General features: G+C 40.5%; 1 protein-coding gene across 3 annotated transcripts; it reads right to left on the minus strand.

The window, feature by feature from the left end:
* Nucleotides 1–7,434: 7,434 nt before the first annotated feature.
* LOC144595950 (glutamate decarboxylase 1) lies at nt 7,435–56,349 on the minus strand. 3 transcript variants are annotated; one of them, XM_078403924.1, is made up of 17 exons: nt 56,060–56,349; nt 54,699–54,873; nt 51,702–51,764; nt 45,386–45,544; nt 44,757–44,999; nt 40,572–40,662; nt 37,499–37,611; nt 34,511–34,626; nt 34,329–34,408; nt 33,967–34,021; nt 33,369–33,485; nt 33,209–33,273; nt 31,963–32,041; nt 18,078–18,227; nt 12,800–12,907; nt 11,709–11,798; nt 7,435–8,446 (listed from the first exon to the last, which is right to left on the minus strand). In XM_078403924.1, exons 2-17 carry the CDS (start codon nt 54,778–54,780, stop codon nt 8,273–8,275), a joined length of 1,785 nt encoding a protein of 594 aa, XP_078260050.1. In that variant the 5' UTR covers nt 54,781–54,873; nt 56,060–56,349; the 3' UTR covers nt 7,435–8,272. The 3 variants fall into 3 exon arrangements, with proteins under 3 accessions (XP_078260050.1, XP_078260047.1, XP_078260048.1); XM_078403921.1 differs by having other exon boundaries at nt 55,891–56,348; XM_078403922.1 differs by lacking the exon at nt 56,060–56,349 and adding an exon at nt 55,739–55,884.
* Between the last annotated feature and the right edge of the window lie 4,599 nt (nt 56,350–60,948).

The following is a 60,948-nucleotide window of genomic DNA, read 5'->3' on the forward strand; positions in this document are numbered from 1 at the left end:
GCAGTTGGCCAAGGTGATGCTGTGAATATGTAGTCACAAGCTCATCATAGCATCCAACACAATGCCAAAGATGTGAACAATCTAATTCAACATCAACTTACTGCCAGGAAGAGGGATGTAGTTTGAGAGAAGGTATTCCACACCTTGGGGCCATTAGGTATCATCATTAGGTATCACTTTTCATAATAATCCTTCTCCTCTCCTTGTCAGGATGGTATTGGATATTTAGAATTGTTCACCCATGAAGATGGGGTGGAGCGATACTATGGAGAATGTTATAAGATTGGCATTGGACAAAGATATGCAATTGGCAGTGTGATGAGGGGAAAGGATCTGCTTTGGGGCAAGCAAAGGACGAGCTGATTTGAAACATTTCATCTGTGTGAACCAGGCATACACGAACTAGCAGATATTGAAAGCCTGTTTGATGACTTGGCCAATGTGTTTAAAATATTAATGAAAACAGTGTTTGTCAGAGAGGAATGTAATTTCTAGTTACTGTAAGTTGTAAAAAAATCAAGATACGATGGTAGTGAAGCCAGTGACAAGCCAATATCTTTTTTTCCCTGCCAAGACAATAATGAAGGCTGTTAACATATTTGCTTCACTACACCAAACAAAATAGGTTTACATCAGAGAGGTCTGCAGGATAAGTACTCTATTTCGATTAAAAGACAGAGCATGTTCCGTGAAGTGGAACATCTCATCTCAAAACATTGAAGACTGAATTCCAAGGCGAAAGAAAACAATTTTTTTTAACCAAAGGAACTTTATATGCTAACATTTTTTTTTCTTAATCTGTAGTTTTGTGTGATGGGTAAATTAATATAGGGAGGATTGATTCAATTTCCTTCATGTAAAGACTGGTCTGCTTCATTATATCATTTTGCTTTAAATAAAATCTGGAATACAAGTATGGCTTGTTTAAATAATCTAATAGTTGCAATACTATAACAATCTCCAGATGATATGAAAACAGAAGCATGTAATAATTTATTTTGAGTGATAAAGATTATTGTTAGATCAGGGATGTGCCAAATCAAACATAGAAAAATAATAAACATCAGATTTGCTTCACAAGAGAATTGAACATGTCTGGAAACTGTTATTAAGCTATGGGCACAAGGGAAGAAAAATGAGAAAACCTTCAAGCCAAGCATATCTTGAGTGGATATTTTAACATAAATGAGAAAAACAATGAACTTGCAGTTATATAATGTTACTTATACCCTCGAGTTATCCCTAAAGTGCCAATGAAGTATTTACGGTGCCAAGTAGAAAAATTCTACCACTGCTTCCTTGCTGGAATTGATACATTCCTTTATCTATGTACTATATGTTAAAAATAATACATATAGATAATGGTTTTAGAATTCCAAAGTTCCATGTAACACCAGTGGTTAAATGACATAATATCTTATGGTTCCCCCTTTCAAACCATGTAATCCTTCCCATTTTTAACATCTAATACTGCCTCAGTGTAAGAAAATAATACTCTTGCTTATCTTTAGCAAGACAGAACTAATTCATCGGGGAAGGACTGTAGATTATACAATTTTTTAAGTCCCATACATACCGCAAACAAAATTAAGACGATCATTAGAATTTGTGATATGTTACTCATATAAAATTTAAAATATCCCAATTGAGCAAATTTTGATTCCTTTAGTTTATTTTAATTCATCATAGGATAAGGTGTTTCATCAATAAGGCCAGCAATGAATGCCCTTCCTTTAAATTAACGGTGTGCTGTTTTCTTGGACTTATACAACTGTGGTGCTGAGTAAGAAATTTAATGATTTTGATCCAGCTAAGAAGCGAAGGTGATATATTTTCTTTCAAGATGCTGTGCAACTTGAAATTGTTTCATAAAATAGAAACAGAAATTGCTGGAAATACACCGAAGTTCAGGCAACATATGTGCATCAGTGGAGAGATAGAGACAGTTAACTTTTCGAGTCAATTACTTTAATTGTTTCTGGTTCCCTCATTATATTCTGCAATTTAATAACATTTTATCAACCTGATAATACACTTAATTATTTTTCATATTATTTTTCAATAGATTTTAAAGGTTTGATAATTTCTTTGACAGTTTAGTCAATAGGTAGTGGGCAGGACAAAAAGGTGCAGTGGTTGGTAGGGGTGGAGGACAAATGGCTCAACCTGCTCTCAAAGCAATTCAGGAGATGGGGATTGTCACCCATGTAAGGAATTAACTAGCAACCTGCTTCTTGGAGGAAGGTAATGCCAAGGACTTACTCTGGCCAACGACTGCAGGCAAGCTCCACTGACTCGCAAATAAACAGAAAATCCAGCCCAATTTTTAAGATGATTGGCAAGATGCAAATCATTGGCCTGCTTTAGACAATAGACAATAGGTGCAGAAGTAGGCCATTCGGCCCTTCGAGCCAGCACCGCCATTCAATGTGATCATGGCTGATCATTCTCAATCAGTACCCCGTTCCTGCCTTCTCCCCATAACCCCTGACTCCGCTATCCTTAAGAGCTCTATCTAGTTCTTTCTTGAATGCATTCAGAGACTTGGCCTCCACTGCCTTCTGAGGCAGTGACTTCCACAGATTTACAACTCTCTGACTGAAAAAGTTTTTCCTCATCTCCATTCTAAATGGCCTACCCCTTATTCTTAAACTGTGGCCCCTGGTTCTGGACTCCCCCAACATTGGGAACATGTTTCCTGCCTCTAACATGTGGCCAACCCCTTAATAATCTTATATGTTTCGATAAGATCCCCTCTCATCCTTCTAAATTCCAGTGTATACAGGCCTAGCTGCTCCAGTCTTTCAACATACGACAGTCCCGCCATTCCGGGAATTAACCTAGTAAACCTACGCTGCACGCCCTCAATAGCAAGAATATCCTTCCTCAAATTTGGAGACCAAAACTGCAAACAGCACTCCAGGTGCGGCCTCACTAGGGCCCTATACAACTGCAGAAGAACCTCTTTGCTCCTATACTCAACTCCTCTTGTTATGAAGGCCAACATTCCATTGGCTTTCTTCACTGCGTGCTGTACCTGCATGCCTCCTTTCAGTGACTGTCCTGCAGGGAATGGAGTGTTGTGGTGTTGCTGGTGGTGTACTTTGCCAAATTATAGAAATTATTTAATATCACTCCTGACGTGGGGCGGCACAGTAGTGCAGCGGTAGAGTTGTTGCCTTACAGCGTCAGAGACCTGAGTTTGATCCTGACTGCGGTCAGTACAGAGTTTGGACATTATCCCCATGACTGCATGGGTTTTCTCTGAGTGCTCTGGTTTACTCCCACACTTAAAGAAGTTCAGGTTTCTAGGTTATTTGGCTTTGGTAAAATTGGCTTTGGTGTAGTAAATTGTCCCTATTGTGTGCAGGATAGTGCTAGTGTATGGGGATTGCCTGTTGGCGTGGACATGGTGGGCCAAAGGCCTGTTTCTGTGTTGTATCTGTAAACTAAACTAAACCTGCCTGGTTGATGATTGAAAGTTATAAGGAAATAGAAATTGAATTCCACGCCTTGGAAACCCAGACCTCTGTCCTGGTTTTAGTCACAGTACTTCAGTGAATGATCTTCTTTGACAGGCCCTGTTCTGGCAAAGTTTATGAAGTTTGACAATGATCCACTAGTAACTTTTCATTCTCGTTCTCCTATAGGATGCAAAGTTTCCACAGGTCCCCACCATTGTAACCATTGTACCTACCAATGGGTGCTTAAACAAGTGTAAAACTCCCTAAAATTATTATCACTTAAAAAAATTAAAATACAAATTAATAAAAAGGACAATAACAAAAAAAATTAACTTAACAAGAGTAAAAAACCTCCAAAATGTAAAAAAAAATATTAGAAATAATTCTGAAACCTACATCATATAGTTAAGAACTGTTCAAAGGACAAATAGGTTTTCTATTATGATACTTTTGGATTTTGTATGGCTCCTAACAAAACTAAGGGTATCATGGACACAAAGTGTTGAAGTAACTCAACGGGGTCAGGCAGCATCTCTGGAGAAAAAGGATGGGTGATGTTTTGGGTCAGGACCCTTCCTCAGACTGAAGTAGAGGGGCAGGAACTGGAGTAGGACAGAACTGAAAGTCGAGGGGAAGGAACTGGAGATAACAAAATGCCAGAAGGGCCGGTAACAGGCCGGAAGTGTGGAACCCATAATGGCCCATTGTTGGCTGGGGTAAGAACGAAGAGGTGACAATGAAGGGATACTAAAATGCAAACAGTGGAACAAGATGACTAGGGTGGGGGAAGGGGTGAGGGAGGGAATATAGGGGTTACTTGAAATTAGAGAAGTCAACATTCACACCGCTGGGTTGTTAACTGCCAAGCAAAATATGAGGTGCTGTTCCTTCAATTTGCTCATGGCCTCACTCTGATAGTGGAGGAGGCCCAGGACAGAAAGGTCAGAATGGGAAGGGGAATTAAAATGTTTGGCAACTGGGAGATTGTGTAGGCCAAGGTGGACTGAGCATAAGTGTTCAGTGAAACGATCGCCCACTATGTGCTTGGTCTCGCCGATGTATACAGTACAGAACTTTATTGTCATTCGGTACCGAGGTACCGAACGAAATTACATTTCCAGCAGTCACAGAACACAACAAAAAAGAAATGAACACAGGACACACGACCCCAACACAAACATCCATCACAGTGACTCCAAACACCCCCTCACTGTGGTGGGAGGCAACAAAACTTCCACTCTGTTCAATTTATACGTTTTTGAAATATCGTGCATGTTTAATTAATACCAAAACCTTATTTATGCCCTGCCTGTTGAAATAATGTGTTCAAATTTTCGCCTGTCCAAATGTTTAAATGGATATGTTTAATTTTTTTTTAAAAATAGACTGCTGTGATTCAATACAAAACTATTAAAATATAACCTCTTTTACAAAGTAATTTCTCCCTTGAATGATAAGGCTATTGCCACACGTTTATGGGTGTAAAGTGGAAAGTGTTAATATTTTAAAATTACCATGCAAGCTTGTTTACGTTTGCCACCTGAACATTCTTCCCATCATCTGAGAATAAGAAAACAGCTTTTCAACTTCACTTTTGCCTTTTGTAGCTGTGAAAGCAAAACGACACGTCACATTCTTGACTATCAGCTCAGTTCGCACGGTTATTTCCTATAGTCCATTTTTGTTATAGTGCTTGTACAGTAGACATAATAAAACACTGGATTTATTGTAACAGCATTTGACAACATTTTCCCACTTTATTCTTTATTCTACACCATAGTCGGGAGAATTGTACATAGATAACACTCTCAAAAAACGTTTTAACTTCTGAATTGAAAAGTATAGCTCTTAGGGATTAAAAACTAGCTATAGTTTGGTGATTTGGTTTAGATTAACCAAAACTATTCCAAACCAAATTAAATTTAAATACACGTTGAAATTATCAAGAATTCTGTTCTTTAACAAATGTAACAAATGACAAGCTTGGGTAAACTTCTACAGTAATAAAAGCAGGAATTGTGCCATATTTGTACAAATCCAAACATATTAACTTCTTAAAATATTAAAATTGGTCTCTAAAATAATAGCTCGTGCTTATTCTTTTCATTTTATAGAACTTGGATTAAGAACAATGATTTATGATACCGCCCTTCTGTTTCTTCCATGGGTGTGTTTTAGGTGTTTGTTGAACTACAAATACAAACTTGCTTTCTATACTTGGACTCTGCCTTACGAAAAAGCTCTACACCAAACAGATTAACAATAGTCAAAACATATCTAGTCACCATATCTGAAAATTCACGTACCAACTTGTGAGTAAAGTCACAAACTACAGTACATTTAAGATAGTTTTCAATTTTATATCATACTTTATGTGTTCAGCAGGTGCAGCAATATATTCCACATTACTTTAAAGGCTGCACAATTGCCACACTAAATAGAAATACTATTATCACCATTATTTTGCTGTATTCTTTGGCTCACATATACACTAAAATACCATAAACATTATTTAGAACTCCTTTGATATCTATCTATCTATCTATCTATCTATCTATCTATCTATCTATCTATCTATCTATCTATCTATCTATCTATCTATCTATCTATCTATCTATCTATCTATCTATCTATCTATCTATCTATCTATCTATCTATCTATCTACTACTAAAACTCAGATCTTGTAGCGTTGTATATATATTCCACTGATGTCGGCTGAATACGGTAAAACGGTGAACGTAAATGGTGGGGGAAAGAGGGGTACTGGGAAAAGGGGAGGTCCATATCCCTCCCCTCTCCCACATCCATCCCTCCCTCCTCTCTCACCCCCCCCTCCCTCCCTCCAAAAATACCACCCCATCTCTCATCACCCTCCCCCCCTCCCTCCACCCTCAATCCTCAACACATCCCTCCCTCCACCACTCCCTCCCCCTCGATCACTCCACACCTCCCTCCCCCAAACCTCACTCTCCCTCCCTCCCCCCTTCACTCCCTCACCCCCTCCCGGATACAATGGACGGGCCAAAGGGGAGAGTGTGGGGAGAGTAAGAGTGGGGATGGGGGACGAGAGAATGGGGGAGTGGGGAATGGGCCCAACGGGCCCACTTTGTCTAGTATACTACTAAAACTCAGATGTTGTATATATATATATATATTCCACTGATGTCGGCTGAATACGGCAATTCCGGCAAAACGGTGAACCGTAGCGCCACGGTTTTTGTACCGCCTTAATCAGCATGCGGTTCGCTGCTGGAAAATGATATTTCTATTTAATTCGGGCGCATATTTTTTAAGTTACAGAGGTTTAAAAGTGCTGCCCCCCCTCATTTATCGAAGTTTTGACAGAAGGGGGGCGCTGCGGTGCGGCAGTGCTCAGTACGCATGCGCGGCATCTCCTCACTCGCACCAAAACAATGGACGCCGTTAGCGGCGCCAGCCCGCGATCACCGGCTCACCTCTCCTCTCTCCCCTTGCTTCTCTCCTCTCTCCCACACCCGGGAGAACATCTCCCCGCTATCCCCCCCCCCCCCCGGGCCTTTGAATGATGCGATCTCCCGAAGCCCCCCCCCCCACCGGACTTTTCACTGATCCGATCACCCGCACCCCCCCCCCCGGGCCTTTAACTGATGCTAAGAGTGTGTCTGGGGGAGAGAAAATGGGGGGGGGGGGCTGAGAATGGGGAATGGGACAACAGGGGTAGTGCGGAGGGGAATTGGTGGTGGGGGAAAGAGGGGTACTGGGAAAAGGGGAGGTCCATATCCCTCCCCTCTCCCCCATCCCTCCCTCCCCCCTCTCTCCCCCCCCCCTCCCTCCCTCCAAAAATACCACCCCATCTCTCATCACCCTCCCCCCCTCCCTCCACCCTCCATCCTCAACACATCCCTCCCTCCACCACTCCCTCCCCCTCGATCACTCCACACCTCCCTCCCCCAAACCTCCCTCTCCCTCCCTCCCCCCTTCACTCCCTCACCCCCTCCCGGATACAATGGACAGGCCAAAGGGGAGAGTGTGGGGAGAGTAAGAGTGGGGATGGGGGACGAGAGAATGGGGGAGTGGGGAATGGGCCCAACGGGCCCACTTTGTCTAGTCATATTATATAAATAAAGATACAGTACATACAAATGGAAGAAAATACTAGACACCTCTGTAAGACAGTAAATTTCTGGATATAAATAAGCAAATATTTTGTAATATACCTACATATTTGAACAGTTTTGATACTGTAAAACGATTACATTTATTCCTTTTCACAAAAATCAGTTGACATTTGTATACACAATCTACACCAAATTAATATTTTTCTAAAAAGACATTTAGTTTCCATCTGTTACAGTATTAATGCAACTCTTACCCCAAAATCACAACTAAAGGGGTAATGCATCTAGAATAAAATTTGGTGCTTTACACTCCATAATTTTACATTATGACAAAAAGCACCTGACACAGTGTAGCTACGAAAAGGTTCTGCACAGTCTAGGTAAGTCTACTATGATAGAGTTACATTTTACCTCTAAGGGTTAAATTCACTGCACATTTTCCACAGTACTCACAGTTTAGATTGCTGAGCTCTTTCAAAGGAACATACACGCGGAGGGAGGCTCACATGTAGGAACAATATGTATTTAGATTTTGTATCTGTTAAATAATTACTTCTAATAAATAATCATTGGCTAAAGAATAGATTTACATACTGCCTGACAGTACTGAAATGTGTTGCACAGATCTTTAAATAACACATTTATTGGATATTAATCAGTTTCAAATGAAAGCATTGCTTAGTAATAGCAAACAGAACCAACTTAACCAATTACAAATCCCCTCCCAGTCGTTCTATCTCCTCAATGAGGAAGTCGATGTCAGATTTTGTTACAGCTGGGTTTGAAATGACCATGCGGAAGAAGTTAGTTTTATCTCCTTGAGGCTGATATCCAACCATTGTGGTGCCACATTCCATCATCTGTGCTTTTATTTTTGGAGCAACCTATGAAAATATAAAAAGATGAATTTTCCCTGAGGAAGAGGGGGCATATAAAAAAAGAATAGCCGTTGGTTACTAATTTTATTTCAGGAAGGAAAAAGAAAGGCGCAAAGATTAAAAGTAAGAAAAGATGAGTGCTTCACAATCCTCAGGGTAAGTTAGTATTTTTAGAACCATGGGTCGCTAAATAAGAATTATAGCTTACTGGACCATCAAAGTAGACTATATTCCCAGAATCAATATTTTCAGGATATTTTACAGACAATCTGGTTCATGAATGCTTGAAATTTATGTTAAATGAACAATTTCCCCTGCTTAAGGCACAGAAGTCTGCAAAATGGTGCAAACCACAGCGGAACCAAGGAACTATTCATTGAATCATAGACATACAGCAAAGAAATGGGATCTATGGGCCATCACTTTCACGCTAATTTTTTGCCCATCTGCACAAATCCCATTTATCTACATTAGGACCATATCCTTCTACGCCTTGCCTATTAAATGTCTGTATAAATGATTCTTAAACATAATTTGATCCCATCCTTTTTCTGCAGATATGCTGCCTGACCCACTGAGTTACTCCAGAACTCTATGTCAACCGGATTCAATCACCTCCTCTGGCAGCATATTCCAGATATCAATCATTCTCTGTGTAAAAAAACTTCCCCTCAGGTCCAATTGAAAACCCCCACCTCTCAACTTAAAATTAGGCTCTTTTGTTTTAACACCCCATCAGAATCAGATTGAACCCTATCTATGTCTCATAATTTTATACTTTTAACAGGTTACCCCTCAACTTCCTCCACTCTCGGAGAAACAAGCTCAGCTTCTCCAATCTCCCCATAACTGGTCATCCAATCTAGGTAATGCTTAGGGAATCTCTTCTGCATTTTCTTTGATGTAATCATTATAGTGTGGTGACCAGACTACTCACAATACTTGGTCCAGTCTAACCAGTGCTTTGTAAAGTTGTAACATTATATGCATTCCATGCCCCACCTCCGAAGGGAAGCATGCCATATTACTGGCATCAATATTTACAAGTTCTATAACTTCTAACTGAACTAATTCTGGAAATATTGATTGCTCATAGTTTCACCTACATAATGGGGGCATATACTGACAGTTTCACAGTCATTACAACAGCAGGATTCCTGTGGGATTGTATCCAGGTACAGCTAATTAAAGACCGCGTTAAGGAACTGGAGCAACAGCTAGATGACCTCAGGATTATCCGGGAGAATGAGAGCTTCTCAGATGAGGCATATAGCGAGGTTGTCATGCCCATCCTCGTTATCATTGGGTTCATGAGGTCAGTGCTGTAGACGTTGTTTATATATGGATTTCAGCAAGGCATTTGACAAGGTTCCACCTGGTAGGCTGCTCTGTAAGGTTAGATCATAAGATCATAAGATCATAAGTGAGAGGAGCAGAATTAGGCAACTCGGCCCATGAAGTCTACTCCGCCATTCAATTATGGCTGATCTATCTCTCCCACCTAACCCCATTCTCCTGTCTTCTCCCCATAACCTCTGACCCCTTTACTGATCAAGAATCTATTTATCTCTGCCTTAAATATATCCACTGACTTGGCATAGGATCCAAGTAGAGACAGCTGACTAGATTGAAAATTGGCTTCATAGAAGGAAGCAGAGGATGATGGTGGAAGGTTGTTTTTCGGACCTGAGGCCTGTGACTAGTGGTGTGCCTCAGGGTTCAATGTTGGGCCCATTGGTGTTTGTCATCTATATCAATGATACGGATGAGAATGTACCAGGCATAATTAGTAAGTTTGCAGAAGATATTAAAGTGGGTGGTATTGTAGACAGTGAAGATGGTTGTTAAAAATTGTGCAGGATCTTGTTCGGTTGGACAGGTGGGCTGAGGAATGCTTAATGGAGTTTAATGCAGAGGACCTATAAAGTGAATGGCAGTGTTCGGGGGGGGGGGGGGGGGGGGGAGTATTGTAGAGCAGAGGGATCTAGGAGTGCAAATACATAGTTCCTTGAAAGAGGCGTCACAAATTGATAAGATGGTCAAGAAAGCTTTTGGCACATTGGCCTTCATCAGTCAGAGTATTGAGTATAGAAGTTGAGAGGTCATGTTACAGTTGTTGAGTGACATTGGTGAGGCCACATTTAGAGTATTGTGTTCAGTTTTGGTCACCCTGTTATTGGAAAGATATTGTTGAGCTGAAAGGGTACCAAAAAGTGTTATGAGGATGTTGCCAAGACTCGAGGGCCTGAACTACAGGGAAAAGATCAGTAGGCTAAGACTTTATTCTTTGAAGTGCAGGAGGATGATTGCTGATCATTTAGAGGTGTACAAAATCGTGAGAGGAATAGATTGGGTAAATGCAGTCTTTTACCCAGAGTAGGGTAATCGAGAACCAGAGGACATAAGTTTAAGGTGAAGAGGGAAAAATTCTATAAGAACCTGAGGGACCACTTTTTCCACACAGAGTGTGGTGGGTATATAGAACGAGTTGCCGGAGGAGGTAGTTGATGCAGGTACTATCACAGCATTTGAAAAAAACATTTAGACAGGTACATGGATAGGATAGGTTTAAAGGGATATGGGCCAAATGCACACAGGTGAGACCAGTGTAGATGGGACGTTGGTTGGCATGGACAAGTTGGCCTTAAGGGCCTGTTTTCACGCTGTATTACTCTATGGCAATATGGCAATGTGACTCTTCATGTCATATCTGTTCCTCTACCAATCACCGACAATCTGCATGCATGGGTTACTGATTCTTCTGCACTGCAACCCATTTCTCCTTATTTGTATTATCAACACCCAATCTCAAATTTGAATAGCTCGATCAAATCACTGCTTAATCTTCTCTACTGCCATTATCCACCCTCTAACAAAGCAGTGATTAATATTGGGTAAATGTGTAATCCCTTAGAACAAACCTTAACATCAGCCTTGTTCTTTTGTGGTGCTGCACGAGCTTTTGTAAAGTCCCTGTCAGCTTTTAGCATTTTTATAAACACAATTAGGCACAACAATTGCAAGCACAGTGCATACAAAAGAGGTGCAGATGTAAGACTGAAGAGTTCAGCAATGTTCAATTCACATGTATTGTCTGAGACAGCTTTCAGCATTACTTTCAGTAATAAAGCATGCATACTGACAGTTTCACATCACAAAAATTATATCACAAACATGTAGGTTATTACAATTGGTTAACAATTACTGCAGAAATAAATGTTGTAATTAGCTCAGCAATTACAATTCCATGCAAAATTTGGAATTTTACCTTGCGAAGCTTTTCCTTTCTCTCTTCACAATCTGGCATTTCGCGAATACTTGGTGGAATGTACCAGAAGCAAACATTTGTGTGCTCCGGCTACGAAAGAAATGGACAAGAATAAATTGGAAAAAATCTCTTGCTTTAATGATTGCATATGCAACTGAATAGGCCAATATGAACACGCAGAGCCTGAATTTCTCATCTGAATATCGAATATCAATATATCGATACAATCAAGGGTCCCAAACAGAAACATGACCGATCCAAGATCTCTAGAGATGCTGCCTGACCCACTGAGTTACTCCTGCACTTTGTATCTTTTTTGTAAACCAGCATCTGCAGTTCCTTGTGTCTTCATGGAATGGGAGAGTTAGACAGTTTGTAGTCAGGGGTCTTTGCTCCACTGAGATTGTGGTGCAATGTTTGAGCACTGAACTGACAATATAACTGTTCCCTTGAATGTTACATGCTTTGTAGAGAGAAAGTACATGCTTTGAATATTGGTCTTCAATCCTTGGGGATCAGTTTTATAATAACCGTGAAAAGTGGTCACTTGGAATATTTAGGGCATGATTTCTCAGGTTTTGAGGGATCTAATGTATCCTATGGCCATTCACATCTCAATTCACTACAAGTGCAGTTGCTGAGGATCATCCCAAAGATGTCAAATAAGCCAGTGCATACACCCAGAGAACCTACAATGCAAGGGATTTTCAGGAAAACAAACGCAATATGAATTACTGTGTCTATGTTCTTCCCCAGACATTAACAAATAAAGCCATTCTTCTGCAACTCATTTTCCTGAACTGCCCATGTGAGTTGAACACAAAACAGAGGGATTTGAAGAGAAGGATGAATGCTGGATGTAAACTGCTCAAAGACAAAAAATGGTTTGTTGAAATCCGGAGGATACAATGACAATGTTTCGGAAGATAGAGGCAATGTGATTGAAAGAGGTGCCACAGATGTACATCAGAGGGCATACAGAGCAAGAAACGTTGCTTATTATCCTTTTAATCAGCGTCGAGGAGGAAATTAGGTGCTAGTTACAGTTTTTAAAATGAATGAGAAAAGTAATTGATAATCAATACATTTACCTCTGCATCGAATACCATTTTATATCCTTCCCTCTTCCTAATCTTGTTATGGAGGTACATTGCCAGATCCAAGCATTTGTTAATTTGGTTTTCAAATCCCACTGTTCCCTGCAATGATCAAGAAAAATATTAAGTATTAAGCCATCAAGTGCACTGAAATTAAAACTATTTGTTGAAATTCAGTATGTATGAAACCAATGTAGTGGTTTCAAATTATAAAAACATTCTGTTAATACTAATGTTGATTAAAGGGAGCTAAATATTTTGAACATTATAAGCAATTGTATAACTTATTATACTTCCCAAATTGAGTTACTGCATTAAATAAATGGAGAAAAAGATGACCAAAATTGGGAACTAAATATTCCAAGGTAATCAACATTCAGGAAGGACAGGCCAAAGGTGAACGGAGGGGCAAATTAGCGATGGTATTAAAGAATCTTAACTCAGCAGAGCGTGCTATAGTTTTAGAATCACAAGGTCAGAAAGCAATGTGGGAGTTATTTATGGTAGTTGTGATGTCGGGCAGGGATTGAATGAGGATATTAGAGGTGCGTGTAACAGAGTGATGCAGTAATCTGTGGATATCAATCTCCATATCATCTGAACAAACTACATTACAACTAACAATGTACAGAATGAATTCCTGGAAAGTGTACAAGATGGTTTCAGTATGTTGAGGGACCAATTGAAGAATTCCAGATCTAGTATTGTGCAAAGAGAAAGGATGAATTCATTGTTTAGTAAATGGTCTCGTAAACAACCAGACACAGATGCTCCTACATCGGTCACTGCAATTTTGTTCTTTCTCCTTCAGTTCCAGATGAAATAGAACCCCAGAAAGAAAGGAAAGGACAGAGATTTTTGTTGCTCCAATTAGAACCTGAAATTACCACCAATCATAATTACCACCAGTCATCATTCAACTCATAAGCATCAGTCCATGGCGACGATGACAGGGCGTAGAGAACTGATCAAGGAGTTTGTGGACTGGTGCCAGCGGAACCGCCTCTGGATCAACGCGGGGAAAACCAGGGAGATGGTGGTAGATTTCCACAGGCGCAGCCAGGTCCCCCCGACACTAGTGAACATCCAGGGAATGGACATCGGGAGGATAGACTCTTATAAGTACCTGGGTGTTTACCTCAATAATAAATTGGACTGGACCGAAAACACCAATGCGCTATACAAAAAGGGCCAGAGCAGACTTTATCTGCTGAGGAGACTCAGGTCTTTTGGAGTGCAGGGGGCACTCCTAAGGACCTTCTACAACACGGTGGTTGCATCAGCCACTTTCTTTGGAGTGGTCTGCTGGAGCAGCAGCATCTCAGTGGCGGATGGGAAGAGACTTGACAAGCTGGTCAGGAAGGCCAGCTCTGTCCTGGGTTGCCCCCTCGACTCAGTGCAGGTGGTGGGAGAGAGGAGGATGATGGCAAAGTTAAAATCGCTGCTGGACGACTCCCACCCCATGCAGGACACTGTCACTGCACTGAGTAGTTCCTTCAGTGACAGACTCCTTCACCCCAAGTGTGTGAAGGAGAGATATCGGACGTCCTTCCTTCTCGCTGCTGTGAGACTGCACAACCAGCTCTGCTCCCAGCAGACCAGTCAACAGTAGCAGTAACAATTAAGGAATACACAGAAAACTGATGACAATTTATCCTTGTCTTTACTTTCATTTATAATGAATGATCTCTTGCAATCCACTTTGCTGCTGTAACACTGTAAATTTCCCCGGTGTGGGACGAATAAAGGAATATAATATAATATTATATTATTATTATGGCGAATTATATAAAGGGCTTCAGAAAGTGAGCACGAGGGCACTAAATAGAATTTTAAAAAACAAGAACATTTGGCAATAGGAATGGGAGACAAGAGGTACAGGGTAAGATAAGCCTCATGTTCTTCAAGGCATCCCGATTTGGTCAACCCTCTGGGGAAGAATTAGGAATCATGCTTTTTCTTTTAAATGTAGGATGTTGACACAGCATCACTATGATTTATGCCTACTCCTCCTGTACAACACCTTATGGCCATCTGGAGAAACTTACGTGTGCAATATAATAAAGAGTTATTTTACCTCTGTAAAGACTACACTGAGTTGTGTTGCATCTGCTAAAGCACAAACATTGACTTAGGAGGAGGATTACCTGTCTGTCAACTTGCTGATATCACACAAGTGTTTCAACAGCACAATCTCTTCCAGTTTGGACAGACTTAGTAAATGGTGAAAGAGTGCTTACTGACACTAGCTTCAACTTTTGCCTGCAATTTTATGAATCCATGACTTCCCTGACTTCATAACATCATTCCACTGCTTCCATATGCCTCTCAGAATTATAAATTTGTGTCGACAATTCTCCATTATTCCGAACCTCCCTTCATTTCTTCTTTGTCCTATCTCTTCCACCAAAACTGCTGGATCACCTGCCCAATAGTCCAAATTCCCCTCCCTTCTACCCCAGTTAATCCTGATTTTAGTAACAATAAGATATTTTCATAAAATTGCAGGCAAAAGTTGGAGCTAGTGTCAGATACAACCACTGCAACTCCTTTTGCTTTCCCACTCCAGGGCACAGTCTCTGTCTGCATCTTGTTCTTTCAGCAAAGAGATGTGGAAGAAAGTTTCTCCATTCCTCCATTCCCTATTGTTATAGTAAAACATTTGAGGGAATCTGTCATACTCTCCCCACCTCCATTCAGACTGTGGATTATACTGACGATTTATGATATTGTTGGTATTGCTAAAAAGAAAATCGCTCAGGTGGCACAGTGGCGCAGCTAGTAGAGCAGCTGCCTCACAGTGCCAGAGATCTGTGTTCGATCTTGACCTCAGGTGCTGTCTGTGTGGAGTTTGCACGTTCTCACTGTGACTGCAGGGTTTTCCTCTCGGTGCTCTGATTTCCTGCCACATTCTAAAGATGTGCGGGTTTGTGGGTTAATTGGCCTTTGTGGCATGGACTAGGTGGGCTGAAGGGCCTGCTTCCATGGTGTATCTCTAAATTAAATGTAAAATGTATTTATATGAAAAATGTGAACATTTATATTTGGAGCAGGAGTAGATAAATTAGGCCATTGATTATAAGATCCATGCTAATATTACCTCCTAAATATCACAAAACTTTTCACATGGATATATTTCACGGGTGATGGAGGGATATGGATCATGTGCAGGAAGGTGAAATTAGTTTATCTAGGCATCCTGTTAGGCACAGACATTGTGGGTGAAAGGGCCTAATTCTGTGCTTTTGGATGTTCAAAATTCTACAATAACCTTTGATGTAGCAAGATACAAATTAGTCACTAATGAATGTTAAGATTTAGAACGGCAGTCATACACTCCAATTTATTTACACTATCAAAATACTTATGTTCCCAGCCACCTGACAGCCGATTCCAATACAATTTCCCCTGTTCTGTGCTGTGCTGAGCAAAACCACATTTGTGACGATCGCAATCTTGGACATATAACCCACAGCAAAACTCAGGGGGGTCTGGTCTACCCCAACAACTGCTGACGACCTTCTACCGCTGCACCATAGAGAGCATCCTAACGCATGGCATCCCTGTGTGGTACCTCAGCTGCACGGAGGCAGAAAGGAAAGCTCTACAGCGGGTAGTCCAAAGAGCTCAGAGGGCCATCGGAACACAGCTACCAGACTTGGAGGGCATCTACAACACACGATGCCTCAGAAAAGCCACCAGCATCCACAAAGACTCTTCACACCCCTGCAACAGTCTGTTCGAACTCCTTCCATCGGGCAGACGATACAAGGCCTTCTACGCCCGCACCTCCAGACTCAGCTTCATCCCCAGGGCCATAGCTGCTATGAACCGGTCCTGCTGAGCCGGATGGTCACAACGCATAGATCAACTTGCACTTTACCCTGTCTAAAACTGTTACTATTGTTTCGTTGGGTTGCTGTTGTCTAAATTACTTAAATTATTGCATCGTATGGGAGGCGCATTCCCAATCTCGTTGTACCTCTGGGTACAATGACAATAAAGATATATTGTATTATTGTATTGTATTGTTATTTTCGTGAATACTCAGAAGACGGGTCTCCACCCGAAACATCACCCATTCCTTTGCACCGGGAAAGCTGCCTGTCCCGCTGAGTTACTCCAGCATTTTTTGTCTATCTTCAGATAAAGCAATTAGGCAAGCAGGTTTTAATAGCTCCGCATGGGGACTGAAAACCATCCCGTGTCAGGACAGGGCAGAGGAAACAGCCAGGACTGAGATCGGGGATCACACTGGACTCGGGAGTTTGGCAATAAACATTTAAAATGTGTTTAATTGACCATTTGTGAAGCCGATTTACTGCTGCCACGTGGACTCTGTCGTGAGACCAATAGATTGGCATGATAATACATCGACCTATGTACACAACAGCTGCATCATCGCCTGGATAGTCAAGCTGATACCGTGCCAGCACCGAGGAACTGCCGGCCCGGCATCAGGTTAATTGATTATCTGGCACCGGCCGGATTACAGGGCATGTACCACTTACAAATATGCCATGACCTCCAGCCACAATATCGGGGAATAGGAAGTGGAATATCTTGAAAGTGGAATTTCGTGGAACATCTTTGCCCACTGGCCTAGATTCGAGCAAGTGAATCAGTTTGATGTCAAATGTTTTTAAATTACAGGATTTTAGTTTTGTTTTCAACAGTTGTAACTCAGTAAATTCTCCTACTTGTTATTCGCTGCCTTTTTAGTTGTTACTTTTAAATACAAATTGGTGCTATTTAGTGCTGAGAACCGCAATTATCAATGTTAATGTTAATTTGCATAAGAAAAGACACAAAGTGCTGGAGTAACTCAGCGGGTCAGGCAGCATCTCTGAGGAACATGGATAGGTGACATTTAAGGTTTGGACCCTTCTTCAGACTGGAGAAGAAACGCTACCTATCCATGTTCACCAGAGATGCTGCCTGGCCCACTGAGTTACTCCAGCACTTTGTGTCTCTTCTGTAAACCCAGCACTGCAGTTCCTTTTTTTTTTAGTTGAGTTGAGTTTAGTTTATCATCACGTGTACCGATGATACAGTGAGAAGCTTTTGTTGCGTGCTAACCTGTCAGCAGAAAGACAATACATGATTACAATCGAGCCATTCACAGTGTACAAATGCAAGATAAAGGGAGTAACGTGAATGTTTAGTGCAAGATAAAGTCCGGTAAAGTCTGATGAAGTCTTCTACTCTTTATTTGCACAAGGAGGTGTTGCAACATGTCAAATTGCCAATTAAGGACATATTCCAAGATTACCTTAGCTTTCCACATCAGCCAAAACTTGAAGATGTCCACATGACGGCCGCACTGTATTGCTTTGTCTCCCGTATCGTAGGACACATCGTACTGTTTATCCTGCTGGAACAGGTACCCTGCGCACATCTGATTGCAACCTTGGAGAATGCCCTGTGAGCAAAGTAGAATCGTTAATTTACTTTGTGAATTTGCCAGCACTCACATCAAAAAACAATAATCTTGCAAAACTTTGTGCAGTTATACTTTTTAAATATAAATATAATTTGTTATTTTTTCTTAGCAGAAAGAATGAAAAGAAGAAAGTTAAAATTCAAAGTGAGGAAAATCATTTGGACAGGCAAAACATCCAATGTCTTCAGAGTACTAAGATAGAAAAGAGACAATAAAATGAACAATTGAGATCAATTTTATAACATATCCACTGCAGTTCCTTTCTAATAATTTAATTACCTCCATTTTATTTGTTCATCGTTACTTCTCCCTTGTCTGCTATTGTACACAGCCTTCCAGAGGCCAACTATTCAGAAAAAGTGCAAAAACAAACAAGGCCAATGTTGAGAACTTCCTTGTGAACAAGAAACCTCTCCATTTTAATATTGCTTTACTACAGCAAAGCAGCAAACATTATTAAAATAAAAGTAAGGCAAAACTAAAATGAACCTTTATTTGTTTTTATTCTTTATTCATTTTAATATGTTGGGACTAAATATTGGGGGGTGGGGGGGGGGGACAGGGGAGAAGGTGGGTGGGGGGGGGTTGAGTTGGAAGCAATCAGCCCAGGTTTCAATCTGTGTGGATGGGGCGGCACAGTGGCGCAGCAGTGGAGTCACTGCCTTACAGCGCCAGAGACCCGGGATCGATCCTGACTACGAGTGCTGTCTTTTCGGAGTTTGCATGTTGTGACTGCATGGATTTTCTCCAGGTGCTCCGGTTTCCTCCCACATCCCAAAGATGTGCAGGTTTGTTGGTTAATTGGATTTGGTAAAAAATTGTAAGTTGTCCCTAATGTGTAGGATAGTGGTAATGTATGGGGTGATCGCTGGTCGGCATGATCTCAGTGGGCCGCAGAGGCTTTTTCCGTGCTGTATCTCAAGTCTAAAGTAAAGTCTAACCCAGAAACTAATATTGTGGAAGAATCATTTTATTTTTTTTGATAAATATTTTTATTAAGCATAAGTACATATTAATAAATTATTATATCTTATACATTTCTATACTTTTTTTTTTTTTTTCAAAGAGGGAAAGATAGAGAAAAATAAAATAAAAATAAGAAGTCCAAATTGGAGAAATGAATGGAGTATTAAAAAAGTTATCCATCATTGGAGATATATCGATGATTTACAATTCATAATTCTTCCTCCATTCCATTATTCAGGCCGCGGTCAGGTCCTCGCACCAAGCCATTTTGACCCTTTAAATATACGATAAATGGAGACCATATTCCTCTGAAAAGAATCAACCTGTCCATGAGTACAAGTCTCAATCTTTCCAGATGGAGTGTCTCCGACATTCCTGTAATCCACATTTTAATTGTGGGGGATGTAGGACCTTTCCAAAATTTCAGTATTAATTTTTTCCCAATTATTAAGCTATAATCAATAAAAATTCTTTGATTCGTTGTTGTTAATTGATCTGTTTCTAATATTCCCAGTATTATTAAATTTGAGTCAGGGGTCAGCTTCATATTAATCACATTCGAAATTATTTTGAATATTTCTGACCAGAATTTAGTGATTTTTTCACAGTTTGTAAATATATGCGTTAAATTAGCTTCCAATTGCTGACATTTATCACAAATGGCAGATATATTTGGAAAAATACTATGTAATTTAGTTTTTGAATAATGTAGTCTATGTAATATTTTAAATTGTATAAGAGAGTGTCTAGCATTTAGCGAACAGTGATGTATGTGTTGTAAACTTTCATCCCATATCTCAGGTCTAATAATTTGACCTAATTCATTTTCCCATGACTGTCTATATATTTCTGTCGTTGGAGCGTCGTTTTCCAGTAAAATATTATAAATATATGATATCAATTTTTCTGTATTTGGGTGTTTATTTAGACATTCATCTAAAATCTCTGTCTTTCTATTTCTAATTTCATATGTGTTTGCTTTTACATAATCTCTAATTTGTAAATATCTAAAGTAATCTTTTGAATGTAATCCATAAATTTGTTGTAATTCTTGAAATGAAAGGAAAATTTTTTCCCTATAGAGATCTCCCATCTTATTTATTCCACAGTTTTTCCATTGTAAAAAACCTTTATCTATCATTGAAGGTTTAAATGTGATATTATTTACAATAGTAAGAGCTAGTGGTATACATTCCAATTTTAATGTTTTCTTTATTTGTTTCCAAATACGTATTCCACTATCTATTATAAGATTTTCACTATAGGTTTTCTTACTTATTTTATTATTGGCGAATAAAATCGAACTAATTTCAAAGGGCAAACAATCTTCTTTTTCCATTTTTAACCAGGTTGGTTGTTTATCTGTCTCTACTAACCAGAAGTTAATATTTTTAATATTGACTGCCCAATAATAAAACAAAAAGTTTGGTAAAGCTAGACCTCCATTTATTTTTGCTTTACATAAGTGTTCTTTTTTTATTCTATGGCTCTTATAATCCCAGATAAAGTTAGTGACTATGGAATCAATCTTTTTTAAAAAATTTTTAGGAAGATATATCGGAATCATTTGGAAAAGATATAATAATTGTGGGAGAAAAATCATTTTTATTGCATTAATTCTACCTATCATTGAGATTGGTAATGTTTTCCAATATAAAATATTTTTATTTAATTTGTTCAATAAGAGCGGAAAATTAGATTTAAATAAAGAATCAAATCTTTTTGTTACATAAATTCCAAGATATTTTATTTTTTCGTTTGCTATCTTAAAAGGAAATTGTTGTAATATATGTAGATTTTTTACCCTTATCGGCATAAGTTCACTTTTATTCCAATTAATACTATAACCTGAATATGATCCAAATTCAGTTATTAATTTTAGTAAATTTGGAATGCTAATTTCCGGGTTTGTGATATAAAGTAATACATCATCCGCATATAAAGAAATTTTATTTTCAGTATTTATGGTGTCATATCCATATATTTCAGGATGTGTTCTCACCCGTTGAGCTAAAGGTTCTAATGCAAGTGCAAACAATAGTGGGGATAAAGGACAACCCTGTCTGCAGCCTCGAAATAGATTAAATTTATTTGATAGTATTTGATTTGTTATTATTCTAGCTGTTGGATTGGTATATAATAATTTAACCCAAGTGATAAACTTCTCTCCCAAATTAAAAAATTCCATAACCGAAAACAAATAAGACCATTCCACTTGGTCAAAGGCTTTCTCCGCATCTAACGAAATAATTACTAAGTCTTTATTAATACCTCTTTTCGAATATATAATATTATATAATCGTCTGAGGTTATATGAGGAATAACGTTTTGGTATAAATCCTGTTTGATCGGGATGAATTAGTTTATTAATAACTATACTTAATCTTTGTGCTAATATTTTCGTTAGTATCTTTTGATCAGTATTTAAAAGCGCTATAGCTCTATATGATCCTGGGTCCTCCAGATCCTTGTCTATTTTAGGTATAAGTGTTATAATAGATTCATTTAACGTTTCTGGTAGTTTCCGACAAGTATAGATATTATCATAAAGTATCTTCAGACGTGTTGTGATCAGATCATAAAATGTTTTATAAAATTCCGAACCGATCCCATCTGGTCCCGGTGTTTTACCATTTTTTAATGATCTGATAGATTCTTCAACTTCTTTTACTGAAATTTCCGCATTTAGTGATTCTCTATTTTGTAAATCCAACCCCTTCAGATTACATTTTTTTAAAAATGCTTCCATTCCTATCCTATTTTCTGTCGTTTTAGCTGAATATAGCTTTTTATAATATTGCAGAAATCTTTCATTAATATCCTTAGGTTGTACTAAAGGTTCGCCAGTATGTGATTTAATCCTATGGATTATTTTTTCTCCTTCCATCTTTCTAAATTGACGAGCCAATAATTTATGAGGTTTATCTCCAAATTCAAATTGTAATTGTTTGGTATATTGGTAGTGTTTTACGACTTGATCTGAGTATATTTTATTTAATTTATATTTCAGTGCAGCGATTTTATTATGTATTATTATAGATGGATTAGCAGCGTTCTCTGTATCTAATTGTTTAATCTCCTTTTCTAATTCCTGTTGTTCCATCCGATTCTTTTTATTATAGAATGCTTGAGAAGATATCATAATTCCACGGACATATGCTTTAAAGGTTTCCCATAGTAGGGCAGAAGATATTTCCGGTTTATCATTTATTTCGAAAAAAATCTTAATCTGTTCTATAATATATTCCTGAGTTGTTTTATTTTTTAATATTTGTGGGTTAAATCTCCATTGCCCCCGTTTTTCCATTTTACCATTTATTTTAATCATAAATGTTAAAGGTGCATGATCTGAGATTATAATATTATGGTATTTTGAATTATAAGTGAGTGAGATAAGTTTAGCGTCGACCAAAAAATAATCTATTCTTGAATAGGTTTTATGTACAGGTGAATAAAATGTGTTGATGCTAAAATGCATGCTTTTGTTACAAACCAATTCTGGGGGGAGAAAAATAGGCTATCGCAACCAATGGGAAGATAAATGATGACAAAGGCATGGCAGAAGAATTGAACAGATAAAGTCAAAAGGTCAGATTTTCTGCACATATCACAGATAAGACAAACTCAAATTGATTGTTTCTAAGTTTCAAAGGAAATGATGTAAACCAAAAGTAAAAGGCTCCAGTTGGGAATGCTGCAGGTTCAGATTTTCGAAGGTACCAAGTAAACTGACAGACTATTGCATATCATGCTGGAAATTATTTTCAATAATTCACTTGTGTCCAGTGTATTCCTAATAAATGGGGAAAAGACATATCTGTTATATGTTTTTGAAAGGGTTTAAAGTTAAAATGAAAACTATTGACCAGTGGAGGTGAATCTAGACTCATAAAAAAAGCCTTTATCAAAACAAAATCATTGTAGATGTGGATAGAAATGTGGTGCTTGGTTTTACAATGGGGTTTGTGTTAATGCAGTACATCTTGCATAAAAGATGCAGAGTAAGGTATATTTAAGGGTATAACTAACTGGCATCACAGGGAGGTATGAGAGGAAAAGATAATCATGGACATATTTCAGTGGTTCAAGTTGATCTGCTACAGACTTTTCTGGGAAAGCAAATGCTAGTGATGCTCACATTGTAAAAGTGAATAACTTTACAATGTTTCTGAATGTCAAAGATTTTCTTGGAAGATTTTGGACAGGACTTGTTCCTGTCAACTTTCATCTTGCAGTTATAATAATAATAATAATAATAATAATAATAATAATAATAATAATAATAATAATAATAATAATAATAATAATAATAATAATAATAATAATAATAATAATAATAATAATAATAATAATAATAATAATAAGTACTTTATTTGTCTCACAACGGGGACATTTGCAGGGTTACAGCAGCAAAGTGAATAGCAAAAATAAATAAGCATTCATTAAAAAATTTTAATTTAGCGGTAATTATCTTTATTTACTTTATTTACTGGTCTGCTGGGAGCAGTGCTGATTGTGCGGTCTGAGGGCAGCAGGAATGAAGGACCTTTGATATCTCTCCTTCACACACTTGGGGTGAAGAAGTCTGTCACTGAAGGAGCTGCTCAGTGCAGTGACAGTGTCCTGCATGGGGTGGGAGGAGTCGTCCAGCAGTGATGATAGCTTTGCCATCATCCTCCTCTCTCCCACCGCCTGCACTGAGTCAAGGGGGCATCCCAGAACAGAGCTGGCCTTCTTGATCAGTTTATCCAGTCTCTTCTTGTCAGCAGTTGAGATGCTGCTGCTCCAGCAGACCACTCCATAGAAAATGGCTGATGCCACCACAGTGTCTTCTTCTTGCGTTTGAGGCAGCAGAAATTATGTAACGCCCTCCAGGCGCTGTAGCCAGTGCAATGTGCTGTTGTCAAGGGCCGTGAGGTCTACCCCTCCCACCAGGGGGACAGAGGACAGTGCAATCGAAAATGATGTGCTGCGCTGTTTGCTGGTCAGCTCCACACACCCAGGATGCTGATGGACACAACCCCCAACGATGCATGTTGGCATTGAACCGGCCGACCCCTGTGTGGAGCCGGTTCAGGGCGACTCACTCTTTGCGGGGCATGTCCGAGCTAGGTGGGGCTGTGGTGGTTGGCGCGACAGTGAATTGAAGAGGTCGCGATGTCTGTTCCCAGCTGGTTCTCCATGCTCCTAGTATGTTGAAACCGGAGCCACAGAGGGTTGCTGTATGACGGGAGAAAGGGTGATGAGATGACAGGCGTTGAGGTCCCAGTTGCCGTGAATCCTGGGCGAGGTGGTGCAAAGGATGTTTGGCGTTCGATGGGGCCTTGCACACCAGCCTATGAGTGAAGAACTCTCTGCGAAGCTTGGCGGGTGCGATACCTGCGAGGGGATCCGTCGGAGTAGGGCGTAGGCAGCCAGTGATGATCCGCATGATGTCGTTGAGGGTGGCGTCTAGCTTGCTGGTATGAGCGCTGCGGCACCATGCTGGGGCGGCGTACACTAGTGTGAGAGCACTGGTTCGAAGAGTAGATGTCCTGGTGCCCCATGACAATCCGGCCAAGCAACACAGGAGGTTGTTCCGCGCAGAGACTTTAGCACGGAGAGCTTCAAGGTGTTGCTTGTAGGTCAGCTGTCGGTCTAGTTTCACCCCGAGGTATGTAAGAAATGGGTTATAGGGTAGGAGTGACCCATTGAGGGTGACGGTTAGCTGGCGTTGAGCTTCCTTGTTGTTCAGGTGAAAGGCCATTGTGGTGGTTTTTGCCATACTCAGTTTTAGTCTCCAGGTCTTAAGGTACACAGTGTCAAAGAAAGTCCTCAGGAGTGCCCCCTCCACTCCAAAGGACCTGAGTCTCCTCAGCAGGTACAGTCTGCTCTGGCCTTTCTTATAAAGTGCATTAATGTTATCAGTCCAGTCCAGTTTATTTTTGAGGTAAACACCCAGGTACTTATAAGAGTCCACTCTCTCAATGTCCATTCCCTGGATGTTCACCGGCACCTGCGGTAATCCACCACCATCTCCCTGGTTTTCCCCACGTTGATCTGGAGGCAGTTCCACTGGCACCAGTCCACAAACTCCATATTGCATCCTATCTCAACCAGGATGCTCTTGGACAGTCAGTTCAGCTTTATGTATCCAAATCATTAAAGTGGAAGACACTTGGACCATTATATTTTGCATTCTCATTTTTCAGATGGCAAAATGCAAGAAGCACTGTGCTTACATAAAAGTTATTGGGAGGTTTATAAAATTCAATGAAAGCTTCCATTTATAATAACACTATTTCAGCAGAAAACCACAACTTTGGTTCTCGCATATACGATCCTGACTACGGGTGCTGCACTGTAAGGAGTTTGTACGTTCTCCCCGTGACCTGCGTGGGTTTTCTCCGAGATCTTCGGTTTCCTCCCACACTCCAAAGACGTACAGGTATGTAGGTTAATTGGCTGGGTAAATGTAAAAATTGTCCCTAGTGGGTGTAGGATAGTGTTAATGTGCGGGGATCACTGGGCGGCAAGGACTTGGTGGGCCGAAAAGGCCTGTTTCCGGCTGTATATATATGATATGATATGATGATATCATCACATTTTCCCCAAAACATTCACAGTCGTTTTCAACCCAATTCCTGCCTCGCAGTTTGCTGCGTTTAAATACAGTCATGAAAATCAATCATCATTGTGGCATGCAAATGAACAGGTCTTCTGGAAACAAATGTACATAGGTTTTGTTGGCTAGAGCTTGCTTGCTCCATCTTCATCCACGAATCACGTTCACAAGCCATTTGAGTACAATTAGGCTATTCAGCCCATCGAGTCTACTCCGCCATTCAATCGTGGTTGATCTCTGCCTCCTAATCCCATTTTCCTGCCTTCTCTGCATAACCCTTGACACCCGTTCTAATCAAGAATATGTTTATCTCTGCTGTAAAAATATCAACTGACTTGGCCTCCACAGTCCTCTGTGGCAATGAGTTCCACAGATTAACTACCCTCTAACTAAAGAAGTTCCTCCTTTCTAAAAGAGCACCCTTTAATTCTGGTCCTAGACTCTCCCACCTGTGGAAACATCCTTTCCACATCCACTCCATGAGTGGGTCATCATACGCTAACCCACTCATTCCTGGAATCATCTTGTAAACCTCCTCTGGACCCTCTCCAGGACCAGCACATCCTTCCTCACATATGGGGCCCAAATGTGCTCACAGAACTCCAGAATAATTTAAATAAATTTGACAGGATCCAGCCACATAAATGAGGGGTGAATTTCACATACATTTGAGGCATAGATAGGGTAGACACTTATGAGCTGTTTTTCTAGGATGAAAATATCAAATGTTAGAGGGCATGGCTTTAGGGCGAGAGGGGCAAAGTTGGGGGAAGATGTGCAAGGCAAGTTTTATTTTACACAGAAGGTGGTGGGTGCCTGGAACGCACTGCCAGGGGCAGTGGTGGAGGTGGACATGATGGTGGCATCGGGGAGACATTGGATAGGCATATGAATAAGCAGGGAATGGAGGCATGTGGATTATGTGCAGGCAGATTAATGTTGGTCTTGGCATCATATTCGGCATGGGCATCATGGCTCAAGGGGCCTGCTCCTGTGCTGTACTGTTCTATGTTCTTCTAATATTGGTGGAATGACAGAACCAGCTGTTTCAAAAGTTATCCCACAGCAATAACTGATTCCACACTGTTGGCATACTTTTGTTTCGATTTTCCTGAGGCACAAAATAACCCAATATGCATGCCAATCTTAGCATGTTTAAGATTCAAAATTCTAGGTAATACATTACATGATACAATCCCATCATTCGTAAGTAATTAGTATAGAGTTACAGATATCTGGTCACATTTCCACTGAAGAATAATGGATGTATTGTTTACTGGCAGCTTTACAGAGGCAAATCTTTTCCTGAAGTTCCTTTCTCAGGTTGTACTGAGGGATTCAGCCCCATAAGTTGTTCATTTCTTTGTGGATAGGCATTTTGTTCAACCAGCTGTTTCAGCACTCTCTATACTGTATCTTCTACATTCTTCGGCATTAATGGCCTTAATGGTTCGTTCTTATTCCCTTTGGTAATACTGGTTCTATGGCTTGAAACTTTCAATTTAGACCTTAATTGGGTTTTAACAGCTTTAATAACTCCACTTGTTAAGTTTAGCCAACCAATTCCAACACTATTGTCTGAATTTATTAAAACTTGGTCTTAAGAGGATCAAAGGACTCAAAAGCTGCCATTAAAAATTGTCCCTAGTGGGTGTAGGATAGTGTTAATGTACGGGGATCACTGGGCGGCACGGACATGGAGGGCCGAAAAGGCCTGTTTCCGGCTGTATATATATGATATGATATGATATGATATGATTCCACTCTAATTTCTCTGTCAATTTCTGGACCCCATGAGTAAAATTATGAGAAATGGGGTGGAACTATCACCTTTCTCTTAAAGTTTAAAAAGAGACAACATAAGAAATGGAAAAAGGAATAGGCTATTCAGCCCTTCATCTCTACTCTGCTAATCTTTGAAACCATGTCTGATCTGTGCCACTACCCTGCATTAACACCGTTCCCTTAATATCTAAAGCTCTATCTATCTCTGTCTCGTGTAGCCTTTTCAGAAGTAGGCCTCTGAGTTACCCTCTGAGAGGCAGAAATTAAAGATGAAATTTACCATTAGCATCAGTGAACTTTAATGCATCTGTGGAAACTGAGATTAGCAAGATTAGGAAGTTTGCAGATGATACAAAAGTGAGTGGTTTTGCAGATAGTGAAGATGGTTGTGAAAGATTGCAGCAGGATCTGGATCGATTGGCCAGGTGGGCGGAGGAATGGTTGATGGAATTTAATACAGAGAAGTGTGAGATGTTGCATTTTGGGACGTCGAACAAGGGCAGGACCTACAGAATAAATGGTAGGCCTCTGGGTAGTGTTGTAGAGCAGAGGGATCCAGGAGCACAGGTGCATGGTTCCTTGAAGGCCGAGTCGCAGGTAGATAAGGTGGTCAAAAAGGCTTTTGGCACTTTGGCCTTTATCAGTCAGAATATTGAGTATAGAAGTTGGGAGGTCATGTTGCAGTTGTATAAGACGTGGTGAGACCGCATTTAGAATATTGTGTTCAGTTCTGGGCACCATGTTATAGGAAAGATATTGTCAAGCTTGCAAGGGTTCAGAAAAGATTTACGAGGATATTGCCAGGACGAGCGTGTGAGCTATAGGGAGAGGTTGAGTAGGCTGGGTCTCTATTCCACGGAGCACAGGAGGATAAGGGGTGATTTTATAGAGGTGCATAAGATCATGAGAGGAATAAATCAGATAGATGCACAGTCTTTTGCCCAGAGTTGGGGAATCGAGGACCAGAGGACATAGGTTCAAGGTGAAGGGGAAAAGATTTAATAGGAATCCGAGGGGTAACTTTTTCACACAAAGCGTGGTGAGTGTAAGGAACAAGCTACTAGAGAAGGTAGTTGAGGCTGGGACTATCCCATCGTTTAAGAAACAGTTAGACAGGTACATGGATAGGACAGGTTTAGAGGGATATGGACCAAGTGCAGGCAAGTGGGACGAGTGTAGCTGGGACATTGTTGCCCGGTGTGGGCAAGTTGGGCCGAAGGGTCTGTTTCCACACTGTATCACTCTATGACTCTATGACAAAGTAATGTTGTAATGACTTTATCACAAAGATGGTATAAAGGCAGCTCGTCATCACCTTCGTCATTGCAATGCGAATTAAAAGCAGGCCTTGTCAATATCACCCACATCCCAATAATTGTTCAGAAGTTGATAAGTCAAAGGAGCAGAATTACGACATTTGGCTCATCGAGTCTACTCCGCCATTCAATCATGGCTGATCCATCTTTTGCTCTCAACCCCATTCTCCTGCCTTCTCCCTTTAACAATAGACAATAGGTGCAGGAGTAGGCCATTCGACCCTTCGAGCCAGCACCGCCATTCACTGTGATCATGGCTGATCATCCACAATCAGTACCCCGTTCCTGCCTTCTCCCCATATCCCTTGACTCCACTATAATTAAGAGCTCTATCTACCTCTCTCTTGAAAGCATCCAGGGAATTGGCCTCCACTGCCTTCCGAGGAAGAGAGTTCCACAGCTTCACAACTCTCTGAGTGAAAAGGTTTTTCCTCATCTCCGTTCTAAATGGCCTACCCCTTATTCTTAAACTGTGGCCCCTGGTTTGGGACTCCCCCAACATCGGAACATGTTTCCTGCCTCTAGCGTGTCCAATCCCTTAATAATCTTATAGGTTTCAATAAGATCCCCTCTCATCCTTCCAAATTCCAGAGTATACAAGCCCAGTCGCTCCAGTCTTTCAACATACGACAGTTCCGCCATTCCGGGAATTAACCTCGTGAACCTACGCTGCACTCCCTCAATAGTAAGAATGTCCTTCCTCAAATTTGGAGACCAAAACTGCACACAATACTCCAGGTGTGGTCTCACCAGGGCCCTGTACAACTGCAGAAGGACCTCTTTGCTCCTATATTCAACTCCTCTTGTTATGAAGGCCAACATGCCATTAGCTTCCTTCACTGCCTGCTGCACCTGCATGTTTACTTTCAGTGACTGATGAACTAGGACATCCAGATCTCATTGTACTTCCCCTTTTCCTAACTTGACACAATTCAGATAATAATCTGTTCCTGTTCTTACCACCATACTGGATAACCTCACATTTATCCACATTAAACTGCATCTGCCATGCATCTGCCCACTCACACAACCTGTCCAAGTAACCCTGCATCCTCATAGCATCCTCCTCACACTTCACACTGCCACCCAGCTTTGTGTCATCTCCAAATTTGCTAATGTTACTTTTAATCCCTTCATCTAAGTCATTAATGTATATTGTAAATAGCTGCGGTCCCAGCACCGAGCCTTGCGGTACCCCACTGGTCACTGCCTACCATTCTGAAAAGGACTCATTAATCCCTACTCTTTGTTTCCTTTCTGCCAACCAATTCCAGAAGATTAGTCAAGCATGATTTCCCCTTCGTAAATCCATGCTGACTTGGAACGATCCTGTTACTGCTATCCAAATGTTCCACAATTTCTTCTTTTATAATTGACTCCAGCATCTTCCCCACCACTGATGTCAGGCTAACTGGTCTATAATTTCCTGTTTTCTCTCTCCTCCTTTCTTAAAAAGTGGGATAACATTAGCTACAATCCAGAAACTGATCCTGAATCACGAGAACATTGGAAAATGATCACCAATGCGTCCACGATTTCTAGAGCCACCTCCTTAAGTACCCTGGGATGCAACCTTTGATGTCCTTACTAATCACAAACCTATCAATCTCCTCTTTAAAAATACCCAAAGTCCTGGCCTCCACAGCCGACTATGGCAATGAATTCCACAGATTCACCACCCTCTGGCTGAAGAAATTCCTCTTCTCCCTTTCTAATGGTACGTCCTTTTATTCTGAGGTTGTACCCTCTGGTGCTAGGCTCTCCCACCAGTGGAAACATCCTCTTCACATCCACTCTATCCAGGCTCTCCATTATTCGGTAAGTTTCAATTAGATCCCCCTTCATCTTCCTAAACTCCAGCGAGTACTGGCCCAGAGCCAGCAAATGCTCATCATACATTAACCCAATCATCCCCGGGATCATTCTTGTCAACCTCCTCTGGACCCTCTCCAATGTCAGCACATCCTTCCTCAGATACGGGGTCCAAAACCACTCATAATACTCCAAATGCGCTCTGACCAGTGCTTTATAAAGCCTCAACATTACATCCCTAAAAATTAAGAAAAATAATGAAGGCATTTGGTCAATGTGTTTCACATTTGTAAATGCCAGCTCAGTTACTGACACCAGGTGTCATTTGGAGATTTGCTTGGATACAGGACCTGCACATGCTAAGGCAGAGAGTGACTTGCAGCCAGAGCACAATGCAAAAGTAGCATTGGTACCATCTCCCTGGAGGGCTCACTAATTATGTTATTATCATTGAGCATTGAGTAGGATATGCTATTAACCATCCATTCTTGCGAAAGCTGATGACTTTGCTGTTCTTCCATACAGGATTATACTCGGAGAAACCTGCATATCTGTCTCCAAGGCAGACTGGTTGAAATGAAAAAATAACAGTCTGCATTCAGTCCAGTGAGAGAGAGTAACCTAGGATCATTCCCTTAGCATAAGGGGATTGGTATTTAAAGCAATTGATGCAAGGATTAGATGTAAATAAAAATAAATATCACCCTAAAGTAGTGGGGATTTGGAATCTTAATCAGGAAAAGACAAAATTTTGGCAAATGCCTTTCATATTGTAAGGTTTGGAATTGAATTACTGGATGTCCCAACAGCAACATGTGTGAGTTCCAATCTTCTAACAGAAGATATATCATTGTGACACAGCGAGGTTCTGTTTGATTCCAATTTTCCCATTTCTAGTGACATGATGAACAATGGAAATGATGCTGAAATGGAAGGGCACATTTCCACTAATATTATCTTGGTCATGCAACATATTACGATGGATGTATTTCCCTTTACAATGAACAGAACAATATTAGCTTTGGAATATAAATATCCCCTGAAAACTTGAGCAAAATGAAGATGTGAAAGAATTTGTATCATTAATGTAATTCAGCTTTATGATTATGAGTGTAATCAGGAAACGTGCATGTGTACAGCTGTGTTATAATCCAAGTGTTTCGTGTCATATTACCTTTGCAATGAGAGAAAGAAGCAATATCTAATTTTTATTTTAAATTCAAATAGATACCTTTTCTCGGACAAGGATAGCAGAACACTGCAACAGAACTCCCATCATCTTGTGAGGATTCCAAGTGACTGAATTGGCCCTATAAAGAAAACTCCACATGTAATTGAATTCCATGGGCATAAGGTATTCTTAAAATTATAGAAAGTTATCTGTTCCCTTTTAGTACATCAGAACGTTGGACTCATGTTTAGTAGCACATTCATCTAGCTGAGCTTAGAGATACAGCATGAAAATAGAACATACAGCCCATACCAACCATTGATCACCCCTTCACACCAGTTCTATATTATCCCACTTTCTCATCCAGTCCCTTCTTACTCGAGGCAATCTTACAGAGAGAGCCCAATTAACCTATAAACCCGCATGCCTTTGGGATGAAACCAGTTCAAGATGGAGAAAACCCACACGGTCACAGGGAGAACATGCAAACTCCACACATAACAGCACCCAAGGTATGAATCAAACCTGGGTCTCTGGTGCCGTGAGGCAGTAGCTCTACTAGTTGCACCACTGTGCCACCGGCAAATCATGCTATACAGTATACTATAGCATAATTTGAACTCACCCAGATTTGAAGTGGGCTTTTACAAACAAAGCCAAAATAATTCATAAATTAAAAAGGATAAGCTATTGAACGTTGTTTATTAGCATTGTACTCCAATAGATTCCCTTTTTTTAAAAAAATCAATATATAAGTTACAAAGACAGTGGGAATCATAGAAAAAGTGAGAAAAAAACAAAGCAAGAAGAAAAGGGTGAATAAAAAGTTGCAACGAGTAAGAGGAACTGCAGATGCTGGTTTACACCAAAAATAGACACAAAATGCTGGAGTAACTCAACGGGTCAGGCAGCATCTCTTGAGAAAAGGTATAGGTGATGATTCGGGTCTAGACCCTTCTTTAGGCTGAGAGTCAGGGGAGAGAGAAACCTCCCCTCTCAAGAAATGAGAAGTGAGGTGTATTTTTTAACTACTTTTTATTTCACACATGCACTGCCACCAGATTATAGTCACCAGATTACTTCTTTGACCATACTGCAAACAACTCAAGGAAAAGGCACACGACCATTAAAAGTTGTGTTTTCTGTTTCATAAAATAAAAATATCAGTGTGAAGGTAAAAGACCGTTTTACTCACTAGGGCAGTTTGAGGCAAAAATTTATGAGGAAATTTCCTGGAATAAACTCAACAAACTGCCATAGTCTGCGTGCATTGCCTGCGTGCATTCAAAAAAAGAATTGTAATTACCTTTCAATCCCATTCAGTTTATAGCGATGTTTTCTGGACATCAGAAGTCCACCTCCCCATGCAGCCTGTAAATGGGTGAAAATAGTATTATTTTCTGCAACTGTGTGGCAGAAATACAAATAAGGAATTGCTAAAGTTAAACTTTAAATGTAGGACTTACATCAACATGGAGCCAAAGATTATACTTAGCACATATATCTGCAATTTCTTCAATGGGATCAAATGCACCATAGACTGTATTTCCAGCAGTTGCATTGACATAAATTGGAATAAATCCCTGAAATTAAAAATGTCTGCTTTATTTCTCTTGAATGCAAACTATGCAATATGTTTCTGTATTTTGATTGATTGAGTTGATTGAAAGATACACCGGACAATCAGGCTCATTGGCCCACTGAGTCAATGTCAACCATCCACACTAGTACTGTGCTGTCCACACTTTTGCATCCGCTCCCTACACACCAGGACAATTTACAGTGGCCAATTAATCTACAAACTCGCACATCTTTCGCATGGGGTACAATCCAAAACATCCAGAGGAAACCCACAAGGAAACCAGAGCAAACTGTGCAAACTCTAAACAGACAGCACCTAAGGACAGGATCGAACCTACTCTCTAGTGTAGGAGACAGCAGTTCTACCAGCTACATCACTGTATTAACTAATAAAAAGTTGGAAAACAGAAACAGGCATCTTCAATGCCAAAAATGCTTTCATGCGACCCAATTCAGGGAATGGAAAGAAGAAAGCACACATACCTTTTGTTTAGCTTCAATAATTTTTATTTCCAGATCAGCTGGCATTATTTTCCCCCTGTAATCATTTCAAAAACAAACTATGGATAAAATCAATTATCCTAATATCTATAAATGATACGATACGATAGAACTTTATTTATCCCAGGAGGGAAATTGGTCTGCCAACATACACATGAACCAAGAAATTAAAGTGAGGAGTGGGAAGGATTGGGGATGTCCAAAGATTGGGGGGGGGGGGGGGGGGGGGGGTAGTCAGTCTACCCAACAACAGAAGGGGGATGAGGGCCTTTATGTCACAAATTAGCAAATTATAGTAGTATAAATTTTCAGTGGAGTTTAAAAAAATATGTATTTTGTTTTACCTTTCATCACATTTCAATAAAATCACATTGTCTGTTCCAAAACCAAGTGCAGCCCCTGCTTTCTTTATCGAATAATGACTCTGCCAGAAACAAACACGTTCAAAATAATTAATTTTAGAAAGTGTTCGTCAACATTTAAAGAAGTAAATACAGAAATAAATTTGAGGGAACACTCATCTTACATTTTCTGATGTGAAGAGGACCAGTTTAGGAACTGCAGTCATCCCTTTAGATTTAACATCTGGGAAATACTTATAGCGTGCAGCCATTATACTGTACATGTTTGATATAGCTCCTCCTAAAAGACAAAACAATCTCACAATCATTATTACAACCATTGTTAATGGTAGCACTCAAGAATTTCAATGTAATACATGAATTTAACAGCTATATAAAAGGCTTGTTGAAATGTGTCTATTCTTGAATGTTCAGAGCATCTCTGAATGTTGACAATTGATTTGTCGGTTTTTAGCTGTAGTCTACCCCAGGGTAGGATTACAGTATACATTTTAACCCTCATTCTCTGCCAGACACTCAAATTTCACCAGGACTTTCTTACTCAGACTTTAAATGACCTTATCCTCAGGAGTTGCAATATCCAACTCAGACCATCACATTCTCTCTCCTTTGAGTTCACTTCTATTCTAATCTCTTTGAACCTTTCGCCTGTCAAGAAGTCCATACCTCTCACACATGGCCCATCTCAGGTAACGTTGTTTTCACCATTGCCTCACAGAAATAAGGCTCTTCTAACCAATTACATCCCTTTATAGACCATTTCCTCCCATCCTAATCTCCTTTTGTACCACCCCTGTTGACTTGAAGATGCACTTTCAGAATCCCTACTTTCCCCTCTCTGACTCTCAATCCACCATGACATATCTACAGCTAAGTCTTCTCAACCTTACCCTCATAACCAGCCACAATATTTTAATCATTAAACCCACCTCACTGACATTCCATATTCACTCCAGCAAGGATGACCTTCATCTATGCTCCCTCAAGCCCCAGAGATGCAGACAATTGGAGATGATAGGTATTAGTGTAGATTTGACTTGACTTGACTTGAGATTCACTGGCTGGACCACATAAAGTATCACCATGAAGTCCCCCCACCTCAGCATACTTCATAACCGTCCAATCTATTGAAAGCAAGCTGGATGAACTTAAGCAAGACTTTATCAGTAAGTACGTGGAGTAAGGACTGTGTACCAAAGAGACAATTTGAGTCTTTGCAATCTGGAAGCAATGGATGAGGTCGGAGATTCATCCCTGCTGAAGTCTAGATCTGAGGCATTCTAGTGGGGTGACCCTGACCGTATAGGAAATCTAGGTACAACTTTGGCAAAGTCATTAGGGTTGTCAAGAGACAATACCAGACATAACCAAAGCCCCAGATTTGCCACACAGGCACCTGTTGATTGTGGCAAGGCTTGATGTTATAATGGGCTTCAAAGCAAAGTAGAGCAGAATCACTGGCTACAATGCAACCCTTCCCAACAAGCTCAATGTATTCTATGCTTGCTTCAAACAGAAGGACAGTGGAATGGCGGCATCTGACCTGACAGCCTGAGGTGCATCCAAACCCATGGTCACATGGCAGACGGTTGATCGGCTTTCTTGAGAGTGAACCCACGAAAGGCGCTTGGCCGGATGGTGACCCCGACTTTGTTCTCAGTACACACGTGGCCCAGCTGATGGGAGCATTCACAGGCATCAAGATTGTGAGGAATTTTTAAAGAGCTATGGAAACGGCCCAGTGCACATTGTAAACCACCCTCCCACCATTGACTCTGTCTATACTCCACGCTGCCTTGGGAAAGCAATCAACTAACCAAGAATTACTCCTACCCTAGTCATTCCCTCTTCTCTACTCTCCCATCAGGCGGAAGATACAAAAGCTCGAAAGCATGTACCACTTGATTTAAGATCAGCATTTTCCATGCTCATCATACTCTTGAACTGATCTCTCATATACTAATAATGAGTTTCTGATCTCCCAATCTGCCTTGTTGCGACCCATGCATTTTTTTCCCTTCGCTTTCTGCAGCTGTAACGCAATATTCTGCATTCAGTTTCTCTATCCCTTGTACAATGATGTTTTTATCTATGGCATGATTTGGCTGGATAGCACAGAAAACAAAAAGGTTTTCACTCTATCTCGGTACACGTGAGAATAATAAATCAATACCAATACCAACCATGCTGTTATCTGACAAAAATATTTTCTATTCTTGAAATGCAAATGTTAAACCCAAGCTTCTTTTCTCAATTTCAAACAACTCTTGACGCAGGTATACGACATTCAACATTGGATGATAGAAGTAAATATTAGAAAGATTTAACCCATTGTCGTAGGTTTCCACAACAAACCATTCCCCATCTTTTGACTCTATCATTCTCCTTCGCAACAGACTAAAATTATTCAGGCAGTGCACAATCCTAATCTCATTAGTGAATCAAAGGTGAGTCTCCAACCTCATTACCCACATCATCATCTACAAGCCTATCTTCCATTTAAAATCATATCAATTCTGATTTTTAAAAGGGAGAAGGGGTATACTAGGCACAAAAAAAAAGTTGTGATAGCATTACACAGTGAAGAAGGCTATGAATATAACTGTTAAACCAATTTTGTTTTGTTCGAAAGGCTATGATTTTGAGGAATATTTGGAATCTCAGGAATCATCAAGCTTTGTATTCATACCATAACATACCTCAATGTTGGCATTAAAGAAACAATGTGACTCATCTCAAGAGAACAAATATTGAACCAAACTGAACTTTTATACTTTAATACTGAAGTCCTTTTGCATATTATGTAATTTTATGGAACTTATTTTTCAAATTGTCTGATTTTCCAATTAAATAAAAAGTAGAATTTTAATTTATGATTTGCGTTGCTTAGACAAATGAATTTAGAATATCAGATAATTTGTATCCTAATTTGCTAATTGCCTTTCTCATTTAAATGTATTTTTTGGAATATCAATATATTGAAAATAGGATAACAGTATGAATACAGAAACTGAAAAATAATTGTCAACTTATTGTGGCTTCAACTAAAATGTATCTTTTACCTTCACTGACTTGACAGCAAAATCCATCTTCCATAGCAGCACTGTTACAAATTGAAAGTTCCACCAAAGTAAATCTATCACATTACCTACCAGGTGAAAAGATTCCATCACCGTCCCCGTTGGGCCAACCAATTATCTCTCGCATTTTCTTCAGCGTAATTTGTTCCATGAGGACAAACACAGGCGCTATTTCATATGTAAACCTGTGAAATACGTATCACATATAATAACTCTTCTGAGCAATCTTCTCATTTTTTAATCACAATGCCTCTGATGAAAGATTACATGTCATTTATTTATGACAAATAAATCAACATTATTTCCAGATACAGATATTTGGAAATGCTTCCTCCTGGATGTAAACTATAGGTATACCTGCCATTTATCCAGTACAATTCAATTAATTTTATTTAAAGAAAGGTCCTATGTCATGATATATCACTTGTAAACATGTCATTGTAAATGATGTGGAATGCCCGTTATTTGAACTCACACAGACAGTCCACTGAACAGAGTAAAGATAGACAGGCAGCCAGCAAAGATAATTAAAAATATTGAACTGGTTGCAAAAGTCCAAAAGCAATTATTCATGTAAAATTATCCAGGTGATGACCCCCAAGGACAATTTTGTTTCTGTAATACAAGACAATCAATAAGTGTCAATTGTAATTATAAATGATGATTACCCAACAACTAAAGTGAGAAATCCAGTCAGCCTTTATGTTATACTCACTGCAAATTTTGAATGGAAAATGCAGCCAATACAATGGGAGAATAACCTGATTAAACTTTAGCCTAATTTGTCTAACGAACAGATCACCAGATGATTTAATGTACAGTGAAGTGAACCAACATTACTTAGTGCGTAACAGCAGCTTTCATTTTGTACAGCCTCATTAACACAACAAAATACTCCAAATTGTTTTATAAAGTGGAGTGGATGTCAAGCATGGAAAGAGGAGATCAAAGGAAAGTCAATCGGTAAGTTTTAAAGAGGCGTTGAAAGAATTTTCATCAGAATTGATCTAATTAAAAAAATTAATCTAAAATATTAACTCTGTTTCCTCTCTGTATAACTTGCTGGGTATTTCCATTATATTATGTTTTTATTTTAAGATTTCCAATATCCACAGTAATTTGTTTTGTACAAATGCAATCATATAGACAGGGATTTCCAAGTTTAGATTAGAGCCAGGTGATCAAAGGTCTTTTGAAGGGAGGATGGGATGCATTGGAAATCAGAGGCAGAAGATTTGAGGATATTATTTTGCGAAGATTGCTGTAGAAAAGGATGCATTCATACAGGACTTGGGAATGACAATGAGGATATTAATTGCAGTGCACTGGAGATAAGGCAGCAAAGAGGTTTAACATGGATATTGTAGGATAAAATGGGAGCAGCCGTATTTGGGATGAGATGCAGTTTTTTTAAACAATGAGGAGGATATTGGCAACAAATCAAGAGTTAATATTTGTGTGAATAAGATGATGGCTGGGCTGAAGTTGGAATTTTGGTGGACAATGTTTCAAGGGTAAACTATGTATGGACAGAATGTGGGGATTGAACAGGAATATGGGGTAGTAATGCCTCTTACAAGCAAAGTTTGCAGCCTAGAGTGGAATGATTTCAGGGCAAGAGTGAGAATTCTTAGGCGGCAACGGAACAGGGTGGCTTTTGTTTTCTTGTTGTTTACCTGGAGAAAGATCAGGCTCATCCATAACTTTTTTTTGCTGAACATGGAGTTGAGTGTCAAGGAAGTGAGGTAATAGTGGGCTGTGCAGCACATAGAAAGTGATGGAAACCAACAGGTAATGTCTCCAAGCAGGAACATCTCTACAGGCAACTATGTGAGGATAAAAAGAGGAACTTTGAAATAAAGCGAACCGCAGTTTGTTCCAGCAATTCTAGAGGATGACTAAAGTTATCTCCACTCATCACAAACTCCATTTCCCCTCCCAAACATTTTAACCCCTTCTAATGCTTGCATCTGTATTAGCTTGCTGGGGCAAGCATTGAAATTATGATCCCATATCCTTCCCATGGAAAAGTCTGCCTATTTCTCCTTCTCTGTCTGTCAACCCAAGGAGCATGGAGATGGTCTCAATAGGATTTACTAGACAGCATTGTATATTGTCACTGACTACAGTTTTATTCTAGCCCAGTGGAAACCCTTACATAAGATGTTTCTGGGAGGTCAGTTGAATTAAGCCATTCAGTGCTTTCTTAACTTTGGACGTTAACTGTGGTGGGAGCAAAGCTCTATGGACCTACGAAAACTATCAAAAGCAGCGCTCCAATTTGATTACACTTCACTCAGTCAGGCTCGAATCTTTTTTTAAAAGAGCACTAGCTTTACGTTGGGCGCTACCGCGGACAGATATGGTTGTGCTGGCGGTGACCATGGCTGCCTGCTCCTTTGGTTCACGATGTCCCCGCCGAAGGCGGCGTACTTTAAAGTACTGCAGCTCGAGCGCACAAGGTGCGCGGGGAATTGTTAGCGGCGCCGTCGTTGTGCTGGCGGTGACCATGGCTGCCTGCTCCTTTGGTTCACGATGTCCCCGCCGAAGGCGGCGTACTTTAAAGTACTGCAGCTCGAGCGCACAAGGTGCGCGGGGAATTGTTAGCGGCGCCGTCGTTGTGCTGGCGGTGACCATGGCTGCCTGCTCCTTTGGTTCACGATGTCCCCGCCGAAGGCGGCGTACTTTAAAGTACTGCAGCTGGAGCGCACCATGTGCGTGGGGAATTGTTAGCGGCGCCGTCGTTGTGCTGGGGGCTGACTGTCCCTAGTGGGTATAGGATAATGTTAATGTACGGGGATCGCTGGGCGGCACGGACTTGGAGGGCCGAAAAGGCCTGTTTCCGGCTGTATGTATATGATATGATATGATATCGACAGATACTGGCTACAGCCCAAATGAAATACCCGCATTTTCCCCGCTCCCTCTCATCTCCAGAATCCCAAATCCATTCCAAGTAAAGCGAAGAAGTTGCAAATACCAATACTGGATTGTTTTTCATCAATCACATGGAATCTATACCTTAAGTGGTACAGTACAGATCAACACTTCCTGTACTTTTAAAATTATTCTAGTTTCATGTTTACTACGGGAATGAGTCCCGCTTTTGTAATACAAGTCACAAAAGAGTCATTCCAGAACTTACATGTTGGTATTAGCTGTTGATGTAAGCCATTCCCCGGCCAAACCGATAATGTCAAGACCAGAAGAAAGCTGATTGAAGAACCGAGGATGCCCTGCGGGAATTTAAAATAAAGTTGTGATGAAAATAATCCCATCATTTAAGGGACTTCACGCAATATTCTACTGGATTGATGATCATGCCTACAACTGCTTGGGTGACATTCCACATATATTGGCCAGTGTTTACTTAGCTTAATACAAAAAACAGGTCTGCTAAATAGTTAAGCCTTCACACATTGAGCGGTGAGGGATTTATTTTAAAAATAACACGAGTTGGGTTAATACAAATTAAGCATTTTTGTCTGTGTTAAAAAATATTCTTAATATTTTAATGTTATTAGTAAATGCCTCTTAACATATGATTTGTAAACGTCTCATAAAAACAATTGGCCAAGAGTATAAAACGCGCAGAATGTATTGGTTATCGGAGTCCATCCTTATTCTAATCCGATAAACCTTTTTAGTTTTGTGATAATGTATTCTAGTCGCTCTGGAGTTCGTGTCAATTATATGCATAAGTATTCCCATTAACCTACGACCAAGCTTCTGTACGGGTCATCAGTTCTCATCCACACGCGCTTTCCTGCACGCTGGCAGATAAATGTAAGATATGCTTTGAAAATACAATGCTGGAGACACAATCTAGAGACAAAGCAATCATAGTTATTGAATTTAGACACAAAATACCGGAGTAACTCGGCGGGACAGGCAGCATCTCTGGAGAGAAGGAATGCGTGACGTTGCGGCTCGACCCTTCTTCAGACTGCATCTTTTCTCTCAACCTAAGTGATTTAAAATACTATATTATCAGCATTTATCCTGGAATTAAACGGGTTATCGCCGAGAACCAGTGTCAATTGAAACAAAACTCTGGTCCAAAAAGGACCTTGAATCTTTCACCACGCTTCAACGGTTGGGTTGGAGTAGTCGATTCCAGCCTGGAAACAAACGGCTGCTAAGTATTGATTTCAAGAGGCCTTGTAGGGACAGCAAGATGCGATAAACTCTAAATGACAATATGGTTGCGAAATATTCAAGTTTATAAAAAAATTAAAAGGTTATTAAAGTAAGTGAATTTACAGCCGCGGAATGGGACACTGGTGGGTAATTTAACCGGCGCATTCCGCGAGGCAAAGCAGCCCCGTCATTCTTACTCACGTTTAGAGCCACCGTGTTATGAAGTGTTTATTGATGAACTGCTCATTCCGCAGGCTAATTAATTGGATATTGAATGCCGTGAGCGATAATTACCTACCTTTGAAATAAAATGATGCGCACAAAATCAAGTCAGGAGCCCGCCTGCCCATGGGCTATAGATTCTTGATCTGACTCCTGCTGTACAGGCCAACGAATCGAGGTAGCAAATGTGTTGTAGAATTCAGCTATTCATCAAAATGGCCCTTAACTAAATTCGTTTGCCTCTATATTCATTGGTCAATGACTTGCGCGATTGGCAATTACAAATGATATATTCAACTCTGAGAGTTATGCTATTTCATTTGGGATAGAAATCATTGCTTAAAAATTGAATTTTTAATTAAAAAAATATTTCAATAAGTTCCACCTCGGAACTAAAACGTAACCTTTAACTTTAGAATACAATATTTACTTTATAAATGGCAACAAATGAAGAAGGTTGACAATGAAAGCATTAAATATATTATTATCTTCGACTGTTCTAAGCACGGGGGACATATTTGAATGTCCATCCTTTAGCGGGATTTAATTCGACCGGTTCCACTGACAAGTATTGAGTGGGACAGTTGACGTCGCTTCGTGGCAATTTTACAGCTGGAGCTAATGTATGACATGGACATTACTGCACAATTTACGGGAGAGGATTCTGGCCTTTGACGTGAATTGCTCACAGTTTGAAACATGCTGACTGGCTTTATTCCATAAAACTGATGAACTGGGGGAAGTGATTTATTTATTTCTGTGCCCAGTGAAAATGGCCTAGTATGTTTTCTTCACACCCGATAATTAAAAAAATGTTGAATTAAAGAATGGAAAAGGGTCTCGACAGAAGATTGACAAGGCAGGAGAAGACAAGGGCAGATATTTTCTTTCTGATACTATTCTATGAAGGCTCGGATATCAAAAATGCAAAGACAATGCTCAAATAACTTACCATACTTGGCTCCGTTTTGTATTATACAAAGCGATATTGACATGGTTCTCTTTTTATGAGTTACTAGTAATGAGATTTTTATTATTCCGTTATTTTAAACATGGCCACCCATTTAAATTCACACTCTGTTTTTGTTTTTGTTTCCTGGGTAAACGTTCGAAGTCATGGACAGCGCCCTTGTTTGTCATGTAGTGTCAGTAATGGTTAGAAGTATAATTCTGTACTCTTGCCATGGCTAGGACAGATAAGATACGTTAGCTCCAAACGTCCTAATTCGAGTCTCGGTCTAATATCCCGATCGTGCAATTCCGGTCTGAGTTGCACCATTGAATAAAACAACTAGTTTCGTTTAGTTTAGTTTAGAGATACAGCGCGGAAACAAGCTCTTCGGCCCACTTTGTCTGCGCCTACAAGGCTCACTGCCGCTAATCTACACACACTAGGGAAATTTTACAATTATACCAAACCAGTTAACCTACAAACCTGTAGGTCTTTGGAGAGACCAATTGTACATTGAAACGAAATATTTTTTTTCGTAACTGTTAGCAAATAGCGATAACTGTTCACAAAGAAATTCATGAATTTATTTTTTGTAAATCATGTGCATCATCTCACACGTCGGGTTCAAGGGAACCTCGATATAGTCAGTAACATTTATGGATCTCTGTCGCCTTTGCGATCAGTCAAACGCTTGACTGAACTTAGTTAATTACAACGTGATGAGGCTCGGAATGAGTAGGATGAAATTTATGTCAGTGGCAATTATTGAACTACCACATCCTTAGCAAACAAAACAACCCAACTCGCTGACTGAAAGGGAGCGAGACAAAGCCTGCGGCCAGTATCAACACTCGTTTGCCCAAAAGGTACCCGCTCGAGTGAGTAGATGACAGGGGGAACGTACTCTCCACCTAGGCAATTTTTGACTAACGGTAAACATCTCATTGCGATGACTGATCTATAATAAATGAGAATGAAGGTTATATATGAAACACATTCTTCTCGCAGTGTACTCTCCAAGGGATATTCGTCAGTTTATGGGCCAAATTACAATATTTCTTGCGACCATTCATGATAAGAAAATGGTACCAGTCAGTATATCTATCTCACAAAATGTAAGGCACGATCTAAGTCCATTTAAGGATTGTAGGAGAAAACATAGTTCCCATTTCACACAATATTCATCCATTTGACAATTGTGGGCGGGTAGAATTATCACTCGGATGCAGCATGTCTTTGTTTCATTTCCCGAGGGCGGATATATGCCACGATCATCTAGAATCGACCATTACACACCCACACAAGTGACTGCCGTGCTCTGCTCGGCCGCTTTGCATGAAAAACACGCATGAGAAAAAACTATTCGACAGCAACGTCGATCCACACACGGTGCTCATTCGCGATACTTTCCTGACCCATGAAAGAATGGAGATTTCCCGCTTTGCGCAAAGTGGTCATTTTGGGACAAGTAGACTTCAGAGATACATCGTGGAAACAGACCCTTCGGCTTACGGAGTCCGCGCCGACCAGCGATCATCCCATACACTAGCACTATCCTACATACTAGGGACAATTTACAATTTTACTGAAGCCAATTAACCTATAAACCTGAGGCAGACACAAAAAGCGGAGTAATTCAACGCGCCAGGCAGCATCTCTGGAGAAAAGGAATCGGTGACGTTTCGGGTCGAGACGCTTCTTCAAAAGTCACCTATTCCTTTTCTCCAGAGATGCTGATTGCCCCGCTGCCTGATTACAGCTTTTTTTGGTGTCTGTCATCGGTTTAACCAGCATCTGCAATTCCTCCTTACACAACCTATAAACTTGCACGCCTTTGTAGTGCGGGAGAAAACCCGGAGCATCTGGAGAAAATCCACGCGGTCACGGAGAGAACGTGCACTTTCCGTACAGACAGCACCCGTTGTCAGGGTCGAACTGTCTGGCAGCAGCTGTACCGCTGCGCCCATAGACAAAATGTTAATTGCCTTTAACCATGGAGAATATTGAGGTTTTTACCTGTCCTGACGCCATATTTAAGTGTGTCCCTGCAGTCAATCAGTATCTGCTCCAGAGATTCAGGGTTGTCCGAAAGTTCCAGGTTAAAACCTTCTATTCCCTCCAATAGCTGACGTGGGTGGTGGAAGTCCAGCACTTTCGTGGACCTATCGAAAGTTTTCTTAATATAATTGAGAAGAATATCGACCACTTCCAGAAGGAATTGCGTAGTTTGCTCTTCTCCATTTTTGGCTGGCAGCAAATCTGGAAAATAAGACTTTGCAAATAAACGTCATCTTTATCCCAACAACATAACATAAACATAAAAGGTCAGGAAAAATGGATTGAACCGGCGAAACTTTACATACAAGCTATTTATTCAATAACGATAGTTGTAACATTCAGTTGTTGAAAACACAAACATAATTTTATAAAATGCATTGATAGCCGTTACTAAATAACAAATGACCAATAAACATAACATTTTAAAATTCCAAACGGGATTTCAAAATCGTGAATCTGGAAAATGGAAAACTCGAACAAATCCACGTTATGCAGCGTCATCCCAAGATTTGAACAGTCGATTTCTCCTGATTATGTTTGGGACTAAACTTTCACTAAACGTGCTTATTCCCCATTCACAAAATTACCTCTGGCGTAGAGATTGGAAAAGTCCGTTTCCGTGCGCTTGAATATCAAGCCACTGTCGCTGTTTTCACTTGTGTTCTCGTTCTTGGAGGACTGCCGGTCCTTCAGTGAACTTACTGTCCTGGTTTTATCCTCGATGCTGTTCGTCCTTTGCAAAAAACCTGCATCAGTACCAGAAAGATCGGTTAGAGATTGCTTCCTTCCATTCCCAAACATATTGTATCGTTTTGTCTCGTTTTAAGGTAATTATAGCAAGATGTCGAATACTAAGTGGGAAGGCGCTGCTTATTATAGTTCCGCTGTAACCTCTCAGCAGATCATTTATATGGAATATTTGCCCGTAGAAGGCTGAGGTCACGATGTCGTCAGCACAAAACCAACCATGCGAAAACAAACATTCATTCGTTCTTTAGTGCACTGGCGAATTCTCGTTAAATAAAACCGACACAATAGACGGCCAGAAGCAGCCACTGGAGCCAAGTCAGAAGAGCCTCCGGCCAAACTTTCCAGCCTGTCAAAGCGAAAGGAACAATGATGAATGGAGGCATCCCGCATCGCGACCACTATCTTCCGATTTAAATCCCACGCACTTGAGATCTTCAGATTCATTTCTAAACCAGTTCTTTACAGCATGAAATAACCCACGTACCAACATTTCAATTAAGATCTAATACTCCCAGTAATTTGTCAATGCGGTTGCTAGTTCAGGGCAAAAACATAAATTCGGCTATGATTGTATTATTTAAAAAGAGTTATTTAACCTGAGCGACGGGTTTGCACTTTGACAGTGATTTACATTGTAGCAAAACTGCTTTAAACATTTGCAATTTCAAGCATTGGCAGAACGATGGGAAAGGGCTGCATTAAATGTGAAAGATCGGCTCCTCGATTTCTTTTGCGACCTTGGCTCTGGGGCTTGCTTGCAATCAGAACTTGCTGAAATGGAATGACATCTTCAAATCTCAGAAAACAGAGTGCTGTCGAGTCTCAACCCTGTCTAACGGTTCCACCAGAAAATTAATACACGTCTGATTTTTTTTTAACCATTGTGCACTTGACCAACAAACCTCCCTGATTTAAGTCGAAGCAGAACTTTCATGTAAAACGCGCGGAGCAAACCGATTCACCAGCAGGGAGAATTGAGTCGTTTTCTTCAATGCTTGCCTTCTATGTACGCAAACGATGGGTTTCTTGATATAATACACGCCTTGGAATGTACACGTATAATTCATCATCTCCACGTTCCAGGAGCCCATTCATCAATTCCAATATTAATTCCCTTTCAGCAGCTGTCTGTTAAAACGGTCGCACGAAATTACAACCCGTCTACGGCAAAAGTACCAGCGTATTATTAACCTAACACGACATAACTAACCCGACAAGAACCAGTGCTGCTCTTGATAATTTATCCAGGCTAGACTGCTTTTATGTTGTAATTTTGGGAGTTTGTGTTCGCTATCTCAGAAAACAGCGAGGTGACGAATAGGCTTTTAATAAGTTTTCCATTAATCTATTCCCTGGAGGAAGGTGGTGCCTGGGCAGATAAGGCTGATGAATTCGGAGAAAAAAGGCACTGCAAATGAATGATACCAGATCATAGCTTTGTATTTCTTCTCAACAATAAGTTTTTTTTTGGTTTCAAAACGGTAATATATTTGATCGATTCCGTGCCCACAATAACAATCACTGCTGTGAAAAAGTGATTAACTCAGTGGATGGGATATTCTACAATTGGGGGGTTTATGAAAAGCCTTTCTGTAATCAAAGTGCTCGTCGAGCGCAGCTTTTAAAACTCCAGCCCAGGGTGTGATATTCTCTTTGCATGGGGCGGCTAGAAAAGATAACCTTCCCGCTCCCTAAAATGTTTGACAACGTAAACAAAACGTTTTTTTTTCCATTCAGCGTCATAACGAGAAATACTGCAGCAAAATCTGCTTTTCACCAGTCGGCGATTATACCAATTGTCTAAAATGTAATGCTATTCAATAAAGCCTGTGTGATTTGGTTTAGAAGCAGAATTCGAAATTCGGAACGCAAAATCTAGAGATGGCGAAGGTTTATGTCAGATTGGATTAGTTCCAGTCGACTAAAGTCATGGCACATTTTACCGCCAGACGGTGCACCCGTTTATAACGATTATTCCTAAACCGTAATCATGCCACTGTTATTCTACACCATTGTGTCCGAATTATTTTCCTTTGTAAGTATTCCCTTCAGCTTTCAGGTGCAAATTCTAGAGACAGACAGGAGGAACTGCAGATGCTGGAACCTTGAGCAAAACGCAAATTGCTGGAGGTACTCAGCTGGTCAGGCAGTATCTGTGGAGGGAAATTGACAGACGACTTTTCGAGTGGGGGACCCTTCCTTTGTTCGCTGTCTGGCAAATTACTGAAGCATTTGGCAATAATATTTTGAGTATTACGAAGAAGATTCACCAAAGATGGTTACCACCAGAATATAAAATTCGTCCCATGAAAATAGCTTAAAAAATAAAAATAAACTGTGAAGGGAAATTGTGGCTTAGAAGTTTCTTACAACAAAGTCGTCATGAATCTTAAAATAAACAACTTTGTTGGGAGATACAAGGAACTGCAGCTGCTTGTTAAAAAAACCCACGAAGTGATAGAATAACTCAATGGGTCAGGCTGCATGTGTGGAGGATATGCACAGCACAGGTGCGGGTTACGACTCTTCTTCAGACTGATTGACTGTGGAGGTAGAGTTAACTCGGAGAGTGGGTATTCGCAGTGCATCTGTATTGAAGTTCCTTTGACCCAGGTAACACAATTTAGCCAGGATCAAGCTTTAACTGAACTGGTAAACATTAGAACAATAGTTCAGATTCAGCAGACGCAGACGCTGAATGTCCCCTATTGCTAGCACCACAGTATGACAGGCAAAGAAGATTTGGGGTTTAGGACGTGGAAGAGCTGGGAGAATGGGGAAATAATGCAGGCTGTCGGGACTCTCTAAAAGTCAAGAAATATCAGTCGAGCAGCAGGAGAGAAATTATCATGACTTATACATCGACAATAAAGATTAAGCTAATGTATCCAATGTATCATCATCGACCTCTCCAAAGTTCGAGCGTGATTACATTTATTTCCCCTAAGTTAATTGCGCCAAATTAATTAGGTTGTTTACTGTTAATTTTCGTCTTGCTGAGGCTGGAGGTTCCATTGCTAATTATAAAAAAATGACCATCTACTCAATCTCAATGCAATACAATATCCTCGTTTATCAGCGCTCAAAAGTATACTCGGATTATACATTAACTTATCAACAGGAATATTCACTCAGAAGTTAGTATTCACACTGAAAACCCGTATCTCTTATAATGGATAAACAGTAATTTAGTTATAGAGAGATGCACTACATCCTTCTCGGGAATAAATATAATCGTTGAAAAAAAGCGAAACACAAAGTGCTGGAGGAACTCAGCGAGTTAGGCAGCATCGTTGGAGGGAAAAAGTCTGAAGAAGCTTCCCGATCGGAAGACTAATTTCCTCCATAGATGTTGACTGACCTCCTGAGTTCCTCCAGCACTTTGTGCTTCCCTCAAGATTCCAGCATCTGTAGATCCTGGTGTTACTATAATTGTGTGGTCAACATTAAAAAAACACAAAGTGCTGGTGTAACTCAGCAGGTCAAACAGCATCTCTGGAGAGCATGGATAGATGGCGTTTCGGGTAGGAATCATTCACTTTGTGCTTCGCTCAAGATTCCCGAAAATGATGTAAACATTTTTTGTAACAATTAGAAGGAAATAAGTCAAGCATTAATGGAACGAGCAGTTCGCTATCACCCAACAGATGAACTCGTTAGTCATCAATAATTCTGGGGAGTTGCACAGTGCAATCAGGATGCAATTATTTTCTGTCATCAGGAGAACTTATCATAAAATACAACAATATTGTACTTTATTTTGTTTACTATATATATATATATATATCTAGGGAGAGAGAGAGCGAGAGAGAGCATTCATATGTCACATGGTATCTGCCAAGTAAATATCCGATGCTTCCTGACCTGCTGAATATTTCCAGCATATTCTGTTTTATTTTAATGTATACCAGGACCCAAATATTACACGTGTTATTCGTGCCCTCTCCACTAGGAGGAACACAAGAGCAATACCGGTGATTATTTTGTATTCACGCTCGCGTTTCCTCAAACCTTATCCTTGCGCCCCGCCGCGTAGCGATTAGACTGCAAATAGGTTGTACCTCAAAATATAATTATTGTTGCGTTTGCTGTATTTATGCCAGTTCATTATTTTATAAATTTGCTCAGACTGTAAAATCTAACAAGATGTATTTTGCCTTTCTTTAGTGTGAATCATGAAAGGGAATGTACAAATATCTAACATGTAAAAAGTGGGAGCTCTGCTTTGGACCGAAATAAGCAGTCATTTTCTTTTGCATTATGGACTGCTATAATCTATTTGTTTTAGAGTTTTTTCCCCCATGTACTTTCAAAAGTATAGGCAGAAGGAAGACGGAAATTAGTGAGATGGTTTGCATACCATTTGGGGTGAAAGTCAACCCATGTTTCACTGAAAACTACAAATATTGAATTGCACATAAAGTAAATGATCTTGGGAGGTAAGGGAATTAAGTGCAATTATACGAAGGAAAGTGTTTGTTTCTTAATGATGGGGCGACGCAGCAGGGCAGCTGGTTGAGCTGCTGCCTCACAGTGCCTGAGGCCCGGGTTCGATCCTGACCTTGGGCGCTGGATGTGTGGAGTTTGCACGTTTTCCCTCTGACTGCGCGGGGTTCCTCTGGTTTCCTCCCAAGACGTTCGGGGCTGTAATCGTCTCCATATAATTGCCTCGTGTGTAAGGAGTGGAATAACACAAAACTGGTGTGAACAGGGTGGTCGATGGACTTGGTAGCCGAAGGGCCTGTTTCCATGCTGTATCTTTCCATCGATGGATTGATCGACATCGAATAGCAGGTGCATAAATCCATCTTGTTCTTTTTTGAACTAACCTTGTTTGGCTAAAAAAAAAGACATTTCATAAATTTCATGGAGTGTTTATTCGAATTTTTGATAAATCTTCTCTCCTGCTAGTAATTTGGCCACAATTTTGCTTCATTAACGAACATATTTGACGGGTGATATTTTACTTCTCCAGGGACTTGATAAAACAGGCTGATGTCTCATCGTACTGCCGAAGATTGCTACATCGTAACGGGTGATACCTTTTTGGATAAGATATTTTACAAGGCGCTCAACTTGACTGTACCGAAAGACTCCGAACCTCAATGATCCTATTTCAAGATGATCTCAACCATTGTCCTGGCATTTGCCTCAATTAGCAATACCAAAACAAAGAACTGGTCCTCATTGGGTTTGGTCGGTCAGATCTGCTGTGGATAAGGCTATTGTTATATTGGGTTGACATATCAAAGCTACCCAAACCTCAGCTCCACTGCGATTTCTACCCAAACATAAGTTGCCGATAACACAAAGTTGCCTAACCATAATGCCCAAACATAATTTGGGATCCAGAAGTCCACAACCGCAAAAAAAAACCTAATCTAGACCAGTCCCATTTTCTCTCTGTCCACCCGCAACTCTGCAACGACTCCTCTGATACACATTTAAATAATTATAAATTCAGCAAGTGTGTTACCAGATGCGCACCCATGACATTACTTGAATGAAAACGAACGTTAATCAAATAACTACAAAATAATTCATCGCCTGTTTTGAGGAACCTCGCGGATGTGTAAGTGCTGCCGATACTTTCCACCCCCCCCCCCCCCCCTCTTCTAATTGATTGCTAATCCTGTAGAGAGCTATTTGTTCCATTGGACATAAAATAATTACTTTAAATGTTAATATCTCACTTCCATGGTGAACATCATGGCTGCCCAATAGGCATGACGTTTATCAACCAATCGCCATCAGCATCAACAATATGTGCACCGGATTCCACATGAAGGATCGTGCCATTTAAGATGAGCAGTTGAGATCGTCCCAATTAAGATTGGTTGTTACAGAACTGGATATTTTACGATTTAAAGGAATTAATAGAAGACCGAGCAACCTCATTAATTTATTGACATTAAATTGAAAACATAAGACAAACATCGTTTTGACTGGTACTGGATTGTGTAGGGTTTAACAAAAAAGTCAATACACTCGAAGAAGTCTCCAAGTCCTCCATTGGGTAATTCACGGGGTGTGCATGTGCTGGACGGGACCCGGATATTCGGCTTATTTTATTTGATTGACCCTGGCATACTAAAGTTACCCAAATGCTCTTTGAAAGATTTGTTTGTTTATATCAAATAGAGAATTACATACCGCAGATTTTCAGACCAAGTTTTCTTGTGCAGCCATGAGCAACTCCGCACCAAGCGTCATAGGCTGAAATAATAGAAAGAACGAGAAATGTATACATCTAGGTTCTGGTCTTCTGTGAAACTAAATAACAATAGTTTGAACACATTTCACGATGTATCGCGAGGATAACTATAAACTCTAAAAAGGTTTGCATTTATTTAGTTCCCCGAAATGTTTCATGAAAAGCTGCAAAACGATTCTCATCACATCCAGTGCATTCGTGACAGATAATGAATGTCATTATGCAAACAATCTAAAGAAGAATTAGACGGATACAGTGTTAAAGCTTCGTCCCAATTATTTGCGTTCTTTTCATAATTTTTAATGCGGCGGCACGATCTTCCCGTTTTTTCTCCTACTTTGTTGCCTTTCCTTGAATACCAAACCAGGTCGTCCTAGGACTGACTATCTAATAAATGTTGGCACACTTCTGGCAAATTGCAAGCTTAAAACAAACCTGCGTGAAATGAGGTCGGGAGAGTAGTCAAAGACTTAATTGGCTGAAAAATGATATTTGACTAACTCTGCTCTGGACGACTAGCTGTCAGCCAGGGAATATTACCCTGTTTTGCACGAATGTAATTCGTTTCTTTTTTCAAACACACGTCTTCATTTGCATTTATGCGTTACCTTATTATTGAGTATCCATTTTTAAAGCAAGTTAATGATTCGTGTGGCAATTTATTTCAAAATCTAACCAAGTAATTCGCATGACTGTGCAGCCCAGAGTGGTGAGTTACAAGGAGTGTTGTGAGGGTTATACGCTTGAGAGTAAGAAATATGATTGAGAACATTTATAATCATTAGGCTTTAAATATAGCAAATCGGGTCTCCATATAATCAGCCTATAGGACGCACACATTGATGCATTTAATTAAAAATTAGGAACATGACTTATATATTTCTCCTTGATCTGAACGGCTGAGTGAAGCGGCAATTTGGAAGTCTCTCCCTAGTCTGGCAGCACCAGAGCCCGGGTTTATGAGGCGTGTAAATACTAATAGCATCACAAAGATGGCTCTGTAGCTACGCAACAGGAGCGAAAGCGAATGATGAAATTCCCCAAAATATATCTTCAAAAGCGAATTCTAAAGAAAGCGCGACGTAACATCCAACTTATAGATTGGAATTGAAAGCTATATTTTGCGATTTTATTTAACCACCAGTAATAAACTAAAATAAAAATCACACTGTGAGTTTCAGTGGTTCCACTTATGTGGGTTGCAAATATTGTTTCGATGGAAGGCGATGTCATTCATCTACATTAACAAGTAATTAGATGGGGATTTCAGATCCGTAGAATAGCGCCAGGAGTAAACAGAAAATCTGTTTGGATTTGGTGTAAGATGTGGAAATTGTTTCCCGAATGCACCCTAACCCTCCATGGTTGTCTCTTTGCAAACGTGGCCGCGCCAGACGAGCACGATTTCTCTGCCAGGCTCTGCCCTTTTGCTGGAGAATTTCGTGACTCTTGACAGCCAGAGGAAAGCCTCTTGGTGACACTTGCGTGAAAAAACACTGACAGACAAATGCGCCTCAGGTCAGTGACTGGGAGATAAAGCATCCCACGAGCTAATGGTATAAGACTAGGACAAGCAAGAAACACGATTACAGAGGAAAGGACAAACATGCACACGACGTGCTCTTCACATTTACCGACTCTGAAATTAGCTACGGTAGAGCAAGCGTTCATTGACCCACATACTCTGCTATTAATGACGTCGTGAATGCATATTAGTCTATATCGTTCTTATATTTGACATCTTGTTTTAACAAGATAAGGTAAATTGATCTGAATGGTCAATTCTATGTTACATGAATGGCACGTTTGCTTTCCTTTAAGTACAAAGGCGAACTACGCCTAAAGCACTAAAAAACTGGAGATTATTGTGTGTGTGTGTATGTGTGTGTGTGTGCTTGCGCGCGCGAGCGTGTGTGTGTGTGTGCACGTGTGTGTGTGTATGCGTGTGTGTGTGTGTGTGTGTGTGCTTGCGCGCGCGAGCGTGTGTGCGCGTATGTGTGTGTGTGTGTGTGTGCTTGCGCGCGCGCGTGTGTGAGAGAGCGAGAGAGAGACGGCGACTCGTGGATGGGGGCGGAGATGGGATGGTGGCGGTGGTAAAATATGAAGATATTGAGATAAGGTGGCATCGTTTCAATTCCAGAATTTTAATGCTTGACAATGGACTGAAAGCGAAATCTAGGTTACTCCAATGCCTCTTGGCAGATGGAATACATATTCTCGCCTGGTAGCATATGAAGCCCCTTCAGGGCAAATATACCACAAGTGTAATGATTGCAATACCCATCTTTGTTTTTGGCAAGTTTTTCTTTGTTGGTGCCGATTATGTCATCGGACTTGTTTATTTGTACCTGATGTCAAAATTACCGAGGAAATGTAACAGACTGATTAGATCTATTAGCGCCGTTCTCATCCTCCCCAGCTCAATAGTTCTCTTTCGTTCGCTGTATGTCGTCGGATCTATTAGAGAATTCATAAGAGCTACAATTTGGTGCTGCAGCCGCCTTCGTATTCACCCTCGTATAATTACACGTCCTCTCAAAATCTGCACTAAAAGGGTCTGTGATAATGAGCAAAGTGCATAAACCCCTCTGAAATTACAGCTTAGACGGTTTCTCTCTTTTATCCACATACAGCTGTATGCTTATTTGCACAGAGTGGAAATACTTCGCAGCCTGCAGGTGCTGTATGTGAAAAAAAAATTAAAACGACTAAACTCTGCACTTAAATAAATACAAAAGCATAAATCACACAACGTTATTGGGGACGTCAATGCTGCTTAGTATTACTGAAACACATACTCATTTAAACATTTCTGAGATGGCGTTCAGATTTTGCAATGTATTTTCATAGATTTTCTGCATACAACAACATGACAATAGGGCACTTCGACAATTTTGCTGTGGTGATCTTCTTGAAATTGGATATAACCCGCTTACTTGTATTTCTGTCTCCCGGCCGCAAACTCGTTGAGTTGGGATCTTGACCGGCACCGGAGGATGAAGGCGCGGAGGATGCCATCGCTTCTGGCAGATGCAAAGTCCTGGGTCAAATGGGGCTGACGCCTTCTTTAGAATCCTTTCTCTTCAATGTATGACACGAAGTCGCGGGCTTCTGCAAGGAAAATAATAAGTTTCGTTTGTTTTCTTCGGAAGCCGCTGCTCGTGTGTGAGACAGAGAGACAGGGCGAATGGCTTTGAGACCAGCCTTGCGCCTTCAAACATTTCACTTTATTAGCATTCAGGGCGCTGAAGTGCTCTCACGGAAGGTGGGAGAAGCAATGAGTCGCGCCTGTACAGACAGACATGTCTCACGCAAGCAATATTGCAATCAATATTGATGTAATTCCAGAAACCCTTTAAAAGGACGAGGCTCGATATAGGTCAGCCACTTTAATGGAATCACGCGTCAAAATGTTTGGCAGATCTGATCAAAGATCTCATTGAAAACATTGAGTGAAATAATTTATATTGCCTTTGCTTAACCGCCAGATATCCTACATTCTGCACTTGATCAGAAAGGACATCCAGCAGGACAATGTCACCCACCATATATGCCACATCAATTGTCAGTCGCCAATGCAAAATCATGGCCATTGTCAATTTGAATTAATTTATGCAAAAAACATTTGATTTCGCCATCCGCGACGCCGATCAAATATCGCACAAAACGATTTAACCGAATTGTAAAATAATCAATGCCGTGGCCAGAAATAATTTTTCGATAAGTAACCATGCAATTAAAAGACCAATCTGACCTTTGATATCACTTTAATCAGCCACACTCCCATTATCTATCATTAACACAGTAACTATCCACACAAAGTACAGTCGAATTTGGACACAAGCAATCGTTCATAATGATCGCCCAACACTCGATTTATGCATTTGGACAAATCGATGGAAAACAGTATGTTTCATATTCAAGTTCATTCCATTCGCTTTTTTAAAAAAACTGGAGACATGTTATACTTACTTACCCACTGGGATTTTAAACCCCCCAAATATATAATCCATCCATGTGGAGGAGCACGGGGAAAGTTAGCCGCGAATTTTGGTTAAATAATTCGTACAAGAAAAGGAGCCTCTAAGAACATTTAACTTTTCAGGTAAGCAACGAGGAGGACTTTACCGTGTCGCGATGATGCCCAGGTTGCAGTCTCCAACCAATTGGTTCCCAACAACTAAATTACATCTGTAGACATGCAAGTTTCCGTCAGCATGAAGGACGCTTATAATACTTCAAGGGAAACGATGTCGGAATATAAATCAAATCAAAAAAAAATTCCATTCAGCATGACCTGTTTTTCAGAAGTACGTTTGATTTGCTGCTCTGAAAGTGTGAATCGCCCGTTTATCCAACACGACGCAGGAATGAGTCACACATCACCTCCTCAGCTCCAAAAGTGTCACGCCAATACTGTCCAGGTTGCTTTGTCTGCAGAAAACCAACGCCCCGCCACTGTTTCGCCGGAGTTACGTGACTTTTCAGCAGGTACTTTTGATACCTCTGGGGTACAAGTCATTGTTTGAGAATACTGAGCACGCAGCAGGTGCGCCCGAAGAAGGTTGGAATATCCAACAAATGGTAGAGAAAGATGCAGCAGCATCAAGAGCACCTAACACTAAGGGAAAGCAAATTCAGACTTTATAGCAAGGATTTTAAACTTTCAAGTGGGTCGTTTAATCGATAATTGATGTACGAACAGCTGTACTTCACGTTTATTGCAACATAAGAATAATCAACCTGGCGCCACACACGACTGCGTCACTGCCTAAATATCAGCAACGTTAAAACAATAATACCTATTCTTTTCTCTATTATTCTATGAGAATATTTTTTTCAAATGCGCGACGTGATTGGGTTTTATTTGTGTTTTGATTTGGAAGAAATGTTTCCGTACAAGGTCGTAAATAGTAAACAATACTGACCAGGAGAGGGCGCTCCAGATTGACAAACCTTGAAGTCTTCCTTGCTTCATTCAAATGTCAAGAGGATGTCTGGAGGCGTCTCGACAGGCTCGAACCCATCACAGCTTTCATTAGTTACACTTTTTGGAAGAAAAAAATGTATGCATACACCCGTGATGGGAGATAATTAAAATTCGTGACAACTGGAAAAGGAAAAGATGTAACAGCCTTATTTAAAAAAGTTACACATTTTCAATCGCGTAGGAAAATGGGTAGAAATGCAAGTGAAATATTAAATTAATGTGGTAGCGACAAGTAGTAGACTGGCGAAATAAAATAAATGGCGAAACTGTAAGAGTAGGTTAATTGGTAGTCGAAGAAGGAGACAAGGGAGGAAATGGTTTAAAGGCGAACGTCAGTGGATTTTGAACTCGATTACCAAGAAAAGCAAGGGGCACCTGATGAACGAACTGTTGTCAAAACAGAGAGAACAAGATCAATTACTTCGAGACTTCCAATTTCATACGATATTTTGCGTGAGACACAAAATAGATTGTTGCGGACAAGAAAACATCACAACAAACAACGCAGGAAGGTTATTACGCAAATTCCATTTAATTACACGCGAATGAAGCGATGGGTTTAACCAATGGATAAATTGTGAATTATACGTTATACCGTTATAACCATGAAAATAATCGGACATTCCACTATCTTCATATTATTGTAATAGTGTATTTCACAGGATACTAGTTGGTTTCTTTTGGTGTTTGTCGGGGTATAAAGCATTTTAAAAGTTAAATTATTCGATCTGAAATGCCTATAGAGTCGTACAGCACGCAAACCGGCCCTTCGGCCCAACTCGTCCATGCCGACCAAGATGCTCATACAATATTGAAGATTTGATGTTAATATGAAGAACAGTTAGCAAACCAGGAATACCTATGTGCGCCTGTTTTGGGAATTTCGTGACGGAAACTTTGCATCTATAAATTAACTGTGCCATCTCATAAGTGCAAGTTCTTTTGTTACATGCCTCACAGCACACATAATTCATCTATCAGCAAGAAACTGAAGCAAAACCGACCCAATGAATCACCAAAACAAAGGTTGTCATGCTTCAAAATCTTGGGATTTTCCATGAAGGTCGAAAAAATAAGTTTTGCTCTCTCACAAACAACAATGATGTACTGATACGGTCCTAAACGTGAACACCGTGATCTTATCGGAAAATCGAATATCAGAAAATTTATTTTTGTAACTCTTGGAAGGGCAAAGAACATTCACACCAGTCTGAAGAAGGGTCTCGACCCGAAACGTCACCCATTCATTCTCTCCTGAGATGCTGCTTGACCCGCTGACTTAAACTCCAGCATTTTGTGTCTACCTTCGATTTGAACCAGCATCGGCAGCTATTTTCCTTCACATCAGGAAAAATGGAACATTTGACCTTTTCAACCACGGATACTTTGCAATTTAGGTGCCGTTTTCAATTTTAATAATAACTGTACATTCGCTGGAATAAGTCTATATTTTATCAGCATATTGACGCGTACCTTCATGCATGTCATAACCATTGACATCACCGAGACTGCGTGTTATTGGAGACAGTATTGTTTATATTGTTAATTGTGTTTGAATCAACCTAGATATCAATCATTAAGAACGTTAGAGGACACTATCATTCCGCTTACACCAATTCCGGTCGCCGAATTTATGGTAAGTGTGCTACGTGTGTCGCCCATCTTTTTATTTTGCAAGTCTGAATTTCAAATTATCAGTCAAATCGAGGTTATCTGCTGACATCAGTTTTAAATACGAACCTACCAGAGAGCTGCAACTCAATATTATACACTGGCAATACTGAAACCATTGGCATATTTGACTATAGACTGAGAAATCAGTGTTCAATTACATTGACGTGAATTACAATTTGTCGTGATGACGCACAGCGCTGTAACAACAATTAATTCCTTGCCTTGTTTTGAATGCTAAATATTTCACATCCATGCTACGTCTGCTACGCCAATCTATCACACCCACATTGTACAATGTATTCATATTGCGAAGGCAGCAAACTGAAATGAAATTGAGGACAATATGTAACACTTGTGTTACAGTGAAAGCTTCAGGTGTCTTGTACCTTTAACATTAAAGGGGCTTTCTATGTTTTTTCCTCGGCTGGCGGAATTCTTCTTAAATCTAAATGATATTCAGGCTATATCTGTAACATTTGACACACACGTTCCGTCATTAATTGAAGAATTTACAAGGGTTTTGACATGAAGCAATGATTGGTGGTGAGTTATCAAATGTCAAGCACAGCCTGAGACAACGGTGCGGTCTCGGGATGTGCCATTGAAAGCGCCCCAACAAAACTCACGTGGAAGGTTATTGACAAAATGCGTTTAAGTTCACCATCGCAAATGGGTATGTTGACTCCGAAACTAAGGTTTAGAATAACATTTGAAAGGTTATGTGAACTAACTAAAGTACTACAGCAATTTAGAAGTAAATCCTTTCTGACGTTCTTGAGAAATTTGGTCAGCACACTGCTCCCAAAAACCCCACCACTGCGTTAAAAAGCAAAAAAAGCACACCGAAAAAAACTGGAAATACACAGCTGGTCAGGCCACATCAATGGAAAGTGAAACAGAGTTAAACCTTTGGGTTGAGGAAACTTTCTCATTACTGAGTAGGTTCTAACTAGGGGTCTGTGACCTAAAACTTAAGTCTGCTTTTCTTCCAATAGATGTGGCCTGATCTACTGAGTTCAGCATTTTCATTTTTTTTAATGTTGTACTTCCAACATCTGAATTCTCTTCATTTTCAAAACAAAAATATAGAAGCTGGAAATCTGGGGGAAAAAAGACATGCTGAGATGTAGAAACAAGGAACTGTAGATGCTGGTTAATGCACAAAAGGACACAAAGTGCTGTGGTAGTCAGCAGGTCAGGTATATTTGGAGAACATGGATAGATGACGTTTCGTGTCGAGACCCTTCGCAGGTCTCGATCCAAAACGTCACCTATCTACATTCTCCAGTGATACTGCCTGACTTGCGTTATTCCAGCACTTCGTGTCCTTTCAGAACATGCTGAGTTCTGCATTGACTTAAAAAAAAAGTTTCTCCATAGATGCTGCCTGACTTGCTGAGTATTCCCTGTATTTCTGGTTTTATTATAGTTTATAGTAGTCCTTATTCTTCTTAGGCCCCCTCGGTCATGGGTGACCATGGGTGATGCATCCTAGTTGGCTGCTTGCTTCACACCTCAGCTAGAGTAGCGTCGCTTGTGGCTGAAGAGACCAATGCGGGAGTGACAGTCTCTGTCACAAAGGTCACATTTGTGTGTGGACTCTGGTCTGTTGAAGTTGCTGCGGTCCTTTCTGCGTGCCCGCTTTTCTGCCGCTGCGTTCATCAGTTTCTCTTCCCCCGTTTTGAGATGTTGGTTCAGGGTACCTCTCCACCTTGTATGGTCAGCTGCAAGGCTCTCCCAGGACTCCACATCAATGTCGAGCACCTTCAAATCTCTCTTGCAGACATCCTTGTAATGTAGCTGGGGGCGGCCGATGGGTTTCCTCCCAGATGTTAGCTCTCCAAAGAGGATGTCTTTTGGAATACGTGTCATCCCTGATGTCCTGTGGTACAGCTCCTTCTTGCCAGCACTGGCAGAGGACTTCATGCAAAGGAAGCAGTAAGGTAGTCTTGCAGTGCTTGATCAGGTCAGGGGGAATCCCGTCGCTGCCTGGGGCCTTGCCTGAGGCCAGGCTGTCAATGGCCTTGCTGAGCTCTTCTACCGTCGGCTCTCCATCTAACTCATTCATAGTCGACAGGCACTCGATGGCGTCAAGGACTGAGGGGGACACTGTGTTCTCTCTCGAGTAGAGATCGGAGTAGTGTTCCACCCATCTCTCCATCTGCTGGCATTTGTCTGCGATTACTTCCCCAGTGGAGGATTTGAGTGGGGGCTGTCTTGCTCTGGACTGGTCCTAGTGCCTTCTTAATGCCATCGTACATTCCCCTGATGTTCCCCTTTATGGCGGCCGTCTGGATGTCCTCACTAAGCTGTGTCCAGTACTCATTGGCGCAACGCCTGGCAGTCTGCTGAGCCTTGCTCCTGGCAGCCCTGAGGATCTGCAGGTTCTTCTCGTTAACTGACCGCTTGTACTCGGCTAAGGCGGCACGCTTGGCTTCGATTACTCATTGTGAAATTATACCAAGGCACCAGTCTTGAAGATGACTTCAACACTCAACTCATGAAACAATGAACCTCTTTCT

This window comes from Rhinoraja longicauda, chromosome 8 (genome assembly GCF_053455715.1).
Source record: "Rhinoraja longicauda isolate Sanriku21f chromosome 8, sRhiLon1.1, whole genome shotgun sequence".
Classification (NCBI taxonomy): Eukaryota; Metazoa; Chordata; class Chondrichthyes; order Rajiformes; family Arhynchobatidae; genus Rhinoraja; species Rhinoraja longicauda.

Excerpts from the sequence above, each read along its gene's own strand:
- LOC144595950 (XM_078403924.1), bottom strand. The coding sequence starts at position 54,780 with ATGGCATCCTCCGCGCCTTCATCCTCCGGTGCCGGTCAAGATCCCAAC. Across the intron at positions 40,663-44,756 it reads TAAATATGGCGTCAGGACAG|GGCATCCTCGGTTCTTCAAT; the intron begins GTAAAAACCTCA and ends AAATTCCCGCAG. Across the intron at positions 32,042-33,208 it reads AAACTGAATGGGATTGAAAG|GGCCAATTCAGTCACTTGGA; the intron begins GTAATTACAATT and ends TTTTCTTTATAG.